At 35.6% G+C, this 60,948-nt stretch overlaps 6 protein-coding genes across 10 annotated transcripts; 4 read left to right on the forward strand and 2 right to left on the reverse strand.

The window, feature by feature from the left end:
* Positions 1-1,548: 1,548 nt before the first annotated feature.
* LOC131942844 (mannosylglucosyl-3-phosphoglycerate phosphatase-like) lies at positions 1,549-9,090 on the reverse strand. Of its 4 annotated transcripts, none has more exons than XM_059302792.1 (14): positions 9,075-9,090; positions 7,668-7,904; positions 7,293-7,379; positions 6,716-6,855; positions 6,503-6,628; positions 6,159-6,281; positions 5,628-5,805; positions 5,132-5,227; positions 4,637-4,804; positions 3,913-4,085; positions 3,247-3,324; positions 2,541-2,665; positions 1,978-2,131; positions 1,549-1,759 (listed from the first exon to the last, which is right to left on the reverse strand). In XM_059302792.1, exons 2-14 carry the CDS (start codon positions 7,825-7,827, stop codon positions 1,661-1,663), a joined length of 1,707 nt encoding a protein of 568 aa, XP_059158775.1. In that variant the 5' UTR covers positions 7,828-7,904; positions 9,075-9,090; the 3' UTR covers positions 1,549-1,660. The 4 variants fall into 4 exon arrangements, with proteins under 4 accessions (XP_059158775.1, XP_059158774.1, XP_059158773.1 ...); XM_059302791.1 differs by lacking the exon at positions 9,075-9,090 and adding an exon at positions 9,003-9,060; XM_059302790.1 differs by lacking the exon at positions 9,075-9,090 and adding an exon at positions 8,723-8,802.
* On the forward strand, positions 9,059-11,643 carry LOC131942845 (large ribosomal subunit protein eL13). Its single transcript, XM_059302794.1, has 4 exons — positions 9,059-9,182; positions 10,531-10,784; positions 11,116-11,289; positions 11,390-11,643. Exons 2-4 carry the CDS (start codon positions 10,539-10,541, stop codon positions 11,594-11,596), a joined length of 627 nt encoding a protein of 208 aa, XP_059158777.1. The 5' UTR covers positions 9,059-9,182; positions 10,531-10,538; the 3' UTR covers positions 11,597-11,643.
* A 3,200-nt stretch (positions 11,644-14,843) lies between these two features.
* LOC131942841 (mpv17-like protein 2) lies at positions 14,844-24,214 on the forward strand. Of its 2 annotated transcripts, XM_059302784.1 has the most exons (4): positions 14,844-14,961; positions 22,581-22,899; positions 23,264-23,409; positions 24,106-24,214. In XM_059302784.1, exons 2-4 carry the CDS (start codon positions 22,606-22,608, stop codon positions 24,113-24,115), a joined length of 450 nt encoding a protein of 149 aa, XP_059158767.1. In that variant the 5' UTR covers positions 14,844-14,961; positions 22,581-22,605; the 3' UTR covers positions 24,116-24,214. The 2 variants fall into 2 exon arrangements, with proteins under 2 accessions (XP_059158767.1, XP_059158766.1); XM_059302783.1 differs by lacking the exon at positions 24,106-24,214 and having other exon boundaries at positions 23,264-23,762.
* A 124-nt stretch (positions 24,215-24,338) lies between these two features.
* Positions 24,339-26,529, forward strand: LOC131942840 (mpv17-like protein 2). Its single transcript, XM_059302782.1, has 2 exons — positions 24,339-24,678; positions 25,116-26,529. Exons 1-2 carry the CDS (start codon positions 24,358-24,360, stop codon positions 25,398-25,400), a joined length of 606 nt encoding a protein of 201 aa, XP_059158765.1. The 5' UTR covers positions 24,339-24,357; the 3' UTR covers positions 25,401-26,529.
* Positions 26,530-26,787: 258 nt separating this feature from the next.
* LOC131942839 (GPI mannosyltransferase 4-like) lies at positions 26,788-30,067 on the reverse strand. The gene is made up of 3 exons (XM_059302781.1): positions 29,943-30,067; positions 29,446-29,581; positions 26,788-29,278 (listed from the first exon to the last, which is right to left on the reverse strand). Exons 2-3 carry the CDS (start codon positions 29,555-29,557, stop codon positions 27,489-27,491), a joined length of 1,902 nt encoding a protein of 633 aa, XP_059158764.1. The 5' UTR covers positions 29,558-29,581; positions 29,943-30,067; the 3' UTR covers positions 26,788-27,488.
* Positions 30,068-30,207: 140 nt separating this feature from the next.
* Positions 30,208-59,990, forward strand: LOC131942836 (uncharacterized). The gene is made up of 45 exons (XM_059302776.1): positions 30,208-30,334; positions 31,422-31,568; positions 31,689-31,763; positions 32,249-32,304; positions 32,447-32,476; positions 33,230-33,406; positions 34,221-34,816; positions 35,091-35,166; positions 35,258-35,303; positions 35,586-35,719; positions 35,824-36,042; positions 36,538-36,642; positions 36,853-36,920; positions 37,323-37,847; positions 37,946-39,736; positions 39,835-42,165; positions 42,673-42,745; positions 42,876-43,358; positions 44,830-46,137; positions 46,659-46,918; positions 47,326-47,460; positions 48,365-48,487; positions 48,701-48,896; positions 49,023-49,159; positions 49,343-49,563; positions 50,321-50,452; positions 50,633-50,711; positions 50,886-51,041; positions 51,551-51,728; positions 51,892-51,971; positions 52,144-52,265; positions 52,404-52,489; positions 52,625-52,757; positions 53,087-53,202; positions 53,651-53,711; positions 53,827-53,889; positions 53,979-54,081; positions 54,368-54,701; positions 55,042-55,121; positions 55,246-55,341; positions 55,543-55,653; positions 55,846-56,441; positions 58,416-58,545; positions 58,777-58,838; positions 59,010-59,990. The coding sequence occupies exons 2-45, from the start codon at positions 31,435-31,437 to the stop codon at positions 59,143-59,145; spliced, it is 12,153 nt and encodes a 4,050-aa protein (XP_059158759.1). The 5' UTR covers positions 30,208-30,334; positions 31,422-31,434; the 3' UTR covers positions 59,146-59,990.
* The last annotated feature ends 958 nt before the right edge of the window (positions 59,991-60,948 follow it).

Raw genomic sequence — 60,948 nt, forward strand, 5'->3', positions numbered from 1 at the left:
GACAGCGGACACATCGCCACCGCTTCGCCCCACCCTGTGGTTGAATAACAGACCGCCAGCTACGTACACCTACGTCGGCAGATACAAAGGGTAGAAAGACCCATCGTCCAAGCTCCCAGCGTCGGAATGTTACGTCATTGTTCGCCACCGCATCAGACAACTCCAGTTCATAGTATAACCACTCTACGTGGACGTCTCAACCAGCGTTGAGTTTGTTGCGTCATCACATTGACCAACGAAAGTTACGCCTACACCCGCCTAACGAGAATTTACATCAAAACTCGCCACAAACCACCCACCACAGAGGAACGCCAGCAATTACATAACACGTACACATACACTTACACTGCTCGCTGAGCCCGTTCAACCAGTTACACATTCTACTAAGATTAGCTCAAGGCCAGTACACGGCAACCTAGCCAGAACTGAGTTACACATGATTGAATTCACGCATTCCATAACATAGACATACATTATCAAGCAGAGACACCACAGACGTCTAGATACTTACACAAGAACTAGAACAATGACATTTTTTTATTCAGGAACACAGACACAAGATTTTATGTTTTTGTAAACTGTGCTGTCCCATTTTGTATTTGATTTACATGATTGATGTTAGGGATAGAATAGAGTAGTAAGATAGATAGTTGTTGATGTTTTAGATTAGTAGCAGACGCTGAAAAATATAATTTGTCAGCTACAGAAAGGGAGGGAGATATGTGATGACGCAAGATTACGTCAGACATGTTTAGCAGATATAGGTTAGCAGAAACAGACCATAGGCCTAGTTGGTTGGGTAGAGAGGCCAATGGGCGCACAGGGCTGACCGGTCACGTGGGACGGTCAGCTGACCACTGAAGCGTGGGGCAGTAGAGCGATAGGCCAGAAGTTGTTAGGTAGCGGTCAGAGACGGCCGAGGATGTAGATAGTGAGGAGATCATGATTAGCTAGCGAAGGTAGAAGGTGTAATATGTAGAATGTAGAGAACAGTTAGTGTTAGGATTGGTCATGGGAGTGCGTAGTAGTAGGTAGCATGTGGTATGAACAGTCAGTAGTAGAAGTAAATAGTACAGTGTAGATCAGTTAGGTAGAAACTTGAACATATATATCATTTTAATAAAGAACAATTATAGTTGAACTTGAACTGTGTGTTATTGGATTCATTCGTTCCCGCCTTCGTAAAAATCCCCACCCTCACAATTATAAAAGACAAATGAAAAAGCATCTACCAAATTGATTCAGTTGGTCTAGTGTATAATATCAGAATGTTTTTGTAGATTTAAAACAACCTGGGTAAAATCTCTTTGTTTTTTGGTTCACTCAAGCTGCAAATTGATCTGGCCTGGTCCCACAAACATTATATCTATAACTATATTTCATGACAAGTTTCAATGCCTCAAAATACAGAATATACAGATTACAGAACTTAGCACATATTTACATTTGATATTTAGGGCAATTATAGGATAAAATAGAAAAATACAAGATACATATTCCATTTTTAAAATGTTTAAAAAAAATGTTTAACATGAGAGCAAGAACCATTCTGGAACTTAAAAGAAGGGACAATTGAGCTAAATTTAACTGAAACTCATCTGAAGAGGACCTTGAGGTAAATCTCACTTGAGCTCATCTGAAGTGAACCTTGAGCTAAGTCTCACTGGAGCTCATCAGAAGAGGACCTTGACTCCTCTGAGAGTGTGCTTAAGTTGCGTATCATCCCGCTCGGCATTAGTGACAGCATAACTCTGCGTTTCTAGAATTTTTACAGTAAGAAAATAAGATTTTTAATTCTTCTTTTTAAAACTATGTTTAATATTAAATAATTTTTTAATGAAATAAATAAAATTAAAAATATAAATCACTGCAGTAATTTAGCATAACAGGGTTAACATAACATTTTTAACTAATCCAATCTCATAGTCTACCAACATTCCAAACCAGAAAAACCTGGCTACTTAAACAAGCACTAACCTCCTCAGTAAGTATATATATGCGGCCTTCTACTCGGGGTGACAAGAAATTCTGTTCATTCTCTAGCCCGTGTATACTCTCTTGGCGGATCAGCTTCCTTGGTTTGGTGGAGCATTCTATATCAACACTCATTTGTTTTACCATCTCTTCTCGTCTAAAATACAAATCACAAGAAATATTTTTTGAATAAGTTGTTTGATTAAGTGGAACATTATATATCAATTGAATAATTGTCTGATTTGCTGGAACATTATATATCTACACTTGGTTTATTAGTTATTTAAAACTAAATAAAAAGTCAAAATAAACATTTGAATACTCATGTGCCTAAATAAAAAGTCACTAGTAAATTATTTGTTTTAGTTTGATGAAACATTTTATATCTTTACTTTTTTGTCCTCCATCCTAAATAAAAAATCACAAAAAACAGAACAGAAACTATAATTTTAAAACATTATGTTTACAAACGTAAATAAACCAAATCAGACTATAACAAAACAAAACTTTGGCGAGTAGGACGTGGTTTGCTAAATATAGTTAGTACAAATGTTGATGTAGCTCACCTTTTCAAGGCAACAAGACTTTGTCTGTGCCCTGATGGACATTCCATCTCTCCCAAAAAGATTCTGACAGCATTGAAGTGATTTTGTACCATCGTGGATAAGGAGGGACACTGTTCTGAAGTGATCTGTGAATCAGAAAACAACAACAAAATAAGCTGACTTTTACAACATGCTCTTAGCATAAAAAAGTGCTGATTCTAGCCGGAAGAAGATGTGCATAGCGTTACAATGACCTGTTTTCTCTTATTATCAAAATATTTGTTATTCAAGCCTATGGGTTGCCTTGATAAGACAGAGTATAGCTCGGAAAACACTTAAGTAGTAGATTTAAATAGGCTATTAAACTAAATAATAAAAATATTATTTTATACTAAACATATAGACTACAACTCTTTACTGCTTGAACAAATTTACAGATATTTTGTCAGAAGAATAAAGCTAAAAAGGAAAATTGATCCCATTGTGCAGCTATAAAAGAATAATTTCATTTATTTGAGCTATTAATAGTATTTAATTTGGGCCAATTGCGCATCTAGTAAGGTCATTGCATTTGGCATCTTTTTTCAGACAGACTAGCACTGGGGGGAAGAAGCTTCTTCCAAGTAGTCACTATGTAAAAAAAAAATATCAAGTCTAGATAACCAATTAATAGTTGGGTAATCTTTTTTTTACCATAAAAAAGTAATTCAAAATTGATCAGTCTTACCAACACTTCACAATCTTTTAAAACATCGAACCCATCTTTTCCTTGAGCTACATATTCTTTGGTAGCAAGACGATACTCCTATATATAAAAATGAGTTGAAGTATTATTAAACACTCCTTAAATATTCATATTAAATAGTTTAAAGCTTAACAAGAATGTTTAAAACAAGTCGTTGTGTGGTAACATTGCATTTTTAACCCTCCAATATAGAGTCCTTAGGAAGTCTCTGCTCTTGTAAGTACCTAAATCAGATTAGTGAAAGTCAAGGTAGCTTGGTTTAATGCTGGTCAAACTAATACCTTTATAGGCAAGGGTGAAACAAACATGCTCTTTTTCATCTGCCCTACAGGCCAACAGGCATAGCCTAGCGCTGGAGAGCTAGACTGCTAACCCGATAGTTTCGAGTTCAAATCCGGGTTCAACTTAGTGGAATATCCCTGATTCAACCCAACTCTGATGGGTACTTAACTTACGTAAGGGATAGTAAAGGCAGCTGGGCATAGTGTTGACCACATAATCCCTTTAAATGCCAAGGTCAAGAAACATATGAACTCTACTTCATCTGCCCAATGGATCATTAGGTCTAAAGAGGAATCTTTACTTTTACAAACCAACAGAGTTTGAAAGAGTTGTTATGATGACCCAAGCAAGGAACCAACCACTCACCTTGTCTGGATCAATGTACTCATCCTGCACCTTGACCAGCTCCTTCCCTATCCTCTGGCCCGCAGGACGGGTGGGGTCAAACCCAAAACATAGCCCCGCCACCTGAGGGAACCTGCCCTCTTTGACTGGGTACTTGCTGACACTGTTTTCTAAAGCTTCAATCAGTTGAAGGCCTTCAAATCAAACAAAAAAACATGAATAAAAATTACTAAACTCCTAATTAAAATATTTCAAGTATTTTGCAAAGATGTATCTAACATTTTTAAAATAATCATATCAAGTTGTTGACCTATGTTAACTTTCTTCTAAAACAAAAGTAACGAGCATCACAGTCTACAAACAGGGAGATAAAAAAACAGTATTACAAAAATGTAAAAACAAAATCTGTGAGTTTTGCTTCAAACATATTTTTTAAACTCAGGGCACTGAACATTTTTCAGGGCTAAAAAGCATATTGATTGACATTTTTAAAAAAATTACCCTTTAGTTCTTAGTTTTCCTGACTGAGTGCTAGCCTTGTTTCATTTGTCAATGTACTTATACATAATACAATAAGCAACAATCAAATTTAAAACTTTTATTTACTAAATGTAGCTTAAAACTTTTTATTTACTAAATGTAGCTATGACAATGATACCTAAAACTTTTCTAATAAATGGAGCTAGCTTTGACAATCTAACTTTTTTACTAAATGTAACTCAAAAATAAAAAACCTGTGAAATACCTGTAACTTTAATCACAACTAACGCATCGACCAGGGGGAGAATGGTCAGCAGATCTCTCAGCTTAAAGTCTCCTTTAGGGTGAATACGATCAGAGCGGAAAGTGCCAGAATTTAACAGGGCACAATCTGCTTTTGTGGCTGTCAGTATGATGTCTGTGATAAAGTTACCTGGGTACAAAAACATGCAGCGCAGATTTTAACAATGTTCAATACATGTTAATTATGGTACAATATCTACAAAATATAAATCCAAAATATATGAAGATAACTGTTATCATACAATATTACAACTTAAATGTTGTACTGTTCCTACAATGTACTAACATATATGTTATCAAATATATGTACATAAATATACAATATTTAATTTATCTCCATACATTTAGATAAATAATTGCTACATAAACATATAAAAAAAAACCTTTGTAAATGCTATTATAAAATATGCCTACATAAATATTATCAAATTACCTCATTTACACTATCTCTACCTACCTAAGTTAGTCTCTTGAGTTCTGACTGATGAAAATCTTCCATCCATTTCTACATTCATACAACCCAGGTAAGTATCCATCTTATCATCAATGCTACCTGAAAGATTAAATAAACAACTTGATATCGCTGTACATAAAAAACTAAATTAGCCTACTGTTTTAGATCAGACAGTCCATGGGACAGATGAAGTAGGGTTAATCCAGCTGTAATGGGTACCTGACTCATGTTGGGGAAAGTTAAAGTGACCAACAAATCATATGCTGAGGTCAGAGAATGATAAGTGCTTGAAAACAACAGTTTTTTTTTTCAAAACTTTTAATATAAAAAAGTTCTGATGGTTAAAGGAGAGAGTTATTTTTCATTTAAAGAGAAACAGATTCCCAGCCACTGATCCAAACTCATACATTAATGTTATCATTGACACGAAATGAAGAGACTACTTCTCACTGACATTGTCTTGTTCAACATTTAGCATAAGAGAGAGATTACAACTCACTGAGATTAGCTTGAACTACTTTCAGCATCTCAGGGTCCTCTGGTACACTAGAGTCCAGGTCCACCTTCTCAACATTCACATCCCAGCCGCTATTGCTGTTGTTGTTGCTCTGTGTGAGGGTTAGCTTGCACATGTTGCGGAAATCTGTACCACTTTTTATAACATATTTGCCTTTCACCTAGAAATAAGAACAGATTTAATTAAATTACTTATTTACATCAACAAAATAATTTTTGTAACAACATAAATAAAAATAATTTATTTAATTTCTACATTTTACTAAAAAAATCATTAAAACAGAAATGTGTTTTATTTGAATTGTTTTTTTTTTCAAACAATTTCAATTGTGACAATTTAAACAAAAAACTTACTTGATGATTTCAGTAAAAATCATTTAATACACAAGTTTTAAATTCTGTTTATTAAAACCGATAACTTCAGCAAAAAGAAATCTAATTAGCTTTGTAACTTTTATTTAAACTATTTGTACCACACACTTGAAATGAAAATTTTACAAAAATGCAATCTTACATTGATGATTTCATAATCATGATCATGGCCACCTAGAATAATATCAATACCAGGCACACACTCAGCAAGACGCACATCATTGGGAACACGCATGTGAGTTAGTGCTATTACAAGTTGGGCACCCTGAAAAAGTTAAACACTCATTTATCAAGAAATCCAATTCAATCTTAATTCTTAAAATAATGAAATTTTTTTTATTTGTTTCTTTATCTTATTTAACCAATTGCTTGTTTAATTCTTAAAATGATGAAACTTTAAAAAAAAATGTCATTCTCTATTTTATCCGTATTTTGTATAGTCAAGATTTGATAAACTATACATAATGGATTTAAATCCTCACATACCAGCTGTCTGACAATATCAGACAAATGAACTCCAGCCTCTACAAAATCAATAAAAGTCACGTCATCAGGATCTAATGTTGATAGAGTGTCTATCCATTCTTCTTCTACCAGACCAATGATGCCAATCTTTAAAAAATTAAACAAAGGGGTGATTTTTAAGCTGAGAAACATCCTCAGTACACATTGCCTAATTACAATTTTTAATCTACTCACTTTGATCCCAGCATGCTCTAGCATCACATAGGTTTCCCCACGGGCAAGTGGCTCATTATTTACCATATCTTTCACATTACTCAACAGCCATGGAAACTTGCACTGCTCTGCAAAACTTTTCAAATGGTCTACACCGAAATCTAACAGAGGAAAAAACAAGATCGCAGGTAAATATTTTCATTCAGTATAAATTTTTTTTAAATGTAACCATTGATGGGAAATGTTTATATAAACTACACAAAAACCTAATAAGAGATAAAACAAGATTACATTTTTATTATTTCATTTAGCCTGTAATAATGTAAACATTGATAATTTCCCGGGTGAACTTAAATGTGAACATTCAAAATTTTGAATTCTCCAGGTGATGAAAATGTTTTATATTTTATTGTGTTCATATGAAAAGCCCAAACTGTAAAATCCGTGCTTAACCTTAGATTAATATTAATAGAGTATTTTTTTTCTTTTGCAGCATCAGTATAAAGTAAAATGTAAAAGACATATGATACAAAAATGAATAGCTTCTTTTTTAATGAATAAATTATTCTTGGTTCCAAGATGTGGTTAAACTACCTACCAAAATCATGGTTGCCATAGACAGCTGCAGCGACACCTAGTTCATTGAGAATTGGGATCATCTGTTCACCTTTCAAAAATATACTCACTGAAAAAAAAAAGGTCCTAATGAAGGTCTATACTGCAGATTCAAAGGGGTCATCCAATTATGACTCCCCCAAAAATAAATTAAATGGACGAAGCAAATACTGTAAGGTTAAATGTAACCTGTGGACGTCCACATAAACACCCCACCACACACAAAAGTTAGCTTACCTCCTCCTCCTCCCCCCCCCCCATTGTTAATGGCTGACCCAAAAAAAAATAATATTTAACTACTTTCCGGAATAAGCTAAAAGTAGCTCTTAACTGATAAACATTCATCAAAATTACTTACTTAATGATGGATTAAGAGCATCCCCACTAAAAAGAACAAGGGGATCTAATTTTTTCTGACTTTTTATATAAGTGTGCATGCGTGCTGCACCACCTCTCGGCTCATCTTTTTGTCCCTCAATATTATATACATCATTGAAGTGAAGAATAGTTAATGCCATGGTTTGTGATTTCTTTTAAAGCACTGTATTGCTGTATCCAGTAATAATTTATTGAGTCGCCATTTGTATAGATGGATCTGAAATTTTAAGATGAAAGTAAAAATGCTTTTAATTCAATAGAAGAAACAGTGACAAAATACATTTTAAAATTTTTAACTGTATAATTTGCCTGTAGAAATTAAAGTTGTAGTTATTAAAAAATGAATTATATTGTGTGTGAAATAAGGACAAGACAATGGCTGGGTCACCCCTTGCGACTCTCTAAACACATTCAATTAGATGCCACTGAGATGAGATATTTATGGTGCTGTGGGAAGCAAATAGTCTGTGAGGGTTGCATGCAGCTTGTATGTTGGACAGCCTTGGTTTAAACTTGAATTGTAACAAACACTGGCATTGGTGTGATAGAGCAATAGTGCCAATGCCAATAGAGCTCTATTGACATTGTTACAATAAAACTTAGAATAAAAGAATTAAACCATGCAGATATAGTATCTAGGCCTAATAAATATAAAATTAACTTAATAGGCCTACTATTTAATAATTATGAGCCTATAGACTATAGATCTAGATCTAGTACTTACACGTACTATTTTACATTATAATATGATTATTTTACAAATTACAAGGCATATAGCTTATAGCATGATTAGGTCTCTACTCTCTAGACTCTCTAGAGTCTAGAGAGTGACACTAAAAAGTGACTAAATCTAGTGACTAGACAGAGTCTAGCAAGGCCTATTAATATTAATTAATTACTAATAATTAGGCCTAGGCCCTATAGTTACAATATAGTTATAGGATAATAGTATTAATAGTCATATAGCCAATGCAATAGGCCTATATAATTTTTATTTGGAGGCTAATTCTAACTAATAGAACTAATTAGGCTTACTAGTAGTAAAATAATAGTTTAGCCTGCTAGGCCTAAGTTAAGTGTTATAAATAATATAGAAGGCGATCTTTAACTTAGTACTTAGATTAGATATAGAAATCTAGAATCTAGTTGTACTGTAAGGGAGATAATTAAAAATGGTACGGTAGTGTAGACTGTAGAATTTTTTATTTAAAAAATTAAGATTTAATATTATGTAATTCGACCAGTATTATAGAAAATCTTCAAATTATGTAATTAGTTTTTTTTTTAACAACATAGGTTTAAAAAATTACATTACTAATAAATTACGAAGATCTGAGTTTAACTAGATCTCGGCCCAATAGAACATTTTAAAGTTTTTGTTACTTACGGAACTTGAAGAAAACGGAACTAGGATTGCTAAAGTTCTCTGCTCCTGGTAGATTGCGCACGTCGATTCTATATTAGTCCTTTCTTCCGGTTTCTAAATTGTAAAGAGGTTGGTCTTTGGTTTCACTGTTTATATACATTTATATATCCATAATATCTGTATTTAAAATTTGCAATCATGTTGCTCCAATTACATTTTTAAAATACCTTAATTATTTAGAACCTTTAAAATGTATTATTTACTTATCATGAGCGTATAAAAAAGAATTCAAGCTTACTAGACCTTAGGCATAGATATGCTACGAGATGTTTACCTGATCCAACTCTCCCCTTTCCTGTTAACATAATCTAGTAAAGTTTTAGCAATGTCTTGACATGTAGCTTGATTTTATAGTATAATTTTGCAAGTTGATAGAAGAGCATTATCTTTTGGTCTATCTTTTTTTTACTTAGCTAACTTAGGAATTTTTTGACCTGTGGGGGGGGGGGGATGTATCAGATAATCTGGATGATTAACCAACACCCCATTTTAAAGAGATTATATTATTGTGGCCTTATTGGACAATAGTGAATAGACCTAGTTATTATCGTGCACTTGTTAGGGGAAAAGGGACTGTTAGAAACAACTGGTGTAGTTGTATCTTATTCTTACTAACAGTCCCTTTTTCCTAACAAACACACTGTAATAACTAGGTTTTTAAGCTTAAATATCATCAGCACAGCCAGATTTTTTTTACTGAATTACATACACTCACCACAATCACCATGCAAATTCTTAGTCCCTAGTGGCAAAAGATAGTAGGTACATCCTTACTTTAGTGTCTGAGATATCCGGTACTGTTTGTTCAGTTTCGTGAACTAGAGTTATGGTAAACCATGTAATAGGCCTAGTAGATTTAAATTAGTAGAATTAATAATTAATAAGTTTAAAATATATAATAGGCCTCCTACAGTCAAATGTATTATATATTGATTTGTTTAGGTCTGATGTTTTTAGCTTGCATAGGTTTTGCGACAATCACTAAATTAGATCTAGCTGCTAGTCAAGTACAAATAATTACAAAAATAGTAAAAATGACTGGAACCAGGGTTTCGTACACTATTTTGAAAATGTAACCACATCATTATTTGTGCTTACAGCTGAAACTTTTTTCTATTAAAAATTAACAGTATCCACACAGCAAGACACGTGGGGGAAGGTCACAGCAGTTCAGTCTAATATGCATAGCTTGAACTGTACCATATCCGTTGAACTTGTCTCTCTTCTTTCTTTCTTCCCCCCCCCCCCCCCCCCCCCCCCCAAACAGCACCAACTACGGTATTTGGGGTCAGTGACTGTAGTTACAAGGAGGGTGGGTTAGTCAAGCCCTAACTGTCAACTTTTGAAAATATTTCAAAAACAGTCCTTCATAAGACAATTTAATATATCATAGGTGTGTTTTTTTTTTTTTTTGCAGCCTTAACCATGGCTCCCAAAAGAAATAATATAGTTCCCAATGGCCATTTCCATAAGGATTGGCAGCGTATGGTAAAAACATGGTTCAACCAGCCCATGAGAAAGACACGTAGAAGGGCTGCTCGTGCTAAGAAAGCTGCAGCCATTGCCCCAAGGCCAGTTGCAGGGCTTTTGAGGCCTGTTGTTCGTTGTCCTACTTTCAAGTACAACTCAAAGTTGCGCCTGGGTCGTGGATTTACACTTGATGAGCTTAAGGTAAATTATTTTCCTTTTGGTGGCTGCTTTGCCTCTTATGCTTGAAGATGGTTTTATTACTTTCTTTTAGAAATGTCCGACAATATAAGCTAAATTATGAGCATCGACTGCTCTAGTGATACTTTGGGCTAGAATCTATTCTTTCTATTTGTCATTTTTCTAAATTTCAGTGTATTTTGTGCATTTTTTTTTTCTATTAAATGGTACTGGGTATTTTGCTTTTGTAAGTATGGTGATAGAAATGTGCTTGTTTCACTTGGCAGAATGGGAAGTGTAACTTTTTTTTATGCCTGTATGAATATTTTATGCATAATGACCTCTTATTCTACAGGCTGCAGGTATCAACAAAAAGGCTGCTCGCACCATTGGCATTTCAGTAGATTATCGCAGAAAGAATCTTTCTATTGAGTCACAACAGCAGAATGTGCAGAGGCTTAAAGAGTACAAGACCAAGTTGGTTGTCTTCCCATGCAAAGAGGGCAAACCACGAAAGGGTGATGCCTCTGTAAGTAAAAATATCTCACATAAAATTTTCTGTACTTTAAAAAAAAAAGTTTCACAAAAATTCACAGCTTATTATTCACTGTTAAATATTTCTCTTGCAGCCTGAAGAATTGAAGGTAGCTAAGCAGCTTGCAAATAATGTGGTCCTGCCAATTCCCAAAACATTCAAGCCTGAGAAGGCTCGTGTACCTTCAGCTGATGAGCGCAAACACAATGCTTTCATTGCTCTACGTCAAGCTAGAATCACAGCTAAGCTGCATGGATTACGAGAAAAGAAGAAGAAAGAGGCAGAGGACAAGGACAAATAAACAATTTTTGAAATTATTCACTTGTAATAAATTGTCTGGGAACCAGATTTTGCATTTTTTGTTTTATATTTAGCTTTGTTTCCTTGTCATTGGTTTCATGTATTTAAGTTGTGGAATTATTGTCAGTTATTACAGTGCTGTTTAGAAATTCTTCAGCTCCTGGTCCACTGCTAATCAATGAAAAGTACTGCTGGTGTTTTAGTTTTATTAGGTCAACTGCTATATTATGACACCATTACTGAATATGAATTTGACCTGGTTAGCAATTTCAGTGTGTAGTCTCATTACTAGCACTAGCAGGCCTTTAATGCAAAGAAATAAGGTAATCCGTTTCAGACAGCTGAATACTCTTTTTGTCCCAATTCAGCATGGTTGCACCAAGAGTAGGTTTTCAAGTCATCTTTTAATGAATTATTCTTTTTTTTTTTTAAATAAGTAAATAATAGTCAAAATGCATCTCTGGATGCTTTTAGTATCATCTGGGCAATTATAATTGCATGTATTCTGTTTGGATCCAAATCTCTAAACTAAGAATTACCTTAAGAAAATTATTGCCAAAAACTTAATGACTAATAGTTCTTGGCCGTCTAGTCTCTCAGTGGATCTAGCCAAGCACCACCACTATCGAGAATTAGTTTTAAAATTGTGAAGGGCTGGCGCTTAAAGCTATACCGACAGCATTAAAAGGCAACAATGAGCAGGCGAATTCTTTAATTGTGGTATAGCATAAGTGTTTATCGACAGGAATAGGGGTTTAAAAATTGGCCGGTCTTATTTAAGACTGATAACTACTATTCTGAACAAAAAATATAGTCCACTCTAGCAAGCTGATGACTATAATGATTTGTACAGGTTGAAGACTTTCTTTGTAGCTACAATTCATTTTCTAAATTTCAAATGTGCGGGATTGAGAAGAAACATGTTTGATGTTAGCCGCAATTGTTTAAAAGACAGGCGGGGGTACGGATGACACCATGGCAAAATATATAGAAACGAGCTGACCCGTGACGGGCGCCATCTAGTTGTTTTATTTTCTGCTTATCAGCAATTCCTAATTTTTGGATTATACACTCCGCCCAGTGAAAGCAGCCGTTTACAGGCAAAGAAAAGATCAATCAGAAATGGTTACCTCCCCTTCATTTCAAATCTGCCCCTAATAGCCGGCTCTACGAGTGTAAAAATTCGGGGTGAAACACAGCTAACCTGACAGGTGGGGACGAGGGTGGTGGCTAAGCTGCGCGGTGTTTTCTATGGTCTCCATGAAGAGAATTATATATATATACGAGTCGACGCGCGGCATATCATATGCCGCTATTTTGTTTTTTTTATTTTCTACTTTTCAGTAATTCATAATTTGTGAATCGACAGTGCCAATGCTGCCACTGAAAATATTTGCTTTAAAACACTATCAGTAGGTCGTTAAGAACGATACTACCCCCACCCTCCTTTCCCCCTACACTCCCCCCCCCCCCCTCTTGAAAGCAGCCTCCTCTTAGTTACCTCCCCTAAGTTTAAATTAGTTTCAAACTAAATTATCTGCCCCTAGTAGCCGTCACTAAACCCGGCTCTACGAATGTAAACATTTAGCGTGAACCTCAGCTCACCAGACCATGTAGGGGTGGTAGGGAGCGCGCTTACAGCTTGTTTTCTAGCGTCTTACAGATGAGAATTATATATAGAGATAGATAGATATGCTTTTTGACAGTTCCATTAATGATGAATTACAGAGAAAATCAGCCTAAATTTAAATTTTGACTAAAATTGTACAAAGGAAAAAAGGTTTGGTTGAGTACTTTGAATAACTGATAAGTCAATCAATGACCGGGGAGGGGTGACATCATCATCTAATAGTTAATTATGAAAACGATGTTTTTCCACATGACATATTTAATAGGTGTATTAATATAATGTGCGCGCAAATTGACACCATTAGGCAACTTTATAGGCCTATGTAGAACATTTAATATATAATAGGCCTCCTACAGTCAAATGTATTAATTTGTTTAGGTCTGATGTTTTTAGCTTGGGGGGGGGGGGTGACACACAACCTGCGACGCCTTTGTTAAAAGACAACAACAACCATCATAGCCAGTAGAGTCACAAAGCAGGTGTATGGCAGAGTTTCTTTCACTTTCTTTCATTGTTCACGGAGGGGGGGGGGGGCAGAGTTTCTTCCAGGCATCTCTTTGGGGGGGCGAAGCCCCCCCGAAAATTTTTTACCGCCCCCCCCCCCCCGAACGAAATGAAATTTTTATATTTTATATAGAAATATATACTTTTAACAGTGTCCGCCCCCCCCCCGAAGAAAGTCTACCGCCCCCCCCGAAAATTTCAAGTGCCCCCCACGGAGAAAAAAGTCTGGAAGAAACACTGGGGGGGGGGGGGTGATACCCGACCTGCGACGCCTTTGTTAAAAGACAACATAAACCATCATAGCCACTAAGCCAGTAGGGTCATAAAGCAGGTGGATGGCAGGGTTTCTTTCACTTTCTTTCATTGTTCATGGGGGGGGGGGGGCGGACATTGGTTTAAATATATATTTTCTATACAAATTATATAAATCTTTCTATTTCGTTCGGGGGGTGAAACCAAATTGCCTTTTTAGTAACCTACATCATGCACGCATAATTAGTATATTATTAGTCAATATAAGGATGGGCATATAGACCTACACTGAAAATATTAAAAAGTTCTATAGTTCTATTAGTACAACTTATTGTAACAAAAATGAAAAAAATGTATTTAATTTTTTTATAGGCCTGCATCAGAGTTTCTTCCAGGCATCTCTTCGGGGGGCTTCCCCCCCCCCCCCCCCGAAAAATTCTACCCCCCCCCCCCCCCGAACGAAATGAAATTTATAAAATTTATATAGAAAATATATACTTTTAACAGTGTCCGCCCCCCCCCCCCCCCTGAAGGAAGTCTACCGCCCCACCCCCGAAAATTTCTATATAAATTATATACATTTCGTTCGGGGGGGGGGGGTAAAAATTGTTCGGGGGGGATACTAACTACGTCCATAACAACGTAAATTTTTAATCTTTATTATTCGTCTATTTGTAGTTATCAACAAGTTACAATTTTTAGGTATTTTAAATTTAGGCCTATTATGTAATCTAATGATTCATCTATTTAAAATATATTAGGCCTACGCCTGTGCTGTTTCGTTTAGATTTTTATGTCACGTGGGCTGTAATGTTAAATTACCGAAAAACGACGTAACATTAGTAACAATTTGTTCCTTGGCGTAGACGTAAAAAAAAATAGATCCACGGCTTAGATTTGCAGTAAACATCATGCTTTGCAGCCTTTCAATGTCGTCAATGACGCAACATTCTTCTCATTAACTTAAGTAACTCAGAAAGGCAAGTGTCATAGATCACTGGTAGATTAAACTAGATTAAATAAGATTAAGATTTAGATCTAGAATCTAGATCTATCATCATAGACTAGAAATATAATTATAAAACTTGGGCTTGGGTAATCTATAACTTTTTAGTAATTTTAGGTAGCTTACGTAAAATCGTCCGCGACTAGATCTAGTAATGTGAAAGACAGGTGACACCTTAGTGACCTTAAATTAATATAAATTTTAATAATTATTTCACATTTTGAGGAGGATTTAGGTAATCTATCGTTTTAGCGTAATCAATTCGGTCGTCACTAGTAATGTAGGGATAAGGTAACTAATAAATATGGCTTAAATATGAATATATCTTTGCATATTCTACTAAAATACTAAAGATAATTGAATATTAAACCACATTTAAGGGTTAAATCAATAAAAATGTCATAAAATTAAGGTTTAACAACGATGTTCCAGATACTAAATTTGCTATTAAAAACAGCGGCCATCTTAAAAAAATATTATTTTGAGTCATTTCTCTTTAATTTCTATTTGTATGGAAAAGTATAGATGTTTGCTATAAAATACGATTGTCTTGTGTTTAAATATAAAGCATGTGTTTTTTTTTATTCTGCCCTTTAAAAAATTTAATTGAATGAAAATAAACATCAGTTCTAGAATTATTATTATGAGATGCAAGTTTTATACTTTAAGAAACTCCCTATTTTTATAAAGCTACCACTACATATCTAATGTTTATTTAAATTAAATATTAGTTTGAGTTGATTGTTATTGTTTGTGTTATTGTTTATTTGCTATTTTCATTTCATATTTTCATGCTTTTTCCCTTTAATTAGTGATTTAATCATATACGACGTCACGTTTTTTGACATCTCTTCACCTTAACCTCCCCCCCCCCCATTTTCGCCGTCACGAAATAGTCGTAATGTCGAAAATTACCTTTTTGCCCTGCCTGTTATTAATGTTAAGAAGTCAAGCCATAATTCGAACGAAAAAGAATTGTTTCAGCATTTTTGTATTAGGCCAAATACATAACGTTTCACCCCTCCCCTTTCCCGCGTAAAACGTCGTCTCTAAACCAGTTACTCCACTCCTTAAGTGTGTCGTGATGTCATTTATGGTAGATGTCAAGTCATAACCTCCAATACACATTTTGAACAACCTTTGTTGTCAAAATGTTGATACCAAATACCCAAAATGAGAAATATGGGGTTGTCCATAAACGATGTCACATATGCTATTCTAATGTGACGTCAATTTACGTAGGACTGCAATTCATGACCTATAATGAAAGGGTGATCGGGGTGGGGGGGGGGGGGTGAGTGACGTCAATTATGGAAGACTCCTATAAAGCTGTGCTCAATGAAAATGAGGAACATAAAGTGTTCGTTTTCATGCATACCTTTGCTCATAACGAATGATCATAACTATTGCAAGCCTGTTGTCCTAAGCGGTGTTAAACAACCTCAGCACACCATCCCCGCCAAAAAGGGCCTGCCACTAAATGCCTACCGACGAAAATAGGCCGCACTACATTGACTCGGAATGAAATAACTTCTGACAATAAGGCTCAAACCAACTAGCTCCTGGCAACGATATTCGACAAGAATCCGACAATTATTGGCTTGCAGGTAAAATTGGACAAAACAGCAAGTTTCGCGACATGGGGGCATAACTAATGTAAAAAGCCAGAGCTCAGTATAGGCTTGAGTTTAATATAGAAATAGTGTTAGCAGTGGACGGTGCATTAGGAATACGGCAGTCGGCTAAACGCCCGAGTCCGACGATGTCTGAACATCAAGTTTGTCTTTTATGAAGTGCGGAGCATCTTTAAGAGCTGAGCTGGGGGAGGGGTCCTTGTTGACACCACCACTAGCGCCGCTTATGTCCACATATCAATCACAAGTTTTGCGTGGAGCTTAATGGGCAGACGAAGTTTATAGGTGGGACCGGGAGCCTAAATGTATTTCCGGAGGCCGCTGTGTCACGGGCATTTTAGAGCCGAGCGTCTCAGAGCAGCAGGTTGCAGAAATTAAAAGCACGTGAATTTGTAGAGTAGAGGGAGCACCGCATACCACTGTGTAATAAATTAAACACTAATATAATTTACCGTACTAAAGTCATTTAGATCTATTCGTCAGACTAAACGTCGCTAAAGTCTCAACGCCATAGTGCCTGATTTGACTTTTTTTTAATTACGCGGTATCTCTTTCTTTAACATTAGCCTAATGACAAATGACGTCACGCGCGCCGCGAACTTGGTGACGTTGTGCTAAGTGGGGGATGAAACGGCGGGGTTGAGAAAAAAGACGTATTTCTTTTTTTTTTTAACAGACGAATAAGTGATAGATTCTAATTTTCCTACGAACTATAGGTTGATCTAGTTTTTTTTTTCTAGAGGGAGATACCACTATATAGTGGGTGTTTTTTGTTTTTGTAATAATGGATGGTGGGGATGGGTAAACATCGACTACTGAACAAATAAAAAACTGATGAAAGCAGAAGGCAAAGAAAAAAAACATGTGGTATTCAGATGTAACTAATTAAAATTTAAAACTATTTTTATAAACACAATAATCTTAATTCAGAAAAAGTGTAGGCATAAGACCAATATCTACAGACAAAATAAACAACTAGGCTTAAATGGATCACCCATAAACAGTGCCGGCGCCAGGTTATTTAGCGCCCTATGCAAAACTTAATAAAAGCGCCCCCCTCTTTTTTTATGCCCCCGTATTATCAGAGGCATAGCGACCCTTCCCGGCGCCCGGGGACAAGCTTACGATTTGCACCCCTCCCCCCTCAAACTTTCAATTTGTTTCTCCAACCCATTTTGGCGCCCCCCACTACGGACAGCGCCCTACGCGACAGCCTAATTCGCCTTATAGGTAGCGCCGGTCCTGTCCATAAATGACGTCATACTTTTCCCGATGAATTCCCTTTCCCCCAATCGTCACTAAAAGCAAGATGTTGATTTAATATCATTTCGCAGTTCTACTATACCCGAACGCATAATCACAATTTCTAACGAAAACGAATATATTCTTCATCAATTTTAAAAAAATATTTTACCCCGTCCCATATTTTGAGTCCAACGTCATTTAAGAAGAATATGGACGACATAATAATTGACAAGTTCATCCGTACAAAAGGGTTTAATAAATGATGGACCTCCCAAAAGTTTTTGATATCTTGGATGTACATACATACATAGCCTTAAAGATAAGAAGATGGCCCTCTGTCCTACTTTTATTAACAAGACAACTATGTATATTAAACAACAAAGTCAACACAATATACATACGAATAGACATTTATATAAAGGGAAACTACTCTAAATTTTATTTGGAAAGATGGCCGCTGTTTTTATCTACTAATATTTATCTCAAACACCTAGTTTAAAGTTAGTTTCATGTTATTTTTAATTGTTTTGGTCACTGATTGTTATTTTTAATCAATTATCTGTTATATTTTGTAAAATTTGACTTAAATATACTTATTTAAACAAATATATTTATCAGTTACCTCTCCCGCACATTACTACTGCAGCCGAATTGATTACGCTAAAACGATAGATTACCGAGGATTTAATAATTAATGTTTTGAAAAATACAAAAATGTTTCCTTGTTTCATTTATTTATGTACCTGTTTTCAAACAATTGAATTAAAACTTTTCAATATTAATTTTAATTTATTAAATGAAGACTAGCGATGTTTCCAACAGATGCAACCATGCTCATTTAACTATAGCAGCCATGTTGTTTAAGTTTTTCTTTGTTAACTTATAGCGCGAGATTCAGGGGAAGGCAACTCTATTTTACAAATGTCTGCTTTTTATATATATATAGGAAATCCTGCTCGCAAACACTGCTGTTTAAAGTTAATTTCTTGCCTATATTGATACATTTAGCTATTGATTTAGGTTTATTATTCATTTATCTATAATATTTGACACAAATATATTTATATCATTCTATTAAAGCCTTGACAATGAGGTAACTTTTTCGTACATTGCTAGCCGCGGGCGATTTTTACGTACCCAAAACGATAGATTACCAAAACTTGTTGCCTTTTGTTGTTAATCTAACTAAGGTCTAAATCAATGTATCGTTTTGTTTTAGGTGCTTAAAATTTAAAATTAAAATCAACCGTGGCTAGATATAGTTCTATCTAGATCTAGTAACTAGTAATGTGCGAAAAAGTTGCCGGTAGCCTCATTATTCATTAATTAATAATAATGACATTAAATTTTTATGACTCATTAGTCATTATTGTTAAGGCTGCAATAGAAGTATTTTATTTAAATCTAGATTAGTAGCCCTATATTATAGGCCCTATAATTGATAATATTGTGGTAAAACTCCACTTTAGCGTATTTTATTTCCCGCTTCACGTTCACCTCCAGTTTAGCGTATTTTATTATAACTGAAACACACTGAAGTTGCCTCTATGTTATTATAAAAATGTTAAGGCTTTAATAGAAGTAGATTTTATATTGTGATAAATTTGTGTCAAATATTAAAGATAACTGAATAATAAACCAAAATCAATGGCTATGAAGTATATGAATATATTTATTACTGAAAAGTTGTAATACAATTGTTTAAAAACAGGTATCTTAGAAACATTTTTATAATTTTCAAAACATAAATCCTCCAAAAAATGTGAAATAATTACTAAAATTTAAGGAGTCACCTTTTTTCACATTACTACTCTCTGCCGATTTTACATAACTAAAACGATAGATTACCAACAAAAATCAATGGCTAAATACTAAATTTATCAATATTTAGTCCAGAAATTAACTTTAAACAGCAGTGTTTGCAAGCATGATTTGCTGCCATCTGTAGGCCTAAGTTTTAAGTTTAAACTAAGTTAGAGTTGTTTCCCCTTAATCTCTAACTATAATTTTACCAAAACAACATGGCTGATAAAGGTCCAAATCTTTAAAAAATTCATAAAAAATGTATTTGTAAAATTGAATCACAATTTCTTTATAAAATAAGAACCACAAGTGGTTTATTTAACTCATTTTGCATAGTTTTGTGTGCAGGCAAGTGTTTATGTATTAAAATAAAGTTGATTTAGAGCATATTGTTTTCAAATTAAATTTTTTAAATGCAAAAAAATGAAAAAAAAATTAAAAGTAGTTGCGCTAGTTTATAGCTGAACATCAGTAGATTTATAACATGTAGTTGCTTTGTGTATTGGAAATTAATATGATATTAATTTAAAATTAATAAGAGACAGTGGTAAAAACAAAATTTGAAAAATCAGTCAAAACAGATCTCTGGGCAGGTTTTTGTATGAAAATTATCTCCCTTTGTTCTAGTGCTACATACCATTTTAACTAATTTAACTTAATAACTACTTAACTTAACAGCCTCTTAACAAATTCCTTAACAATTATGACATATAACAATGAGTATGAGGCAACTTTTTTTTTTTTTTTCACATTACTAGCTGTTGCCTCAGCAGATTTTATGCACCTATAACCGATAGATTACTTAAGATATTCATATTGAAGATAAGATTAAAAATTAAAGATTTGTAAAGAAGAAATCAGGTGGAATCTAGATTCTAGATCTATCTAAATTCATTAGATTAATGATGATTATTGATTAGTTAGTGCCTATAGAAGATTACATTCTTTTTTAATAGAACTAATAAGCCTATTATTTTACTAATTCTTATTAGTTAGTAGTAAGGAAAGGTAGGGTTAAAAGTCACAATGTGACAATTTTGTTTCTTATATAGATCTAGATCTATATAGATTTAAAAAATTCAAAATCAACTTTGAAAATTTGAATTTGACTTGCTTTAAGGTTGGTGAAGAACAAAATGTGTAACACCGCGTTTACACTTATGACATGTATACTAGACTTGACCTACTAAAGTGTATACTAAACATGTTACGTGTATATGGAACTTCTTCTGAGTTGCAGGGCACAAAACCACGCCCTGTTTTTGTTCTGGATCAAGTTTTTGTCTTCGCTCGCTGAGCGAAAACATAGGACATGTTCTGAATTTTCAGATGAGTGCGCATGCGTCCAAAGTAGTAAGCGCATCCTAGGTCTCAGCTGATTGCGAAATTAAATATAGATTCTGCTGATTTTGAGTTTTTTAGCACACGATTTCATAATTTATAACTTCTCTAGGCCCTACTAAAATTTACATTTTTATAATTACTTAGTATTTCTTTAATTAGTCTACATTCCAAACACGTTTTAATGAAATAATGTAGTGTCTAAGGCATGACAATTTTGCCTTAAAACCAGTTTAGGTATTAATTACGAAAATAATAATTAATTAAAAATATAATTTAACCAAATTTATCTCCAATTTTTCCTTGACCAATATTTTGTTTTAAGTGTATCAACATATTTTCAGTTTCCGTCTGACATAAATAAATCTTTAGGCCCACCCACCAGAATGTGCTAGTAGATCACACATAATCAACTAACTATAAAAACAGGCAGATAAAAAAGTCATAGGCTAATTATTTAGGTTTAAAATGGGACATAATTAACATAAAGAATTAAGTGGGGTGGGGGGATGTCATAGGCCCTACTCTAAAAACTAGATCTACTTTTATTCTTAATAATAGACTCAGTATAGTTATAACACGATCTCAATACGTTTAATGAACTTGGCAGATGCACGTTTTTGGAGAAATCTGGCCTTTCAGCTTTTTTGAGAAATCGGGCCTTTCAGCAAACAAATATTTAGCCCTGTTTATTGAAAGCTGTTTCTTAATGATATAGACAAGCAATTAGAGAAGCTGGGAAATGGCTACCATGCAGTTGGGGTGGGAAGGGGTGGTTGTACTGCGGGATGGGAGGGAGGGGTTATAACAGGTGGGTAATGTCTACAACCCGTGGTATTATACACAGCATTATATTTATTAAAACATTCTAGCTCCAGTAGCTGGCACTCCAGTAAAATTTATAAAATCTTGCATGTTCTCTAATTTTTTAGATAATTCATTGTTGAATCACAAGCACCGTAGCTACACCATTTTCCTTTTTAAAAAAATAAAGCTGTGTGCCCACTATCTACGGTTTTTTTTTACTTTGATTACTCTTTATTTTAATTGTCTGGGCCTATATAGCAGAAGCTCCATGTCAAAGGTCATGCTTGTTTTATAAATGTTCTATAACATGTTCTGTAAGTGTAAACACTAAAGTATATATGTTCTGTGGAGAAAATTGTTCCAGATAAAAATAACTTATGGCGGGCTTTGTGTTCTGGAAATGTATAGTATACATGGCATAAGTGTAAACGCGGTATAAGTAGATTCATTTCATTTTAACACCATGACCATGAGTTTACTTTCATGTAAGGATCTTATCATTAGTTTTTAATTTTAATTGAATTAATAAATTTTCATCTTTTGTCAGCTTGTCCCTGTGACTTTTAGCCACACCTTGCCTTACTGCTATATACTTCAACTAAACTACTAGATGAAGATGAATCATATGAACTCAATGTTCGCTTGATTTTACTCTCTGATGCAGCATGAGCACTGTCTTGTCAATTTTGCATAGTTCAGAAACGGTTGTTTATAAATTATTTTCTTTAGGTGTTTGATTACTTTTACAATAATAATTACACAGATTGCTCTTGTACTTGCCAAATTTGATGGCAAAATTACGTTTGCTCGTACGATCTCTGCAACAAGGGGGAAAATATCTGTTTTCAAAAGAATGTTTGCTATACACTAATACAGCATTAAGCTGTACGACTTCTGTTCTGGGAGATCTGATGCAACAGAATTATCAGCGTTTGAAAAATGATAATACAAGAACCTGGAGCCCTACAAGAACTTTGAAGATGGCCATAACTGGCTTAGTTTTTGGACCCACTGTTCATTATTGGTATATTTTTTTGAATAATAAATTTCCTGGCCGTAGCACAAAAGCTATAGTACAAAAGGTATGTCAACTGTGGTATATAGCTTCTATATTTACCTTTTAAGTTTGTTATGATCGAAGTGAACACATTTGTAGCTGTGTTTTTTAAATTAATATAAGTTACCCTGCCATTTCCAACCTGACAATCAATAAAATATCTGACTATGACTATAAAGTGATAGTGTGGTCAGTACTAGACCCAGTCTTTCCCTCATTCATAATCCACACATTGGACCTGTGAGATCAATGGCTGATCTATGTGAAGTTACGTTGGCTAATGAAAAAGTGAAATGATTGTATCATAGAATTTCAGAATTGTTTACTTAAAATACACATATATTTTGAAGGCCACTGTAATAGTTTTATTTACTATTGGTTTTTAATAGGTTCTTTTGGATCAGTTCATTTTCTCACCAGTGTGTGTAACCATTTTCCTGGTAACCGTTGGAATTTGTGAAGGTCGAAGTCTTGATCAGTTGAAAAATGATTTCAAAGACACAGGAACTCTCATGTTTTGTACAGACTTATTGCTGTGGGTACCTGCTCAAATTATCAACTTTTATTTCCTGTCACCGAAGTACCGTGTTTTGTATGATAACAGTGTATCTCTCGTGGCTGAAATGATTTATTCATATTTAAGATTTGATCATCGTTATGCAGAGGATAAATAAAAAAAATGATGGTTCCCTGATGTTTAGTATGATATTTTAAGCAGATTCTGAAAATTTTCTATTTTTATATTATCAGAATTATAGGATGAAGCGAATGCAATTATAAAAATTTTAAAGGACATTTACATATTTTGACTTGTGAATAATGCATTTATCCATTATATGTCATTAATAAAACTAGCCTTCATACTACTGTCTTTTAGTTGTGTACTTCTTTCAACATTTGTAAATTTAATTTTTAAATTGTTTTATTTTTTTTTATTACAATATATTTTATACTGCTATTTCATGCATAAAAAGTTGTTCATTTTTTGTTATATTATGTGATTAACATTATTGGTTTGAATATTGGATTTTAATAACAGTTGTTATAGTTCCTGTTTGTCAATTTTTTCTAGTAGTTTTTGAGCTTATTTTGCCAAACATTTTATTTTTCAATACAGGTTGATTTGTTAGAATTGTGTTGAATGCTTTAACAACTGCTAGCTTTGCAGCTGAATATGTTGGACAAATGATGATGAAAGGTCAATTTAAAAATTCTTTTGTTTATTTTACAGCAACAAGTAATTCAAGCTCTACATCTGTTTGAATAAAGGCAGGCAAGTTGATGGGAAAAAAAGTTGTATTATGGAGAAAAAGTATCCAGAAGAATCAGTTTTTATGAGCTTAGCAAAGATTTTACACCTAATGCAGGATTTTAATTTTACGACAAGATTGCTTCAAGTATTTAGTTTATTGATTGGCATAATTAATTACTTACATAAACCAGTAGCTTGTGTAAACCAGTCCTTAACAGTTTAAAACCAAACATGATAACCAGGGCTCTCTCTGCAGTTTCTATTGCCTCTCGTCCAGTCGTGAAATTTCTTCGACAGAGAACTAGTATTTTGTTTAGTAAGAAGTTTATAGTATACACCAATACAGGCATAAGTATTACTATGTCAGTTAGTGGAGATTCAATACAACAACATTATCAGCGGTTAAAAAGTGATGGGGCTAGAACCTGGGATCTCAGACGAACAATGAAGATGGCTTTGACTGGTCTTGCTCTTGGACCTATTGTTCATTACTGGTATCTTTTCTTGGAAAAACGGTTCCCAGGGCGCTGCTTAAAAGTTCTAGTTAAGAAGGTAAGCACATTTTGTTTCATTATTAGTTGTGTAAAATAATACAAAGTTATCAGTGTATGTACACATTAATATTCCTATGTGCTTAAGAAAATTGGATCCTGCATTTTAGTAAACTGGTTTTGTTCTTGTTAAATTTTATTAAGAGATTCCAGCAGGTAGCTTGAGTCTTGCATGTATGCCTGGAACCACCAAGCTCTCTCGAGTGTGTAACCGGATTCTGGGAAAGTGAAGGATTGTACTTGTTGTGCAGTTTCTTCATATGCATAACAATAACTATAAAAAAGTATAATTCATCTGCCACCACATCTCCCAGATTTAAAAAAATTTACTAATTTTAAAATAGCCTATCATAGAGTTTCTCTGACGTTTTGTTACTAATTTTTCTTTAAATTAAATCTTAATACATCTGTTTTCTAACTAACCCTCTTTTTATTCAGATCTTTGTGGATCAGCTGGTGTTTTCGCCAACTTGTGTTACAGTTTTCTTGCTTACTGTTGGTGCATGTGAAGGTCAAGGGACTGCGAAGTTGAAGAAAGAATTTCAGGAAACAGGGGTGCGTCTCTTACTAGCAGACTTGATCTTATGGACACCAGCTCAGGCAGTCAATTTTTACTTCATTCCAGCAAAATACAGAGTCCTATATGACAACATGGTTTCGTTAACAGCCGACACGGTTTATTCTTATTTAAGGTTTGAGCATCGTAATCAAACAGATGTATAGCAGATGTATATGGAATGTTTAATTGGAGCAGTTTAAAATTTGTAATGTGCCATCAAGAGTTAAGCGGTGAAACATGTCAGTGTTGTTCAGGCTTGATTAGTTTAATCTTGAAAAAAGTATATTGAAAACATAATGTACAAAAGGTATAATTTTAAAACCTTAATACTGGTGTTTAATTTTTAAGCAGATCTTAAATGATATATTCTAGTAATTCTACATGGACTGCCAATACCAAAATTAGTATCTCAGTTTTGTGAGCCACTAATGTTAAATTGAATTTGCTTTTGTTTAGATATTTTATCTATCAAAATTTATAGATTTTTATTTCCAATGTGATTTTTAAAAATGTAAATTCTTTCCTTGTGATTATTTGATTATTGTTAACCTGTTACTGATAAAGAAATACAAGTTTTTGCTATGCATGGAACAATACTCTCCAGAAATGTAGATTGAAAAAGCTACCTCCCTTGCAGCATAGTTACTATATGTATTTTATTCTATGCCTTTTAATAGTTCAGTGTATTGATATGAAACATTTTGACTGACTTTGAGAGTTCATTTTCTTAAAAATATAAACTTACTGTACTGGCATGAACTTTGAAAGTGTGAGAAAATATGTTACTCAGTTTAGGTGAATGAGTGTTTTTCTTGTCATTTTAGAGAAATGTTGGATTCTGTATGTCCATTTTTTTTGGTGAATTTAGAATGTTGAATTCTGCAGACCCACATTTTTTGTCAGTTTGACAAATGTTAAATTCTGTAAAATGTGTATATCTGCCTGACACTACTTTGTTGAAGTTCAACCAAGCTGTCTTTCAAATACTATTTGTATCTGCATTTTATTTTGAAACTAATGGTAAATGATCCTGACAAGTTTGTATTGAGATACATTTTTATATTTGAAAATTTAGTTTGTTTTATAGAGACATGAATGAAATTGTTGATATTTTTAAAATGCCTCAAGTATACAGGCCAATTATCTACTTCAGTCCAAAATTAGTTTTAGATAAGGATATTTTGTATATAGAAACCTAAGGATTATTTATTTAAAATAAATTAAATCTATTCCAATATATTCCTTTATTGTCTTTTGAATATTTTTATTTTCATTTATTCTTTGATGTTGGGAAGTTTCTGAGTATAGGAGATAAAGAAGATAGATCTATGTCTTAAGAAAAATGTTAAGTGGTTGTGTTCCACTTGGAGTACCTGTACAAATTAATGGCTTCTGTTCTACATACCTCAAATACCTGTTGTATGTAAATAGCAATAAATAAAAAAAAAAAACAGTTATGATTAGACACTCATTCTTCTACAGTCAATCTACTTTATTACATTCCCTAATAATCAGTAGACTACATTATTGAGAAAAGCTATATATAAAATATGTAATTGAACACAATTTTGTTAAATTTTCTATTTATTGCTACAAGCCTCATGTACTAGCTGCTAAGTAGCCTACATACTCCACAAAGAAAGAATTTAAAGGTTTACTATCCACTAACATTAGCATTACTATTTATTAACCAGACCAAACTGTCAGTTGTATTCTGATTGTTTCCAGAGAGAGAGAAACATTTTCCCACTTGTTTCATTTTGTATTCCATTTCATTTTGTATTCCAAAGTTTTTTAAAACAGATTATGTAGCTTTGCATTAAATTATCAAGTACAATAATATGAATTTTGACTCAAAACCTGTAAATAAATTGCTGCCTCAGATGAATTTGTAAAAAATATTTCTAAAAAATGCTAGAAAAATGATGTAATAAAAACTATTTAGTACTGGTATTGTACATTGATGTAGCAATGACAATATTGGTATAGCCAATGCTGGCAAAACTCAAGCTATGAGTAAAAGTGTACAGATCTGTCATGATAAATGCATTAGCTTTACTAACCTTATATTGGAAGACCAACATAATTTGTCCTTAAAAAGTATAATACAAAAATTAATAAAACAGTAAAGCAAGAAAATATTTGATTATGTAGAGTCTCAAGCTGAAGAGTATTGTTCTAAATCTACTTATTATGCACAGCAGATAAATTCAATGTACCGATTACACACAAAAATGTCTCCACTATAACAATCACGTTATCTTAAGAATATTCAAACAGAAATCCATTATGAAGTCATCAAAGCTTAACTTATTGTTCCACCAAGCTTGAAATCGTGGGGGAGCTTCTATTGAAAGGTGCGGGCATATGCTGGAGGTTGAGACTTTATAGCCAGATAGATGGTTCTGAATTTGGGGCATCACAGGTGATGGTAGAAAAATGTAAACATAGCAGTTGGATTTACTCTTGGTACAGATCTTTTTTTCTTCCTTTATTTTTGCCAGAAGCTTATTTACAGGTGCACCTGCCAAATCGTGAATGGAGACTTGGGTGTTTGATGAGTCTAGGAGTAGGAGATGGCGGGGTGGGGGGTATGTTTTGTAAAAAATTGCATGGTGTTCTCCTAATGATGACTTGATGGAAGACAACTTTTGTTGGTAGATTGACAGAGCAGGAATGAGAGCTGCTTGGTGCATATAGCCATACACAACAGTCAAAAGTAGGTTGAAGAATATCCACAAAGCAATAAAAGACAACCTGCCTGGCACACCTTTTGAAAGCATTCTTGCGCCCATGACAACCAGAACAGGCAAGATTGGGATTAGAAATCTTGGTTCCTGGTGGGGGAAAACAGACAAGCAGAGAACTGGAACAAGAACCATCAGCACTAACCAGAGAGTATTCCTCCCTTTTGGTCGTTGGTTTTGAGTAAGCTTCAACATTTCTAGCACACAAGAAATCACAAACACAAGGTATAATGGTCCAGCTAGCAGGGGAAGGTTCACAAAAAAATGAGTGAACCGAGAATGAATGCCATGTTCTGCTAAATTTGACGAGTCTGTATTATACTTTATAAAATTCCAGGGGGTTACAACTAAAGAAGATGTAAAAACCTGAACACTCTCAATAACAGAGTTTGCTGAATACTGGCCAGATACTAAATGATCCATTATAGATAAGAGAGTCTTGGTAAATTTAGGATTGAAATAAAATGTATCAGCTCCCACAAAAAAAGAAAAAGCTGAAAGAGAGCCTATAATCAGGCAGAATAAATGAGAGAAAAATCTGTTTGTTGCAAACACTTGTCGTATCCAGAACAGCATTGGAATAAGAACAAACACAAGAAATGTTGGCCGATTGAAAAACCCAGCAACAACAACTACGCCTAAAAGAAAAGATATAAATGTAGAGCCATCATTGTTTACATAAGGAAGATTTTTATCCACATTAGAGATCAATTTAACATCATCACTGTCTTTTATTTTATCATCGCTTTCATCCGTGTCCTCTCTGTTGTCATGCTCTGCTGTATCTGATATATCATTGTCAGTAGGCTTTCGAGTGCTTGACGGATCTTTGTCTTCATCTTGCTCCTTATCTGAAATTTCAGTCTTTTTCTTTTGTGATTTCTTCTCCAACTGATCAGAATCTGTTTTACATGAACTGAATCCTGGCAGGACCAGAAGTAGCACCACTGCAAATAACGCAGCCTCGACTGAATTAGAAAACGTCCTGGTCAAGTAAGTCCAGCATACATAAGAGCTGCAGAAAAGCACTGTGCTAAAATATTTATCAATGCCAAAAACACTTGCTAGTTTTCCAGTTGCTAGGTAGCCGATGACACTAAGAAAAGCTTGTGGCAGTCTTGTTGCTGTGACAACCTTGACTGCTGATAACTGGAGACTTGCAGCACCTGTTGAGTTTAACCATCGAAGCAAGTACATTGATGGAGAAATAACCAGGTATGGGAAGACAATACTACGTACAGGAAATGATTCATTGAATTCCCATGCTCTTGAGTGTTTGACTTTAAGAATATCACCTGGAGAAATAAAAATGACAACTATAATTTTTATAATCATTATTTTATATCTTCAACTTAATCTGAAGTATGTTTTTATGATATAGCTCAATGTTATGTATGTAAGGTAAATTTAAGTATACATGGTTCAAGACAAATCAGACAAAGCAGTAAATAGTACTAAATACCTGCAACTATTTCTGAAGACTGAAAAAACTCATCAGGATGAATGTACCCTGGTTGGGGAAACAAAACTGTAATGAAGTTTGCACAAAGTAATATTGTTGCTAGTTTATTCATTGTGCTTTACCTCTCCCTCGGTTTCTGAAATTTTAAGATAAATGTTGAATTGAAGAATGTTTAGTAATCTAGAGATAATAATAATTTTTAATATACTAATATTATACAAATACACTGAAGTTAATTCTTTAAAATGTTCATTTAAAGTATTTTTAATATCTAATTTAATTATTAAATAATTTAAAATTTATTGAAGCCTATAGTTTAGGTTTAATTAATTAATATACTTTAGGCTATAAAATATACTATAGTTTATCTGAAGTGAATACTGAATACTGTTACTGATTACTGTTATGTTATAAAATATAATAAAATATAAATTTAATCATTTCATCTAGATCTAGATTCTAGATCTGTATTATTATACTTATTAAATTATACTAACTGGATTTCAGAACAGTTTTGTTCAACTTTACAAGGCCTTCTAAAATAAAACAAAATAATGCAGCGAATTCTATTTCAAAATAAAGAAGGTAAATATAAAATAATAGTGATAGATCTAGATCTAGATCTAGAAAGTAGACTAGACTTGGCTAGGGTAGGGGCAACTCTCTAGCGTAAAATTTTCAACCGCTAAAACTGATTAGCTTTCGATTAAAAATATTAACCTTGCTCTGGCCAATCAAACAACACATTTCGGTTAGGAAGGAATGATATCATATGTTGTGCAGGCTCTATGGCGGCTATTTAAAAGATTCGATGACTGATCACACAACACTATTACATGGTGTTGTTCATCGTTAATATTGCGTCAATGTGTCTGCCAACGCAGTCAATGTAAATACGACAACTAAACATTTTAGATTATCGATTTTCTGTTTTATTTACTATTTTGACATATTCGTTGCAGTTTGTTCGACTCGTCTTTTTGTGTCTTTTTCACTCCTGTCAAACCAAATCATTTTAAATTTTTAGTCTACATTTTCTGACTGATTTTAATTATTTGGGTTTTGTCAATGGACACAACAAGAAAAGCTAAGAATGGGTCATTAAATAGTTTAAATTAGTTTAAAAAGTTAGGCCTAATTATTAAATTAATAGTTAGCCTTTTGAAAACTAGATTGTTTGGCGTTTATCCTATCGGACTTCATTAAATAAATTTTGTTGTTTTGGTAATTTCAGTAACTGGTAGTCACATTCACAACACATAGTGATAAGATTAGTCATAAGATTAGTCACTAGCATAATCAAAATTTTGAAAAAGTTCAAAACAATTTATCAATAATTTGGTTTTTCACATAGATCTCATCATCTAGCAATGACTATGCCTAATAAAATTGAAGATATAGGCCCTTAACAAAGAATGAAAGATCTGCCTATAGGGCTATAGACTATAGGGCCTAAGGAAATGCCACACAAACACCATAAAATTCCCTAAAATAATATATAAGTATACCAATGTCTGATAAAACACTAGGGTTAGGCGTATGGTAGCATTTGGGATAGGGTAAGCATTGTCATTAGCAAGTTATACATAGGCTTATGTATATTTAGTTAAATAATAGTAACCGAGCAAAATAAAAAGCTTACGTTTTTTAATTATGTGTAGACCCCGCAGTCCTAGAATTAAGAATTCTTATAAGCCAGAAGAAGAGGTGGAAGATAAGCAGACTTGTGTTGTGATCAGATTCCTTCCACAAAACACCTGTACAAAACACCTGTTGTTGTTTTTTTTTATTAAAAAAAAAATTTCTGCTGTTTATCACTGTAAGGGTAACAATACCAACAGAAAATAAATTTGATAGCCGTATAAAATAACATAAACATATTAAAATTGTTAAATAAATTATATTAGCTATAGTTAAATCTGTCTCTGCTCTTTAAAATACTTTAAATAGTAGAATATAATGTGTTTATTCCACAGAACATATTAAAAAATGGATAATACAAACAGCCCAATAGATGAGACATTACTGACTGGGGCTGAAGGGTATACATCTTGTATTGATGAAAGAACTTTAGCATGTACCCCAGCTCCTATGGCAGCGTCCACTGTTGGCAGAGAGAGAGGGTGAGAACATTTTACTTGACCCGTGCATTAAAATAAAACTATTTAATAATCTAGGTTTATTTACATACCTTTTTGAATAAAGTAGTTTAATGTTGGATCTTTGATATTTTTTTTTTCTAGATTTCGCAGACAAATTCCTCAAGATACTGGAGGTTCTTTTTTGAAGTCCTTATCACCAGAAGTAGACAATAACTTGTAAGTTGAATTCTACTATGATGTAAAGTCCTTACCACATTTAATTTTTTGGGGCTTTTGAGTCAGTAATCATGAAATGTTTAATTTTAAAGCTGCTTAAATAGTTCCTACAACAATAATTCATATAGAATAAAAGAAAGTGATTTTGAAATTGTAAAATATAAAAATAGTCAACATATTTTTATGTATTCTGGCACAAAAATCTAAATCATCAACCATTCAGAAAATTGGTGTACTATAAAATGTTTAAGTGTTTGTGACTTTGCTGTTAGATTAGGTTATACAGCGTTTGAACAACTTTTTCAAATTTGGTACCCGAAATTTAATTTATTTAATTTTCCTCAAGGGTTCAGAATTAGTTTGGTTTTCATGATTTAAAGAAATTTATTCTTTTTTTTTTTTTTTTTTTTTTAAAGCTTAAGGTATTGATATATATATATATTTCCTAATTAACAATGTACAATTAATTTACGTTTTTTTTTCAGATCCAGCAGTGATGATAGGTCTTCACTTGGACTTCTACCAAGTAATTGCCTGCTAGGTAATTTATTCCTTGTTTTGTAAATTAACACTAGAATTAACTTTTATTAAATATTAATTTATTTATTAGGTATTAAGTTAATTTTTTTTTTTTTTACTATTTCTTTATTTTTAAATATGTTTGAAACTTTTCTTTGGTATAGAAACAGACCTTCTACGCAAGGATGTTATAAGTAAGATGAACAGGGTTCACAATTCTGTTTGCTAATGTGTTGATAGTACTTTTTTGCAATTTTTATTTAGCCTCTGTAATTCTGCTAGTAGTTGATCGTTTATAATTTATAATTTCTGCCTTTCATAAAATATTTTCTATTTTAAGTTATAAAGAACTATTAGTGGAATTATTTTTATGTCAATTATGAACAAAATTTTCTAAATAATTCAAAAAGAAATTTTGTATTTTTAAAATAGTGAGGTTATCTAATACAATTTTATCACAAAACTTATAATTTTAATTTTGTTTTTATTATAAAGTTGCTATAACTTTGTTCAACTACTAACCTGAATGTAGACACATCAATTATATATCTTATAACTGGTGTTGTATTTAATAAATGAGAGCATGAAGCACGTCTATTTTTCTATCTTTAAGATGTAGTGAAGCTTTATAAATTTTTAGATTATCTAGTTTTGGAGAAGGTGATATATTTAAATGTATTACTCAATTATATTAAAAAGTTTACTTGCAGCAATCATTTTCTTCTTATTACTCATTTTATATATACGTGCGGTAATTTATAATTAACATGAAAAAATGTATTTTTCTGTTACTCTTTTTAAAGATTATTTTTGTTATTCATTTTTTAAAAACAAATTTTCTCTAATTGAAAGTAATTTTTTAAAATAATGCCACCCCATTTCTAGTAAATTAAAATTTCTTTGTCCACTTTTTTTCTATTATTTTATTAATGGTTACTGTAATTCAGGTCTCTCTCAGAGTATTTTACCCCTGGATACACCAGGCTTGGCCCGGGCTCCAGTGAACAGCAGCAGCAACAACTTGTACAGCAAGGTCTCCTCTGTGGAATCTGCCTCATCACGTGAACAAACCTCAGACTCCAACTCTCATGACTTCCCCACTACAGTCAAGAAATGTCCTCAAGGTACTAGCAGCTGTTTGATTGTAATGAACATTGTGTTTTACAGTATATGAAAGCATACAATTTTGTCTTAGGGGTTTTCTATCAGGAACTTTTATCTGTTTTGATACTTGATGTAAGTTAAATAAAATGGGATCCGGACAAAAGGCGTACACGGACAAAAGGCCGACAAGTTTTATAAAACAACAAACTACAATTACAGACATGTTTAATTTTTATTGAAAACCAGTTACATAATGATTAAGGTATATTACAAAATAGAAAAAAGTAGTGCCTAGTATGACAAATTGTATGCTACACCACGTAAAAATTCAAGTGTAGTTCTGTTTTCCCTTTCTGGAATCCCATTTAGATGATTGTCATGCTTGTCGGCCTTATGTCGTGTCGGCCTTTTGGATGTCGGCCTTTTGTCCTACACCCAAATAAAATTCCCAATTCGAACCTAACAGTTCATGGGGCAAGTTTACTTTCCCTATTGTTAGTTAGGTATCAATCAGAGCTGGGTGGACTCAGGGACATTCTTATGACTTGAACCTGGATTTTTACTTGAGACTTTTTGGGTTAGCAGTCTAGCACTCTACTGCTAGGCCATGCCGTCCCACAATACTTGCTGAGCAATCATTAAAATATGAAACAGAATGAGATATTGGTCATATTTGTCTTTTATTACATTCCCCATTCAGTGTGTTTATGGTTGATTGTAATTTGGTTGCTAAAACTAATTGAATTATTTTTTTAAATCTTAAAGATCATTATTAGTATACATATTTTTTCTGCTGTAGTAATTGCTATTGTGATTTCCTTGTACTCACCATAGGAGCTGGTGGCAGGCAGGGTGGTCGGTACATCCCTCAAGCACTTTTTCAGAGTGTTGAGGAAGAGAACGAACAGAACCTGGAGGGCCATGCGCCAGAAGGGAACGATGTAAGGCAGACTCATGAGTCCAGACATGTGGCTGAAGAGTTCCACCAAACCACAGATTCAGGAATGGGGCAAACTAATTTCACAGGGTCAAAGTTCAGCTATGTGGGCCACAGTGGCATGGGGCAGACAGTGTTTGCTGGGAGCCATCATGAACTGAACCAATCTGGTGACAAGGCCAGCAGCTCCGGCATGCCGGATAGTTCAAAGACACAAACGCTGGCTAAACTGTTTGATGGGGGTGATGCTGATGACAGTTCTCTTGCCTCACAGACCTCTCAGCCAGGAGAGAAAAGCATTGTCAGCTTTGAATCCAAACGGTTGATTGAAAGCAGAAAAAATATGAGCTTTAGTGCCTCAGATTTTGCTGGGGTGCTGAGTCGAGCGATCACTTTTGTTCAGACAACTCCAGAAATCAAGGGACAGCAGCAAGATTACAATCAAGCACTGGAAGAGGAGGACCAAGATGAGGCGGATCATACCATCAATGTAGTGAGTTCAAATTTATTTATTCATCAAGTCAACAACTCTCCAAGCTACAGTGAGAGTGAATTTAAATCTTAAGTGTTTCGTCAAAAAATCCAAATCTAATTTTTATCTCAGCTCTTGCTGAAAATAATTATAGGTAAATTGTGACCCAGCAAAGTAGATAATTTTTTTTAAGTTTTAAGAAATTGACTCTTGAAGCACAAGTTATATTTAAAATTTCTACACAATTGTTTGAGTTTTTAATTATTATATCTGAGAAATAACAATATTTTCATAGATTGAGCTGGAAGCTGAAGATCTTAAAGAATTGGAACAGTCTTTTTCAGATCTTGAGAATGATTTTTCTGATGAAGGTAACATTGATTTTTCTAATCATTTTGTAACTTTTTAAAAATCACTGCTATTGTTGATTTGGTCTTTAACTTTGATCAAATTTTAAAACAGAGTTGTCTCCAGAAAAAGTTGAAAGGGCAAACAGCCAGGAAATGAGGTAAACAAACTTTTACTCACTTGTTTTATTGTAATGATGATGTTAAATTATCATATACTTATTCACCTTTTTATATTATGCATTCAGGAAGGATAGCCTGTATATTTTGTAACTTAGCACTGACTTGATGTCCTCATCCTTTAAGGCTGTTTACTGTTGTTTGTGGGTGTGTATGGGAATATATATATAGAGAGAGACACACACATATATATATATATATATATAATTATTTATATGTATATATTTAAGCATTTTTTAATATTTTCCTAAATTACATTACAGATTAGATATATTGAATGAAATAAAAACCATTGAAGAAAATTCACCCAAAATAATGGATGCTGCATTTCCATTTATGGATGGGCCATTTAAAATACCTTTGCCACCCAAAAAGCCACTCACGTTAAATAAATTAGGTCAGTGCTTTTTTTTTAAAATTTATGAATAAATTATGTAACTATTACATCAATATAATTAAAAATTACCAGCAGAAGAATTTCACCTGTTTGTACCCTTCTAGCCAATGAGCCTTTTGGTCCAAACGCTACATCGTCTGCCAACCACTCACCTGATGCGGAAACCTCCAATGTGTTTGTGGACTCCATCACATCTCATCAGACTAATGAACAAACATCAGAATGGGGGCCCTCCATCCAGTTTGCTGATTCTGTCCAGCTTCCTGAGACGCCCCTCTCTTGTAAAGGGATTCACCAGGCCACATGGAGTGTTGATGAGAACAGTGAGTGCACAAAGAATTCTAAAAATTAGCTGAGTTTCCTCAAGTTCCTGTATGTTCAGCTTGAAAAAATTATGTGTGCATACGATCAGACACTGAACCAATCCATTTGAGACAACTACCCGACAAAAAAGGTTTAGACAGGGTTCATGGAATTCCAGAATGTCATTGAAACCTGCTGAAATTCCGCATTTATGTTGCATGTACCCTTTGATAAAATTTCTCAATTAGTTCCCTCATTGCTTAGTAAATACCCTGTACATGCTATTTGTAATTAACAGCCAGGTCATTATTGTCTACCTTTTGTTTTTCAGTTTAATATTTAACTTTGGGAAAATGGCAGCTCAAAATATTAACTTTCACGTGAATTTTAAGTGAAGCTTAACAAACAAAAACATCTCAGATTTATCTTCTGGTATTAATTTATTGTTAATAATTTAAATAACAATTACTGACTAATGCAGGCAGCGAATACATTTTAGAAATAATTTTTTACAGAACAAAATGACAACCAGAACAGCCAGTCAAGTTACAACCCTTTTGGGGACTTTGGCAATGATTTCAATGAGGATTTTGGTGGGGAAGATTTCATGGAGGATTCAGGTATGTCATAAAAATTAGCTGTTTTTAAACTCAAACGTTTTGTTTCCTTCTAGATCTTCACTTTTCATTTGTAACAAAGGGCATAAATGTATGGCATACTGATTTTTACTCAATTCATGTTCTGATTTTTTTTTAAAATGGCTTGAGGGTAAAGACAATTTTAAATCCTAATTTAAGTCTTTAAGATTGTTACACTTTCTGAACCTGTAGGGGCTGTTGCTGCCATGCTGGAAGAAGATGAGCAGCAATTCAAAAAGGATCATCTGGACACTAATGAGGTTAGATTTTAAACCGACTTGATGCTTTAGTTCCTTCAACAAACACTCATATTTTAATTGAGGTGACTTAACAGGAGTGAACTGTATGCTGATCTTTGTTGGCCTATCGTAGTCTCCATCCTATGCTCCCTCATCCAGAGAACTATGTAATAAGTTGTTGAAGTCAAACAGCATTCAGACACAGATATATTTAGATAGTTGCTATTTATTAGTGGCATCTAAGTTAAGTAAAAGTTGGATACTAAATCCTGTTTATATGTTATGCAAATATTTATTTCTTCAAAGTGATTGTTTATTGATATTATTATACATAGTTCTTTAGTTTCTAACTAATTATGTTTTATATTACTGTGCATTCTTTGAATGAAAATGAAACATACAACACACAATTTGCTTTCCCAGTTTTTCAGCACCACCTTAGGGTCTGTTAGGGGTGACGACCAGACTTTTATGAACATGACAATAGCAACCTACATGGGGGCTAAGTCTGAAGAGATGGGTTCCTTGACTTCCTGCAAGAGGGTCAGTATAACTGTTTGTTGTTTATGTTTACGGGGGTCTGTTAGGGGTGATGACCAGACTTTTATGAACATGACAATAGCAACCTACATGGGGGCTAAGTCTGAAGAGATGGGTTCCTTGACTTCCTGCAAGAGGGTCAGTGTAACTGTTTGTTGTTTATGTTTACGGGGGTCTGTTAGGGGTGACGACCAGACTTTTATGAACATGACAATAGCAACCTACATGGGGGCTAAGTCTGAAGAGATGGGTTCCTTGACTTCCTGCAAGAGGGTCAGTGTAACTGTTTGTTGTTTATGTTTACGGGGGTCTGTTAGGGGTGACGACCAGACTTTTATGAACATGACAATAGCAACCTACATGGGGGCTAAGTCTGAAGAGATGGGTTCCTTGACTTCCTGCAAGAGGGTCAGTATAACTGTTCGTTGTTTATGTTTACGGGGTCTGTTAGGGGTGATGACCAGACTTTTATGAACATGACAATAGCAACCTACATGGGGGCTAAGTCTGAAGAGATGGGTTCCTTGACTTCCTGCAAGAGGGTCAGTGTAACTGTTTGTTGTTTATGTTTACGGGGGTCTGTTAGGGGTGACGACCAGACTTTTATGAACATGACAATAGCAACCTACATGGGGGCTAAGTCTAAAGAGATGGGTTCCTTGACTTCCTGCAAGAGGGTCAGTGTAACTGTTTGTTGTTTATGTTTACGGGGGTCTGTTAGGGGTGACGACCAGACTTTTATGAACATGACAATAGCAACCTACATGGGGGCTAAGTCTGAAGAGATGGGTTCCTTGACTTCCTGCAAGAGGGTCAGTGTAACTGTTTGTTGTTTATGTTTACGGGGGTCTGTTAGGGGTGACGACCAGACTTTTATGAACATGACAATAGCAACCTACATGGGGGCTAAGTCTGAAGAGATGGGTTCCTTGACTTCCTGCAAGAGGGTCAGTGTAACTGTTTGTTGTTTATGTTTACGGGGGTCTGTTAGGGGTGACGACCAGACTTTTATGAACATGACAATAGCAACCTACATGGGGGCTAAGTCTGAAGAGATGGGTTCCTTGACTTCCTGCAAGAGGGTCAGTGTAACTGTTTGTTGTTTATGTTTACGGGGGTCTGTTAGGGGTGACGACCAGACTTTTATGAACATGACAATAGCAACCTACATGGGGGCTAAGTCTGAAGAGATGGGTTCCTTGACTTCCTGCAAGAGGGTCAGTGTAACTGTTTGTTGTTTATGTTTACGGGGGTCTGTTAGGGGTGACGACCAGACTTTTATGAACATGACAATAGCAACCTACATGGGGGCTAAGTCTGAAGAGATGGGTTCCTTGACTTCCTGCAAGAGGGTCAGTGTAACTGTTTGTTGTTTATGTTTACGGGGGTCTGTTAGGGGTGACGACCAGACTTTTATGAACATGACAATAGCAACCTACATGGGGGCTAAGTCTGAAGAGATGGGTTCCTTGACTTCCTGCAAGAGGGTCAGTGTAACTGTTTGTTGTTTATGTTTACGGGGGTCTGTTAGGGGTGACGACCAGACTTTTATGAACATGACAATAGCAACCTACATGGGGGCTAAGTCTGAAGAGATGGGTTCCTTGACTTCCTGCAAGAGGGTCAGTGTAACTGTTTGTTGTTTATGTTTACGGGGGTCTGTTAGGGGTGACGACCAGACTTTTATGAACATGACAATAGCAACCTACATGGGGGCTAAGTCTGAAGAGATGGGTTCCTTGACTTCCTGCAAGAGGGTCAGTGTAACTGTTTGTTGTTTATGTTTACGGGGGTCTGTTAGGGGTGACGACCAGACTTTTATGAACATGACAATAGCAACCTACATGGGGGCTAAGTCTGAAGAGATGGGTTCCTTGACTTCCTGCAAGAGGGTCAGTATAACTGTTTGTTGTTTATGTTTACGGGGGTCTGTTAGGGGTGATGACCAGACTTTTATGAACATGACAATAGCAACCTACATGGGGGCTAAGTCTGAAGAGATGGGTTCCTTGACTTCCTGCAAGAGGGTCAGTGTAACTGTTTGTTGTTTATGTTTACGGGGGTCTGTTAGGGGTGACGACCAGACTTTTATGAACATGACAATAGCAACCTACATGGGGGCTAAGTCTGAAGAGATGGGTTCCTTGACTTCCTGCAAGAGGGTCAGTGTAACTGTTTGTTGTTTATGTTTACGGGGGTCTGTTAGGGGTGACGACCAGACTTTTATGAACATGACAATAGCAACCTACATGGGGGCTAAGTCTGAAGAGATGGGTTCCTTGACTTCCTGCAAGAGGGTCAGTATAACTGTTCGTTGTTTATGTTTACGGGGTCTGTTAGGGGTGATGACCAGACTTTTATGAACATGACAATAGCAACCTACATGGGGGCTAAGTCTGAAGAGATGGGTTCCTTGACTTCCTGCAAGAGGGTCAGTGTAACTGTTTGTTGTTTATGTTTACGGGGGTCTGTTAGGGGTGACGACCAGACTTTTATGAACATGACAATAGCAACCTACATGGGGGCTAAGTCTGAAGAGATGGGTTCCTTGACTTCCTGCAAGAGGGTCAGTGTAACTGTTTGTTGTTTATGTTTACGGGGGTCTGTTAGGGGTGACGACCAGACTTTTATGAACATGACAATAGCAACCTACATGGGGGCTAAGTCTGAAGAGATGGGTTCCTTGACTTCCTGCAAGAGGGTCAGTGTAACTGTTTGTTGTTTATGTTTACGGGGGTCTGTTAGGGGTGACGACCAGACTTTTATGAACATGACAATAGCAACCTACATGGGGGCTAAGTCTGAAGAGATGGGTTCCTTGACTTCCTGCAAGAGGGTCAGTGTAACTGTTTGTTGTTTATGTTTACGGGGGTCTGTTAGGGGTGACGACCAGACTTTTATGAACATGACAATAGCAACCTACATGGGGGCTAAGTCTGAAGAGATGGGTTCCTTGACTTCCTGCAAGAGGGTCAGTGTAACTGTTTGTTGTTTATGTTTACGGGGGTCTGTTAGGGGTGACGACCAGACTTTTATGAACATGACAATAGCAACCTACATGGGGGCTAAGTCTGAAGAGATGGGTTCCTTGACTTCCTGCAAGAGGGTCAGTGTAACTGTTTGTTGTTTATGTTTACGGGGGTCTGTTAGGGGTGACGACCAGACTTTTATGAACATGACAATAGCAACCTACATGGGGGCTAAGTCTGAAGAGATGGGTTCCTTGACTTCCTGCAAGAGGGTCAGTGTAACTGTTTGTTGTTTATGTTTACGGGGGTCTGTTAGGGGTGACGACCAGACTTTTATGAACATGACAATAGCAACCTACATGGGGGCTAAGTCTGAAGAGATGGGTTCCTTGACTTCCTGCAAGAGGGTCAGTGTAACTGTTTGTTGTTTATGTTTACGGGGGTCTGTTAGGGGTGACGACCAGACTTTTATGAACATGACAATAGCAACCTACATGGGGGCTAAGTCTGAAGAGATGGGTTCCTTGACTTCCTGCAAGAGGGTCAGTGTAACTGTTTGTTGTTTATGTTTACGGGGGTCTGTTAGGGGTGACGACCAGACTTTTATGAACATGACAATAGCAACCTACATGGGGGCTAAGTCTGAAGAGATGGGTTCCTTGACTTCCTGCAAGAGGGTCAGTGTAACTGTTTGTTGTTTATGTTTACGGGGGTCTGTTAGGGGTGACGACCAGACTTTTATGAACATGACAATAGCAACCTACATGGGGGCTAAGTCTGAAGAGATGGGTTCCTTGACTTCCTGCAAGAGGGTCAGTGTAACTGTTTGTTGTTTATGTTTACGGGGGTCTGTTAGGGGTGACGACCAGACTTTTATGAACATGACAATAGCAACCTACATGGGGGCTAAGTCTGAAGAGATGGGTTCCTTGACTTCCTGCAAGAGGGTCAGTGTAACTGTTTGTTGTTTATGTTTACGGGGGTCTGTTAGGGGTGACGACCAGACTTTTATGAACATGACAATAGCAACCTACATGGGGGCTAAGTCTGAAGAGATGGGTTCCTTGACTTCCTGCAAGAGGGTCAGTGTAACTGTTTGTTGTTTATGTTTACGGGGGTCTGTTAGGGGTGACGACCAGACTTTTATGAACATGACAATAGCAACCTACATGGGGGCTAAGTCTGAAGAGATGGGTTCCTTGACTTCCTGCAAGAGGGTCAGTGTAACTGTTTGTTGTTTATGTTTACGGGGGTCTGTTAGGGGTGACGACCAGACTTTTATGAACATGACAATAGCAACCTACATGGGGGCTAAGTCTGAAGAGATGGGTTCCTTGACTTCCTGCAAGAGGGTCAGTGTAACTGTTTGTTGTTTATGTTTACGGGGGTCTGTTAGGGGTGACGACCAGACTTTTATGAACATGACAATAGCAACCTACATGGGGGCTAAGTCTGAAGAGATGGGTTCCTTGACTTCCTGCAAGAGGGTCAGTGTAACTGTTTGTTGTTTATGTTTACGGGGGTCTGTTAGGGGTGACGACCAGACTTTTATGAACATGACAATAGCAACCTACATGGGGGCTAAGTCTGAAGAGATGGGTTCCTTGACTTCCTGCAAGAGGGTCAGTGTAACTGTTTGTTGTTTATGTTTACGGGGGTCTGTTAGGGGTGACGACCAGACTTTTATGAACATGACAATAGCAACCTACATGGGGGCTAAGTCTGAAGAGATGGGTTCCTTGACTTCCTGCAAGAGGGTCAGTGTAACTGTTTGTTGTTTATGTTTACGGGGTCTGTTAGGGGTGACGACCAGACTTTTATGAACATGACAATAGCAACCTACATGGGGGCTAAGTCTGAAGAGATGGGTTCCTTGACTTCCTGCAAGAGGGTCAGTGTAACAGTTTGTTCTTTATGTTTATAACTGATGCGCTGCAAAGCTTGCCGTACTACAGCCCTAGAAAAGAAATAAAGTTTCTCTTTATTAACAATACAGCCAGTCATTAATATAGCATAATGTAAGAGGCTAAAATAAGATGATTAACTTAAGTGTCCCTGAAAACAACTATCTCTTTTGAGAGGATAGAGATCTGATGGAGGGAGACGAATTTCACCGACCAAACAATTAGTAATTGTAAATCTAGACGTTTGTGGTCAGTAGCAGATCATGGTATGTGCTGGTGCCTATACCTGATATGATTAGGGCTTAAGTTTTATCATTGATCGTCCATCTGTTGAATTGTTTTAACCTGTCCTTGTTACAGCCTGACCTGGGCATGCCAGTATTTAGCCCACCTTCCACCAGAGTTGTCAACCCTATCATCTCACCTGAAAAACGTATGTTTTACCAAATTTGTTTCGACTCCATTTCCTTCTTTTCCACCTGTACATGGTTTTTTTTATATCCTATACTTGGATCAACCAATTAAGCAAGAAATTTTAGTCGTAATTTCCAACTTCATTCTAGTATCCAGCCCTGAAGAGCCTAAAACCAAGAAGCCAACGCCTTCTGTTGAACTCAAACAACTGCCTGCTCAGCTCAGAACTTTCACAAAAGAGACAAACCTGATGGATGACTCCATTGTTTTTCCCCTCTCACAACAAAGCCAAAGCCCACCTATCAGCTTGAAGCCAAATTTCAAACAGTTCACTGACAACATCACTAGAAATTTGAGCCCGGTCTTTGACAGGGACTCTCAGATTTTCGACAAGCCGCCCCTCAACTTTATTGATGTGCCTACTATCAGCAAGGTTACAAAAACAAATTCTGAAGTTGACACAAAAGGGATGAAAAGCACCCCCTTCGCAGAAGTCACCCAAAACACAAACACACCAAGTTCAAGCCCCAGGGTTAAAGACAGCAAGGATACCTACCCTGATTCTTCCTTTTCCAATCTCTCCCAGTACTTGAGGGAAGCGCAAGATATGACTGTCAACTCTACTGCCACTGGTAGGTTCTTACTATGATGCTGAATGTAGTAACTTTAAGACATTGAGATTAAAAGACTCTAAACTGGTAAGATGTCCTTGCATCCAACCTTCTAAAAAACTGACCACACTATCCCTTAGTATATACAGAAACAGTTGAACTCTACTTCATCTGCCATTCACTCTATTTTATTAATCCCCAAGTCCAAAAGGTTAACTTTATATTTTTGAACTAAATTGGGTTTAAAAGGTGAAAACAAAAGCTACTTTGAGAAACTTATTTTCTGGTTGCAGCCAAATATGAATTGTGTTGGTGGTGGGTGGTTTTTTTTAATGACAGGTAGTTTTGTTTATGACTTATGCTATAATTCTTGGGAAAATATAGGATATTAAAACATGAAACTGCTAACCCAAAGGTTTGGAATCTGGACATGAGTTAGCATGTCGACCCTTAGTCTATCTTACTCTGATGGGTACCTGACTCATGTTGCTCTGATGGGTACCTGACTCATGTTGCTCTGATGGGTACCTGACTCATGTTGCTCTGATGGGTACCTGACTCATGTTGCTCTGATGGGTACCTGACTCACATTGCTCTGATGGGTACCTGACTCATGTTGCTCTGATGGGTACCTGACTCATGTTGCTCTGATGGGTACCTGACTCATGTTGCTCTGATGGGTACCTGACTCATGTTGCTCTGATGGGTACCTGACTCATGTTGCTCTGATGGGTACCTGACTCATGTTGCTCTGATGGGTACCTGACTCATGTTGCTCTGATGGGTACCTGACTCATGTTGCTCTGATGGGTACCTGACTCATGTTGCTCTGATGGGTACCTGACTCATGTTGCTCTGATGGGTACCTGACTCACATTGCTCTGATGGGTACCTGACTCATGTTGCTCTGATGGGTACCTGACTCATGTTGCTCTGACGGGTACCTGACTCATGTTACGGGTACCTGACTCATGTTGCTCTGATGGGTACCTGACTCACATTGCTCTGATGGGTACCTGACTCATGTTGCTCTGATGGGTACCTGACTCATGTTGCTCTGATGGGTACCTGACTCATGTTGCTCTGACGGGTACCTGACTCATGTTACGGGTACCTGACTCATGTTGCTCTGATGGGTACCTGACTCATGTTGCTCTGACGGGTACCTGACTCATGTTACGGGTACCTGACTCATGTTGCTCTGATGGGTACCTGACTCACATTGCTCTGATGGGTACCTGACTCACATTGCTCTGATGGGTACCTGACTCAAGTGTGAAAACTAAGGCAGCAGGGCATAGTACTAACCACACAATGCCTTTACACGCCAATGTTATTAAAACAAATTAACTCTACTACACTGTGTCTTGGGCTCTAGGGAAAAATAATGAATGGGAAAATAGTTATCACTATCCTTAGTTTCCTTAGTTTCTATCAAATATCAAAAGTTAATGAAAATGATTCATAAGACACAACTTTTTCTTGTTCTCAGACCTGACATTCAGCAGCCTGCACAAGCTGCTAGAGAAGTCCCAGTTCAACATGACCAACCCAGAGAAGCTGATTCTCTCAGAGGTGGAGAAAAAAGTGGATGAGAAGAAGGCAGCCAGATCTGCCGTTGCTAAGGAAAACAAACTCCCCAAACCTGAGATGAGTTTTGTTGAGATAAGGAGTGCAGCGGCAGTCAGTGAAGCCTCGGTGGGTGGTAAAGATGGCAGTAAATACAAGCAGGGGGTTGTGGCAAAAAGTGAAGGAAGTTCTAGCCAAGTGAGTTCTCCTGTGATAAGTAATGAGGACAGTCTTAGTGGTGCAGGAAAATCTGGGACTAGAAATACACTGGGATTTGAGGGAGTTGACACACAGAACAAGGCTGATGCTGGAGAGGTGTCGCCTGTGTTCAAAGTCCCGTTCCCTGTTTCAAGTAGCTTGTTGCCTCATAGAAACAAATCAAAGAGTCGGATTCCCAGACTGGCACAGCAGTCTAGCAAACCTGGCTCGTCCCAGCCTAGAGGTCCGGAATGTCAGGAGAGTGAGAGATCCAAGGATTCAGGTGTTCCAAGTTCTGTTGAACTCAGCCACAGGGGTACAGAGCTGGGGTCCATCAGTGGCATGACGCTGCTGGAGTGTTCACTTGCCCCTGGGGACCTGGCTAACAGCTCCGACTCAACTGTGGTAGTCGATGGCAAGTCAGACTTGCCTGATCACAGCTCAGCTGGGTTCAAAACCTTGCATGTGTCTATGTCTCATCAGTCGGCTCACCCTCTAGGGAAGAGCTCCCACCCCAACACAGACATGATGACGCCAGCTCACATTCCATATAAGGACTTGTCACTAAGGTCGCACCTCTCGCAGATACCTGAAATCTACGAGCCCTCCATATCCCAGTCACAAAAACAGTTGTACAGTCTGGTGGCTGAGGAGACCAACCAGACAAACATGACGCTAGAGAGTGTGTCCATCAATGCTTACAACTCCCACCTTGAAGCTCCACACTCCTGGCCCACCTCTGTCCATCACAACTGGAAAGCTCATCCCAACGATACTTTGAACTTTCAACCCAAACAAGACAGATCACTCATAGGCAACAGGACCACAAAAGACTTTCAGAACTATGAGTATGCTGATGCCACAACGTTGGGAGAGGATGCTTCGGTTCTACAGTTCCACTCCCTGATTCAGGACAACACCCAGTCCATCCTCCAGCAGACAGAGCTTCACAATGACTTTGCCTTCAGTACGCCAATGACTGGACACCTCCCCAATATGAAGAGGTTTGATTATAGCAAGCTGCCTGAGAAATGTGAGTACTGTACCACATTAATTGTCTGAACTTCAGTTTTTTTTTTTTTTTATGTTCTTAGTTATTTGGCTATCAGTTATGCCATTATTACCTTTGACTAAAAAATTTTAAAAATTATGTAAGTGTAAAAGATAGAATATTTATTTGAATCCGTTTAGTTAATTAATTAAACTTATTCTATGATGAACTTCAAAGGATACCTTCAGGGCTTAGCCAAACCATTCCAGACACTATCCCTAACTAAATCTTGGTCCTAATTATAAGAGCAATACTTACAGAATAAAATAAAATACTATATTACCAAACTGATGTTTGTAGTATAAACAAAAATTGTTACTAGCAATGTTTTAAAATACTGCTGTGAATTAATACACAATGTCATGTCTATAATTTAAATTTTCAAAGATCCTGTAGATTAAAAATATATAAAAATGTTCAAGGGTGTTAACATTGTTTGTTTTGTTCCATGTATTTGGTCCCATTTTTAAAATAGTAATGTATCCCCCTGCACCCACCACCAGCTATCTTACCACTAGTGACTCCCAATGCTGCCATTAATTTTCTGGAGCTGCCCAAGACAGTTTACTTCCCCGATGCCTGCTGTGTGCACTTGTCACAGCAGACCAGTTTTCCCATCACAAACCTGCTGGACAAGGGGGTCAAATGTCTGCTGACCTTCAGAGATGTCAGGTTCAACAACCAGAGGATCACAACTGGACACTATCCATTTGAGCTCAAGAGGCAACACACCCTGAGTCCCTGCTCCACAGAACAGATTCCGGTATGCACATTTTTTTTCTGATTCTTATATTTAAATGCTGTTACTAGTTTCATTTGTTTACTGATCTTTGTGGAAGAAAATAGTTGTTCTAAAGTACCTACTTTGTGTTTTATTTAATGGGGGTGTGGGGCATCAGTTCATAGTTCTATCACTATGACAACATAATTTTAGAAATTTTTTTGTTTATGGCAAATTCCTGTTAATTTTGTTAGTTTGCATTGTGTTAAATAATCTCATTAAATGTAGATTAACCAAATTAATTTTACAGTTCAGCAGTTTTTAGATGTTTTTTTTTTAAGTAGTCGTTTCAACCCTTTAAATATTTTTACCTGTTTTAATTAAAATGTGCGTTTAGGTTAAGTTTCAGCCAAACATTTCTAACTATTCTTATTGAAATGTGTGTTTAGGTTATGTTTCGGCCAAAAGATGGTGGGGAGTATTTAGCTGTGGTTGAGGTCCATGCCCAGAATTTGACCAGCCCTAATGAGAACAGGACGTACACCTTGACACTAATGGCAACTGCTGAGTTACCTACCCTTAAGGCAAGTTGTTACCTGTTGCTTGACAATAACTTATTCAGATGTTTTACTATTTCACTTTGACATTAATTTTATTTTGTTGATTACCTATTGAAATTTTTTTAAATATGACTAAACAAATATTTGTATGATTTATAGGTCGACATATTTAGTGTCCAATTTGTTTCCAATTGTTTAATGGACCGAAGCAAATATTTGATCCACATATTTAGTGTGATACTTTTTACTTTCTCGTATATACGAAGTATAGAGAAAGTATTGTAATCGTGCAAAAAAAAAAAATTGAGATTTTTACAGATCTCGACGTTTTACACCTCACTCATACGGAAAAACATAATTTAGCAATCTTGTCCGTATGTCTGTGTGTGTGTGTGTCTGTGTGTGTGTCCGTGTGTAAACACGATAACTTGAGTACCGTTACAGCTAGGTTGATGAAATTTCATATATAAGTATTATATCAAAATCGTAGATCCGTATCAACTTTTGAGCGATTTCCGACAACCGGAAGTGGTACTTTTTCTACTTTGAATTTTTCAAAAGCCTATAACTTGAGTACTATTTCAGATAGATAAATGAAATTTCACATGTAAGTAAAAGATCTAATTCTCTACCTTCTGTTAAATTTTGAGTAATTTCCGTTGACCGGAAGTAGTAATTTACGCTACTTCCGATTTCTCAAAAAACTAATGTAAATTTTTAAAGTACTAATAATATTGCGCACTATTACGCACATTTGGTTTTGGTGCTAGCTTGGTGCGCATTTTTTTTTCTACTAGATTTTATTCTATTTTAAAAGTTTAAGTAAACAAAAATCATGTCTATATTCAGAGTTGACATCCCACGTAGTGTTATATTAGAATATTCGAGAAAGTTTAGGGGAGATCACTCCCGGTTTATTTTTTTTCAGTTGTCACCTGTTGAGGATGAAATAGATTTTGGAGATCTTCATTGGGGGAAATCAGCTTGTAGGTCTATCAGGGTGCAGAATATTGGCAAGGCAACGGTTCCTTTAAGATTCTCTATTAACAGGGTGAGATATTTCTTACGTATAATATAAGCTACATGTGTGATTTAGTTTTTAAGAGAAAATTATAAATGCCTCAATTTACTTTAAATTGTTTGAAAAATAATTGTGTTTTTATTTGTCTTAAATAAGTGAGAATTTTGTGATATTGCTGTTTCTTACTGTACACACTAACCCTGTATATAAAGCTGTTTAAACAGTGGATGTATATGCTTGCAGCAAGAGTCCTCTCTGTGTCAGTTCACCTTCCAATCTGAGAGGGTCTCTGAGATGTCCATGATCTCTTTCACCACCAAACCCATCGGCATTGGCAGCGTGTTTGCCATTACCTTGCCAGGGAAAAAGGGAGATAACATCTGTACTGAGACTGTACATGTGTATTGCCATGCTAATGATGCACAAAAAGTTAATCGAAGTAAGTTGAATTTTATTTATTTCTGTGTAATTATTGCAAATTATTTTATGTAAGTAGAAAGAGAAATTGTTGTGTTTCTATATTTTTTGAATAATAATATTTGGTGTATTCATAATGTGATGCCAGAATACATGAAGACTGCCGAGAAGTTCCATGCCACACTGAGTCTTGGGGTAGACATGCCAGTAGAGGACATTGATCTCCTGTGTGTGACTAAACTTCGTGTCAATGTGGGCTATTCAAAGCTTCATGTTGACAAAAGTGTATGACAATTTTTCTCATATACACAATTTATTTTTGTAATGCCTTTTATATATATATATATATATTGGACTAAATATGAAAAGTGAATTTACTCAGAGCAATGAAATAAAGCTAGTTTTAAAACTAGTATATTTTATTTTAATAAAACTAAAATATTTATGTTTATAAATGTTTGTTTTCAGAACATGTCCATCTATGCCATACCAGGAAAATCTGGCCAGGGAGTTGTAAAGCTGATCAATTCTGGCAACATCACCTTGCCTGTAGATATTTATTTTGAGCCTTCCAGACATCAGTTCAGTGTCAGCAGCAATCATGTGGACATACCAGGTGGCGGGGACGTGCCGGTGTATGTGACCTTCACACCACAGCCAACGCGGGACAGCGCTGAGGACAACAATGTGTGAGTTAGCATTTAGTGCTGTGTTCTGGGTAGGTAGAATGTTGGGTCTGTGATGGCTGACCCTGGAAAGTTTGTGCTGGTGTATGTGACCTTCACACCACAGCCTACATGGGACAGCGCTGAGGACAACAATGTGTGAGTTAGCATTTAGTGCTGTGTTCTGGGTAGGTAGAATGTTGGGTCTGTGATGGCTGACCCTGGAAAGTTTGTGCTGGTGTATGTGACCTTCACACCACAGCCTACACGGGACAGCGCTGAGGACAACAATGTGTGAGTTAGCATTTAGTGCTGTGTTCTGGGTAGGTAGAATGTTGGGTCTGTGATGACTGACCCTGGAAAGTTTAATTTGATTTATGCTCATAAGCTGGTCGTTAGTTCCAATCTGGACTTTATGCTGGTTATAAAATTTCTCTAAATGTTGACTCTTCAGAAACAGAAGAGCTCTTACTTCTCTATATTTGTCTGAGAGGGTATTTTGCTTTCATTACTTTAGTTTTTGCTTCTTGTGAAGAGAAACCTTGAAATTATCTCAAGCGCTTGAAAATTTCAAAACATTTTACAAGGCATTAAATTTGCATCATATATAAGTAAAGATGCATTTCATTTATAACCAGAATTTGTCTTTGTATGTATGCACCATATCAAATATTGATTGTTGTGTGAACAAAATTCCCTTTAGCACAAAGTTATCAACTGTAACACAAAGTTCAATTCAACTAGACAACATTCACTAGAACACAATGTCATTATCTACCAGGCACCTGATGCTACAGACCACAGATACAGATAGTTATATATCTGTTGTGGGCAAGATCAGAGCCAAGGAAGTGAGGATATCTGCTACAGTGGCAGCACTGAACTTTGGCGGAGTCAGCCTAGGCCAGACCAAGTTGGTGGATTTTTTTATTTATTTGGTGGCTTTTTTAATTCAAGTGTAGAAGTAGGACAACTTAATAAAAATAAACATTAATTTTTAAGTCTTGTATAAGTTTATATGTACGTATATGTATATTTCTTTTTAATTGAAAAATTGATATACAAGTTTTTCATGTATACCTTTTTTCTACAGGAAACTAATGTTTACATTTTTTGCCAATGATGATGCTGATATTAAACTGCGCATTGGAGGGGATAGCTCTATATTCAAAGTTAGTAATTTTCTTTGTTTTTGTTCTTATTCAATTTTTTAAATATCTTAAGAGAAAAAGATCTTTTGTTTAAATATTTAAAATTATTAAATTATAATAATTTGTCATTTGCATTAGCCAGCTAATCTAAAATGAACAGACCTATACAGTTAGAATGTCGGTTTTTATTTTCAGTTCACTTACCCTGATGAAGCTTCCAGCTGTAACAGCATCGACATGAAAGTCCTCAAAGACAAGCAGTACTCAGTGGCTGTCAGTTTTACACCCAATGCAGTCGATCATTTTTCTACTGTCCTCTCCCTTCAGATACTCTATGCCAACAGATTTACCGTAACTACTTTATTCCTTTATACCTTTCTTAATTATGGCTGTAAATCAAGTTTTGACACTATCAGAGGCGTAGCGGCTCATAAATTCTCATTCTGGGGCGAACTATTAAATTTTTTTTTTACTTTGGTTGTGTATCATTTAGTAATGCTGCTCGAAATGATCTTTATAATAAAAAAAAATTTACCCTGTTTGGCGCCCCTGAGGGTCAGCGGCCACCCCACCCAACCTTCCCTAGCTACGCCTCTACGCAATTAGTGTAAATCTTTTAGCAACTTACAACCTTCTTTTTTTCCTCAAAATCTTGAAAGTATTAAATTGGAACCTGAAAATACTGTTTGCTTATTTTCCAAGAAAAGCTGACTAAAAATATTGAAGTCAAATTTGTAAAAAAGAAATTTTTTTTAAATTTGAAATATATTTAATGATAAATGTTTTGTTGACTTTTAACTTAAAAATGATTTAAAACTATTTACAATTTTAAAAAACGATGTTGTGGCCTGCCATACCAGATCCCAACCAGTGGTTATGGAGGAACCAGCAACCTGACCTTCAGTAACATAACCACCCTAGACACTGGAGAAAAGTGGCTGGACCTCGGAGTACTCAAGGCTGGGACCTCCATTCTACAGAAGGTCATGGTCAGAAACAGTGGAGTCCGGTGCTGCTTTGTGAAGGCTACTTGCTGTGGTCAGTTTCTTCTATCTTGATCTGGGAATTACAGAACTTATTTAGCAATAAGCTTTTTATTAAGGGTGTTGTTAAATGTTTACAAATTGAAAACAATGTTTTAAGATTGTTTAAGGAGAACATGTCACTAGTTGTATCTGTAATATCTTAAATAATTTCTCAGATGTCTCGCAGCTAGAGTTCCAGCCTAACAGAGCTACTGTCATGCCTTCAGCCCTGCTCCTTCTGCCTAATGAATCTAAAGTAAGTTTTATTGTTCTTTGATTACAAACACTTCATCGTTCCAAAATTGTACTTTTAATCATCAATTGTTTTTACCTAAGAGCTTGTAATAGAAATACTTTTATTTTGCAATATTACTTGTAAAAAAAATCTATACCTTGATAAAGAAGTATTTTAACCTGTTTTGAACCAGGAGTTGATAGTAATGTTCTGTCCTACACAAAAAGAAATGGACTTGTGCAAGTCAGGACGGGCCATAGTTGCCTTTATAAAGATAACCTATGGGGATGAGGTCATCAGGCAGATGTTCCTGGCGTAAGTGCATGTTTATTCAATTTTATTTTCCTTTTTAAAATAATAGTTCAATACTATTTGAATAGTTGAATATGTCATGTAAGTATTCAAGTAAAAAAAATTTTTAAATGGTTACATTTTTTAATGGTTTCACTCTAGGAATCCTGGGAAACATTCACGACAGATTGTCTACAACTTTGACATCCCACTGACCAATACACAGAAACAACAGGTGGATTTGGAGAGTAAGTTCCTCTGAAAGTAAAAGTGTTATTTATCATATGATTAGACCTTTCAAACATTGCTACAAACTTACTTTTTTGTAATTTGAATAAAAAATAGTATCCACTTTAAAAAAGGATTACACGTGAAATTTACAGTGAAGAATATGAGCTGCCATGGTGACTGCTATTCATTTCTGAAGAAAAGTGTGTCCGTGGTCAAGATAGGCTTGTTTGGACAGCACCAAGAAGTCCAGCCTGTCCCTCACCTGGCACTGACAGAGACCATAAGGTGAACATTTGTCATTTATACTAGCCTGGTAACAGGCAATCTGGCACGTAGAATAAGTTAATTTGTTAATGGCTTTAATAGCCAATTATTACACTTGAATGTAGACTGCCAAATCAATGCTGAGCTAGTTTTCTTAATGGATCATTGTGTTGTTGATTGTAACTATCTATGTTTGTGTTTTTGTAGAAATTGATTTTTTACAAGTAGAGGTTGTTGGACCATTCCTGGGTCTAACTCATTATGGCAGTTTACATTTGAAGACTGCTGAAGCTGTTGTGCTTTAGACTATAAAGCCAACTTGCCCAATCCATTGTGTTTTGTATATTCAGATCCCCCATGACCCTACAACGGCCAGCTCTGACCCAGGTGAACACCAACATCCAGCCCCAACAGAACAGAAGTAAAGACGACTGGAATGTGGCGCCTCAAGAAATTCAGCTCAATGGTAATTCTACTCACTTCTCAAAGTTTTTTAACTATCTTTTCTTGATATATTTTAACGAACATTTGTTGGCTTTTGTTATCATTTTAGCTTGTTGTTTACATGGTATGAAAAAAAAGTGAAAAGTTTCCCTTTCAAACCTGACGGTCTATGGGGCAAGTGAAGTAGAGTTCACTTGTTTCTGTGACCTCGGCATATGAAGAGAAAGTGTGGTCAGCCCTATGCCCAGCCGCCTTTACTTTCCCTAACAGGAGTTAGGTACCCATCAGAGTTGGGTGGACTCAGAGACGGTCTACTGACTTGTACTCGGATTCGAACTCGAGACTAATGGGTTAGCAGTCCAGCTCTCTACCGCTAGACCACTCCGTCCCACTGTTTACATGGTATATCACCATTTAATTGAAGCATTTTTTATGGAAAAGTTATTGTTATTTTTTTTTTAAACTTATAGTTGATGACATTTCTTCAAAAAGTACAGTTCAAGTGATTAATTTTTCTTCCTCTGAAATTATGTAAGTTTTTGTCTTTTGATTGGAAAAGTATTTTAAAATAAAAGCATTGAAAAGTAAAGTTTAGAACTTTATAAAATTTCAAAGTTCACAATTTTAAAAATTAATTTTGCTTCAGGATTTCTGTGGATTGTGATAACATTTTTTCTGTCTCCCCAACAAGAACCCTATTAAAAGCAAGGTATGTATTTAGAGCTGTATTGTTTTTAAAAAGTGAAATTTATTTGTCTAAAATATCCTATCACAACTTAATAACATTTATGTCAACAGGAGCACAATGTCATTAAACATTGGAGTAAATCCCTCAGCCCTAGCAAACAAAAGTTCAGCACAGTGCGGACTTGTTCGTGTTTACTGTCAACAGGAAATTAAGGTCTGTACAGCATACCTAATTTTTTTTATAAACTATTAGGTATTAAATGTATTGCTCCACATCTACATTTATGCTCAGTAACCTTCAAACTGCTTCACACCGCCACAAAAGGCAGAATGATTTCATCCCATTTTCAAATACTAATAAAATTGCCTGCAAAATTTAAATGCCTATTTGAAAGTAATCTCCACTAATTAATAGGAGATTTTTTTTCCTTCATCATTTATTATGAACTCAATTTAAAAAAATGTAATGTTGACATCAGATGTCTTCTGCTCTGTTACAGTACATCAAGGTGTTTATCATACAAAAGCCTGGATGGTTCCAGAACCCAGGAATTAGTCCAGTTGTCCACTCTACTCTATCCTCTCCGCACGCCTCGCCCAACAAAATACCTGTAACCTTCAGCCGCTCTGCCGTAACCCCCTCTCAGCAGTATGCTCCAGCCATGCCTGACTACCCCATGGACTTGCCAGAGAAGTTGCCAGCAGAACAGGCCAATGTCTGTTCACCTTCACTTGCCAGTAAACAAGCTACATTACCCACAGATAAAACAAAGCTATTAATTGAGGCCTCTGATAAAGTTTTTGTTCCAACCACGACTGCTGGCTCTAAAATTGGTATGTATCAGATTCGAGCTGGGCAGTTAAAGTTGCAGGTGAATAAGTTAAATTTTGTTTCAATTTTGTTTCTACTACTGATCATTTAACGATTTCTGATGAAATAATACAGACTGGTTGCTATTTTTTAATTTTTCTTTTTTTTTTTAAATTCGCTTTTGATTCTAAGGATTTTTTAAAAATGCATTGTCAACCTACATTTGGTTTTACTGTTTTATGAACATTGGAATACTTTATTTGATATTTCTTATAAATTGGCTATTTTATCAGACTTTTCAAGTCTAATGAATGTTGCACCTGTGCAATTTGTTTTTAACTCTCTGTTGTTTACCTCTTATAGTCTGTATGTACATGTTCACCAACAAAAGCTTTGAATCAATTTCCTGGAATATTATCCCCTTGGCCATGCCTTATGTGCAGGTATGTTTTTTTTAGTCTTTCTACACAGGATGGATATAATTCAAGTTTTATATATTAACAAAGACTTTTTTTATATTGTCATTTATTTTTTTTATGAAATAACATGATTGCTGTTTTTTTTAAGTATGCAAACAGTACAAGCCAGGTGTACAGAGTAGACTATGAAGCATTCAAGTTATCTCCCACTAATGGTACTCTTCAACCTAATGAAACTGCAAAGGTAGGAGTTTAAAATGTTTTTATGAAAAAAATAAAAGTAAGCATTTTGTATGTCAACCAATGCTGCAGCATGATTTGAAAATGTTTATTAAAAGACAATTACAATTTGTCCTTCATAAAATACAATATTGTGTATTTTTATAGATTATTATTTTTTAAAATGTATTGAAGTCTGACTGTAATCTTGTTTTTTCTCTGATAGATAAGTGTCCAGTTTAGTCCGAAGACAAAGGGCTCGTACAACCAGGCTTGGATTATAAATGATTTAACTAGAGATCACAGTTCACTTCATAAGTTTACTCTCTATGCTAAAGTGAGTAGTAGAGTTTCTCTCAAAATTATCTAGTAATAACATTTTATGGGAGATTTATTTAATGTTGTACTAAAAACCTCCATCCACAAAACTGCATTATTTTTTTTTTTAATTTCATTTGGTTTAGATTTGTTATTGTTAAAGAGTTATTTCTTTAACTTAATTAAATTTGTGCAATTAAAAATGTTCCAGGCAATACCTAGTCAGTTAATGGCTGTTGCTGAAAAGTCAGATGAGCTACCAGCAGGCCTGAGCCAAACCACTCTGTCTCATGGTAAACTATCTAGTCACTCCTTCAGCAGCACAGCTAGCTCTGAGGATCACACCAGGCCTCCGTCTGCTGGGTCACCAGACAGGGGGACTGTCACAGCTGGGTCACCAGGCAAGGTGACACAACCAAGGCCTGCTGGGTCACCAGGCAAGGTGACACAACCAAGGACCGCTGGGTCACCAGGCAAGGTGACACAACCAAGGCCTGCTGGGTCACCAGGCAAGGTGACACAACCAAGGACCGCTGGGTCACCAGGCAAGGTGACACAACCAAGGACTGCCAACCCTGATGCATCACCCCACACTGTGAAAGACTCTGACCCCCATATCCAGTTGGGGCGAGCTAAAAGCATCCCATCGTGGAGTCCTGTGACAGCGAGGGATGCCGCCACACCATCTCCCCACAGTTCTTCTGCTCCAACAGGGCTAGAGTCCAACACACCGTCTGCATCATCTGCCTCGTCTAAAACCTCCTCAACTCAGTGTCTTTATCCAGGGGGAGACAACAACTCCACAAGGTAGTTAATGCTAAAATTTGTTTCAACTTTTACATTCAGCATCTAATGTGTTTACTGTGAAGTTTGATGCAGTCATCAAATCCCTTAATGCTAAAATCTGTTTCAACTTTTACATTCAGCATCTAATGTGTTTACTGTGAAGTTTGATGCAGTCATCAAATCCCTTAATGCTAAAATTTGTTTCAACTTTTACATTCAGCATCTAATGTGTTTACTGTGAAGTTTGATGCAGTCATCAAATCCCTTAATGCTAAAATTTGTTTCAACTTTTACATTCATCATCTAATGTGTTTACTGTGAAGTTTGATGCAGTCATCAAATCCCTTAATGCTAAAATTTGTTTCAACTTTTACATTCATCATCTAATGTGTTTACTGTGAAGTTTGATGCAGTCATCAAATCCCTTAATGCTAAAATTTGTTTCAACTTTTACATTCAGCATCTAATGTGTTTACTGTGAAGTTTGATGCAGTCATCAAATCCCTTAATGCTAAAATTTGTTTCAACTTTTACATTCAGCATCTAATGTGTTTACTGTGAAGTTTGATGCAGTCATCAAATCCCTTAATGCTAAAATTTGTTTCAACTTTTACATTCAGCATCTAATGTGTTTACTGTGAAGTTTGATGCAGTCATCAAATCCCTTAATGCTAAAATTTGTTTCAACTTTTACATTCAGCATCTAATGTGTTTACTGTGAAGTTTGATGCAGTCATCAAATCCCTTAATGCTAAAATTTGTTTCAACTTTTACATTCATCATCTAATGTGTTTACTGTGAAGTTTGATGCAGTCATCAAATCCCTTAATGCTAAAATTTGTTTCAACTTTTACATTCAGCATCTAATGTGTTTACTGTGAAGTTTGATGCAGTCATCAAATCCCTTAAATGTCCCAAGTTGGTGTAGTCATACAGCTGAGTTTAAAAATTACCAAACTACATTCTAGCTTGGTTTGTGGACTTGATTGTGTACAACAGACATGACCCCAACCAAACTGTGGCTACACAGACCTGTAGAGGAGAGTTAAGATGACTGGGTATAGTGCTGACCACATAATCTATTCATTTGCCTGGAACAAAGCAACAGGTGAACTCTGTCATCTATCCCTTGGATGGTATTGATAATGGTATTGACCGTGCTTCAAGGTTATTGTGAATATAATACCAATGTTTCTCTTATCCACAAGATTATTGTGAATATAATACCAATGTTTCTTTAGTCCACAAGGTTATTGTGAATATAATACCAATGTTTCTTTTGTCCACAAGGTTATTGTGAATATAATACCAATGTTTCTCTTGTCCACAAGATTATTGTGAATATAATACCAATGTTTCTCTTATCTACAAGATTATTGTGAATATAATACCAATGTTTCTTAGTCCACAAGGTTATTGTGAATATAATACCAATGTTTCTTTTGTCCACAAGGTTATTGTGAATATAATACCAATGTTTCTCTTGTCCACAAGATTATTGTGAATATAATACCAATGTTTCTCTTATCTACAAGATTATTGTGAATATAATACCAATGTTTCTTTTTTCCACAAGGTTATTGTGAATATAATACCAATGTTTCTTTAGTCCACAAGGTTATTGTGAATATAATACCAATGTTTCTTTTGTCCACAAGGTTATTGTGAATATAATACCAATGTTTCTCTTATCCTCAAGATTATTGTGAATATAATACCAATGTTTCTTTAGTCCACAAGGTTATTGTGAATATAATACCAATGTTTTTTTTGTCCACAATGTTATTGTGAATATAATACCAATGTTTCTTTAAAATCTTATCCACAAGGTTATTGTGAATATAATACCAATGTTTCTCTTATCCACAAGATTATTGTGAATATAATACCAATGTTTCTCTTATCCACAAGATTATTGTGAATATAATACCAATGTTTGTCTTATCCACAAGATTATTGTGAATATAATACCAATGTTTCTCTTGTCCACAACAGATCAGGAACAAGCAAGAAGAGCATGAGGTGTGTCCATCTACCCAACCCTAGTCTCAAGTTCCCAACTCTACACAAAATGGAATGTGCCATTGTTAAACTTGATATTATGAACCCAAGTGAAGCCACTGAGGTAAAAACCATTTTAAATGTTAACCACTAGAAATATGTTGTTTTTTTTTTAATTTACCAAAAGAATTTTAAATATAGCCATTGAAATTTGTAACAAAAAAAAATATATTTCAAAATCCCAGTCATAATTCACCCTAATCGCTGACACTTAGTGACACTCCAGATACTGACATTACTGTCTATGACCTCTCAATCATTACTAGATTAAGCTTTATTTAAATGTCTGTTACAGCTTGCAGTCACCAGTCAGCCCAATCCACCTTTCCTTATCAAACACACTGTTGTCAAGCTTGGGTGAGTATTTGGAAATACTTTTTTTTAAATACAATTATTCTATATAAACATTTGTCTTTTTCATATTTAGTTTTGGTACCTTATGTTAAATAACTTTTTCAAGTATGTTTATATAGATACTGCAGCTTAGTTTGTATTTATTTTTTTTATTTTAATACTTTCTGTTTTAAGCAAAGACAAAAAGGTTTTCTTTCCTGTGACCTTCAAACCAAGACATGTGGCAAAGTTCAAAGATCAGCTTGTGTTCACAGAATTAGCTACTGGGAAAACCCTGACAGCCACACTTGAGGCAGAGTGTGTTGACTGATTTTTTTTAAATTGGCCAGATTTTTATAAACGTTTAATTATTGCCACAAGTGTTTTTAGCTACAGTTGATGCAGACTGGTATCTGTAAAAGAATTATTTTTTGTAAACAAAAACAGAATTTGTGCAATTTGAATATCTGTATTTGATATATATATATATTTCTGCCATCATTTTAATAAAACTCACTGCAATTCTTGTCTTTCCTATTTAAAAAAAAATCAAACAATGGAAATTTTTTTTTTGCGACATTTAAAATATTTTCTGTCAATTGTATCCAATGATCAAATGTTACATACTTTTTTTTATAAGTAAATTACCTGTTTATTCAATGTGTTCAAATGTAAATATTCTATGGAAATTTTTGCAACATTTTACAATGGTCTATTTTTCTGAGGATGATTGTTAGCATTAAAAAAAAATGTGCCTTAATGAGCAATGTTCATTTTACATTTTAAAGAAGTAAATTGCCTTAGGGAGTCACTGTGTTCAAATGTAAATATCTTGACTTGCATTTATCTAATACCTTGTTAAAATATTGTTGTGTACTGTTGTTTTGTGAAGGTGTTCCTTCATGATTCACTTGTTAATATTTACAAGTTTATTACAAGAAAGAAAAAAAATCATTCACAAGCCTATTGTAAAATATTAGTTTATAATGAACTTTCCTACAAGAGGAAAAGAAAATTGAGTAAAGTAACTATTCATATTTTTGAATTGGTTGTTATCTAGACTGGTAAGCTGTAAAGGACTTCCAATTTTTAACTGACTTTGTATGTGCCTTACTGTTTTTACAATTTTGATTTAATCAAGTGTTCTATATGAATAAACGTGAAGTTCATATTTTAACAGGGATCCCTTGTTTGAATTTTTTGGTAGATTTACAAATCAGTTCTAAACCTAATTTTGATCTTTAAACTTACAATGCTTAACAGCAATTTATTATTTTTAATTTACTTGCTGCATTTTTTACACAATGCGGTAAATGTAAAAATTCAGTACACTATACGAAAGATTTTGTGTGCCCTGGAAAACATAACAATGTGAAGTTATTTATTTAGGTTGGCGATGCCGTTCTATATCAGCACAGGGTATCAGTTGGGCTATCAGCTATTACTTGATATAAATGTATAATTTTTCAGTTGATTAGCACTCGAGTTATTTAAATATAAATGTCAGCACTACATTTCTTGGATCCTAGTTATTGGGTGCGGATTGTTTACATTATCTCCAGTGTGTTCAAAAATTTTCTCGAGGGGGGGGGGCAATAGTTACAGTAGTCTATATATTGATAAAGATAGCTTTTTTCTAGTTCATCCGGGGCCTTTGGGCGCGCTCCCTCCCCAACAGATGCTTGAAAGAAACCATGGCGAAAACATTGAATGTTCGTTGATCAGTCTCCGCAAGGCTAAGGTAGAACATCCCTCATCGACCGCCCAAGTATCAGGATTGGAAGCTCTCTCTTTGAGTGCCACAAGTTACACTACCGCAGAGTGCCACAGCTGGTTCGGTTTTATCATCGACTTTAGTAGCTATAGGTATCCCTAGTGTAGCGGGCTTTTTAAAACAAATGTAGGAGGGGGAGCCCGGGGCGTTTCGGGTCACAAGAATGCCGGCGACTGTAGGACGGAGTTCGACCGTTAACCTCTGAACCAGTAGTGTGGGGGGGGACATATGTCCCCGGGCGCCGACCTTAGGGGGCGCCAAAATGGGTTGGAAAAATAAATTGAAAGGTTGAGGAGGGTGCAAATTGAAAGTTTGAGGGGGGGTGCAAATGAAAATCTTGAGGGGGGTGCAAATCGAAAG

This window comes from Physella acuta, unplaced genomic scaffold, assembly GCF_028476545.2.
Source record: "Physella acuta isolate Inbredline_101_S28 unplaced genomic scaffold, ASM2847654v3 ptg000429l, whole genome shotgun sequence".
Lineage (NCBI taxonomy): Eukaryota > Metazoa > Mollusca > Gastropoda > Physidae > Physella > Physella acuta.

What these genes read in the sequence shown, in the direction of transcription:
- LOC131942841 (XM_059302783.1), top strand. Translation starts at nt 22,606, where the DNA reads ATGGCAAAATTACGTTTGCTCGTACGATCTCTGCAACAAGGGGGAAAA. An exon ending in CAAAAGCTATAGTACAAAAG is followed by an intron (nt 22,900 to 23,263) that starts GTATGTCAACTG and finishes GGTTTTTAATAG; the next exon opens with GTTCTTTTGGATCAGTTCAT.
- LOC131942836 (XM_059302776.1), top strand. Translation starts at nt 31,435, where the DNA reads ATGGATAATACAAACAGCCCAATAGATGAGACATTACTGACTGGGGCT. An exon ending in TGTCAACTCTACTGCCACTG is followed by an intron (nt 43,359 to 44,829) that starts GTAGGTTCTTAC and finishes TCTTGTTCTCAG; the next exon opens with ACCTGACATTCAGCAGCCTG. An exon ending in ATCAGGCAGATGTTCCTGGC is followed by an intron (nt 52,266 to 52,403) that starts GTAAGTGCATGT and finishes GTTTCACTCTAG; the next exon opens with GAATCCTGGGAAACATTCAC.
- LOC131942845 (XM_059302794.1), top strand. Translation starts at nt 10,539, where the DNA reads ATGGCTCCCAAAAGAAATAATATAGTTCCCAATGGCCATTTCCATAAG. An exon ending in TTACACTTGATGAGCTTAAG is followed by an intron (nt 10,785 to 11,115) that starts GTAAATTATTTT and finishes CTTATTCTACAG; the next exon opens with GCTGCAGGTATCAACAAAAA. An exon ending in CACGAAAGGGTGATGCCTCT is followed by an intron (nt 11,290 to 11,389) that starts GTAAGTAAAAAT and finishes TTTCTCTTGCAG; the next exon opens with CCTGAAGAATTGAAGGTAGC.
- LOC131942840 (XM_059302782.1), top strand. Translation starts at nt 24,358, where the DNA reads ATGATAACCAGGGCTCTCTCTGCAGTTTCTATTGCCTCTCGTCCAGTC. An exon ending in TAAAAGTTCTAGTTAAGAAG is followed by an intron (nt 24,679 to 25,115) that starts GTAAGCACATTT and finishes CTTTTTATTCAG; the next exon opens with ATCTTTGTGGATCAGCTGGT.
- LOC131942839 (XM_059302781.1), bottom strand. Translation starts at nt 29,557, where the DNA reads ATGAATAAACTAGCAACAATATTACTTTGTGCAAACTTCATTACAGTT. An exon ending in GTCTTCAGAAATAGTTGCAG is followed by an intron (nt 29,279 to 29,445) that starts GTATTTAGTACT and finishes TTATTTCTCCAG; the next exon opens with GTGATATTCTTAAAGTCAAA.
- LOC131942844 (XM_059302792.1), bottom strand. Translation starts at nt 7,827, where the DNA reads ATGGCATTAACTATTCTTCACTTCAATGATGTATATAATATTGAGGGA. An exon ending in TGCTCTTAATCCATCATTAA is followed by an intron (nt 7,380 to 7,667) that starts GTAAGTAATTTT and finishes TTTTTTTTTCAG; the next exon opens with TGAGTATATTTTTGAAAGGT. An exon ending in CTGATATTGTCAGACAGCTG is followed by an intron (nt 6,282 to 6,502) that starts GTATGTGAGGAT and finishes TAACTTTTTCAG; the next exon opens with GGTGCCCAACTTGTAATAGC.